Here is a 72089-nt window from a genome sequence, read left to right on the forward strand (position 1 = left end):
TACGGTAAGGAAACACACATTCTGGAGACTCATAATCAGTATGGATTTTAAATTTTAAAGGTGTAAAAACGTGAGACATATTGATGGGGCGTAGTGGTATTATTGTACGACGCGCAATATTTGTCCGTGCACAGTTGGAGGGTCTGCATCCCCCATAATCTTCTCCGTCCACGACCTCGTTCACCTCTTCTCTTGCCTTCTATGATCAGTTGTATCAAACTCTATTTATGATTTTGGAACATGTCATCGAAATAGGCTGCCTTTCTGCAGTTTGTTACGGTTAAGACATCATATGGATTCCTGGTTGGAAGGAGTATCTCCTCGTTGGTGAAGGGATACTAAACATTCTGTGATACATCCACATTTCGATGGCAATCAGTCTTTGGCAATTGCATCCGTATGCCTTTATGGGAGTTAAATGGTGGGGCATGACAACCGAGTGTCATAGCCGTTGGGTTTGAATTCTGACCACTGCACGTGGGTTTCTTGAAATAAAAGGTCACATCACTGTGGCTTAGATTCTGCATAGAACTGGAAGTCTTCTGGCTATGATTACGATGTCAACAGTCACTACCAGCTTGTTTCGAAGAGTATGTTAAAATCGGAGGTTTTCCTATAAAGGTTTCGAATCGATGATGGACTTAAATAGAGAAGATACGGCGTTCCTTCTTTGAGATACAACAAGCAACCTCATTCCCTCTGGATTGAAGTCCATGTTCAAGACTTTCGAGATGCCTTCATTTTAATTGTGTATTCAGGTATGGTAACAAACTCATGGGATATTTTTTTTTTAGATTAATAATTCACTATTTTCCAGCTTTCAGAAAACTAGTCATATCGGCATTCGATTATATAACATTTAAAATCCGGTTTCCTTGTAACCTTAATTTCATATTAGCCATAAGAGTATTGCTAAGGACAAGTAAATTTATTATTAATTTGATTTGTTTACAATGAAATGATTTTATTCGACTGAGTCACGCATTTAATTTGGAAATTTATTTCACGCTGTTGATAGCATCTGGGCCGTTACCACGCGTGTTTACAAGCATTTCTTTAATGTAGTAGCGGATTTTTGTAGTAACACGTCTTAATTTATTGGTCTATGTTCATAAAACAGAAGGCTATAATAACCAGAAGACTTTATGTATCCGCTAGAATAAGTAGAGGCCCAAAAAATAACGTGTTGCCCTCGTAAGGAATGTCAATCGAGAACAAAAAGAGAGGAAAGTTGAAGGAAGGTTTTGACATGGTGACATCAGATCTTTGCCGACATCTAGAAAGTAGTTATTAGCGTCTTCTAAAGAATGAGATGATAGTTGACTTTTATGAGTCATATAATGAAGATTTCCCCCTCCCATTCTTTCTTCCTTTCTTTATTTCTTTCTTTATATTTACTGCATTAAAATGTTCTGGAGTCCTGTTATAGGATCAGAACATTACAATGATGCTGTACAGGGCTCCCACATTAACAGGTTCCACTCTCGGTGCCCAGAGGTCTGATTCTCAAGTCTCTATCTCTTACGGTTTGTAGTTAACAGTACAGGGGATGGAGATTACTAATTGAATTTCAAATTGTCTCTCTTCTCTTGCAGATCAGAATTGCGACACTCCGACGTATTCTAAAATGTATATCAATGTATTGAAGATACGTTAAACAGGTTATATTATTCTTATTATTCTTATTCTTATTCTTATTCTTATTCTTATTCTTATTCTTATTCTTATTATTATTATTATTATTATTATTATTATTATTATTATTATTATTATTATTATCACTTTCTCGGTAGCGTCTTATACGGCCCATGTGACAATTTTAATGCTTCATCCTTTCTTGTTCTTCTTCTTCCAACACTCCTTCATCTGCTCACTGTGTTTCCTTTTCCTCCCCTCAGACCATTCTGAGCCTGTTTTCTTTCCCTCCCGACCTTGTAATCCTTACATTTTTAATACTTCCTTCCTAAACATCTCTCTTTCTCTCTGTGTGTTGCTTCTTCTTCTTCTCTTGTAATGTTTCTTTCAAAATCTTTCTTGACTTCATGAATCCAGGTTCTTGTTGACACATTGTTCCAAAGGTATTTGAAGATTTGAACTTCTAAAACATAGCTCTACTTCTAGAGAGAAGTCTTTAGTACTGTTTCAGGAAATGGAGGGTGGTAACACTGTGTCCGAGCGACAGAACAATTTCCTGTTCACCTTACGGCGATACAAGAAATTCCGTAACATCTGGCATACGGAGACTGAGAAGGACGAAAGAATTGGAGATGGCGGACGTAAAAAACAGATAAACTGTAAAGGATATCATGAAGAATGTCGTTAGTTTTCAGGAAAAACCTCCGAAGACAAGCGGTACCACCTGAGAAAAGAAAGAAGCTACGAAACACCGACAGAGGATGTGACAACATCGAGCAAAGATCAAAGCCCAACGGTTAAAGAAGAGTGATCTGAGTGGGACCACTCGAGTGAATAATAATAATAATAATAATAATAATAATAATAATAATAATAATAATAATAATAATAATAATAATAATAATAATAATAATAATAATAATAATAATAATAATCTTGCATCCGGGGTAGAGTGAGTTCGAATCCCACTGTCGGCAGCCCTGAAGATGGTTTTCCGTGGTTTTCCATTTTCACAACAAGCAAATGCTTGGGCTGTACCTTAATTAAGGCCACGGCCGCTTCCTTCAAGCTCCGGCCTTTCCTATCCAATCATATCTATATGACCTATTTGTGTCGGTGCGACGTAAAGCCACTAGCAATAAAATAATAATAATAATAATAATAATAATAATAATAATAATAATAATAATAATAATAATAATAATAATAATAATAATAATAATCGTACGGCTTCAGCTACCGTATGCAAGTATTTTGAACTGAAAGGTTTAAAATTCAATTGTTGCTCACAAAATTCATTTTCCCAGGGGGGAGCGGAGGGAGATTAGCTGCCGGCTTTCACTCGGTTGGCAAGGGTTGAAATTCTGGTCAATACCAGGTTGAATTTTTCGTCAAGAAAATTAGATAGATGGATAAATGTCTTTATTGGCGTCGTTAATGCCACTGGGCCTTCACTCACACTAAACCGATTAGTATACATTAGAGTCATATTAATACTACCGTAATTAATACCAGATAAAACACTATTTAAATACAATCAAAATGTAATTGAAATTAAATTCCGTCCCAGTGAGACATACAACAGCAATAATAATAATAATAATAATAATAATAATAATAATAATAATAATAATAATAATAATAATAATAGTAATAGTAATAATAATACAGTAGTAGCACGATGAATGAAAGGCCAGAAATGCACAGTTCACTCGTATCCTACTGTACCCCTTAACGCTCTTTTAAATGACACTGTAGTTTGTATTCCTCTGACGTCACCCGGTAAACGATTCCATTCTCGTGCGGCAAACACCGAGAATGGGCTGTTATATGCGGCAGTTCGATGGTGAGGGATAACGTGCAGGTTGGATATATGTCTCTCAGGAACATTTAAGAAGTACTGGTAACGCGGAGAAAGGTAAGATGGGGAGGGTGTAGAAAGAACTCGATGAAGGAGAGAAAAAGTATGATGGTTACGACGAACAAGGGGTCGCGACCACCCCAGATTTAGGAAATATGGTGACACGTTGCCATACTTCCTTAAATTGCATATATATCACACACATATGCATTTTGAGCGCACTGCAGCCTTAGGAAAAATTGCGGCCTCACATCATTGAAAACAACATCACAATAATCAAAATGTGGCATTACAAGATCTTCGATTAAATTATTTTTAAGCTTTATTGGATATGTTTGTATTTATAGAAAGAATTTAAAGCTGATGCATATATAAGACATGTGCAGACCAAGTCATGAGTTCGTCCATGATAACGCCAAGATTCTTCACTTGGGATACAAAATGAATTGGGATATCCTGAATGATTACTCTTAGCAACGGACATTTAGTTATACTTGTCATTTGACTCTGATGGCCAAGAAAGATTACTTGAAACTGTGTAGGGTTCAATTTCAGCCCATGCGCAGCAGACCAATCACTAACAGCCTGTAAGTCAATGTTTAGTAAGTCGATATTTTCCTGAAGGTCTCGTCAGCGTACATATGGTATTTGCAATGCCTTAAATTCGATGATATGTCATTCACAAAGAGCGCAAAAAGAACAGGACAAAGTACAGAGCCTTGAGGGATTCCTCTGTTCACGTGGCACCACGAGGAAACGATTCAATTATTGCCTTTCACACACCGTTGACGTCCGTGAGGATAAGAATGCATCCAAGCAATCGTACACTGAGAAAAACTTAGACCCTTCAGTTTTAGAAGTAAAATGTCAATGTCTACGCTATCGAAAGCTTTACTATAATCTCATAGTACCAGAATTGTGAATCGTCTTCTGTCTATTGCTTGTCTATCGTCCTCAGTCACTTTGAGTAAGGCTGTAGTTGTGCTATGTCCTTCTCGGAAACCGGACTGGAGAGGATTAAGGAGATTGTGCGTTCGATGTTACTCAGACATTCGTATATTGTACCCTACAGGGACATGAACCTAGGACTGGTAATCAAGGGGACGCGCATTTATTTGTCCGGTAGAGAGCTCGCGGGAACTTGAAACTTGGAACGCCACGGGTGTGGCCGAACTAAGCAATCCCTGGTTGAAAATTAGGGAGAAGGCATGCCCACCTCATGTTGTTGCCGAGTGGGAGAGGTACACATTTTAGCACCAAAATATGGGAACCATCTTTAAATCAGCATGACCAACTTCGTCATCTATAATGAAAGAATTATCGAAATTTATAATACTGCACTACACAATGATTTAAAAAATGCTGTTCGTGATTTAAGAATTTATTTAGGGTGAGTGACGTCCTTTTTGATAATAATCATCTGTTAAAAGAAGGAATAGATGATTACGTAACAGCGGCAAGTTACAGAGGCCATGTGTTATATGTCTTCACACTCTCTTGACAAGGGTAATCCTGTGAGCGAGGGGAAAAATTGAAGAAATATATTTATTTATTACAGGAGATTGTGCGATCGGATTTCGCACGGGTGTGTCTTGTCTATATTATAATATTACTGGTCACCTGGTTATCGCACTATCGTGCTTCAAATACACCGAGAAAAGCATGTATATGAATTTTGAGAGGAGGGAGTTTCTCCGTTAATATAAGGCTTTAGAAGCATAATCCATGGTCAGTCGGTGTTTTCTTCTCGAGAGAGACAGATTTCTGTCCAGATCGAGCTTCAAGTTCTTTTATCTTGAGTACTGTTAAAACAGAAAATAGGTAAAACGGTTTAAATCGAGTGGAATATGAAATGAACTAAGAAGCGAGATACAACTAAGTGCGCAGTTAAAATTCAACTTGTAGACTTGTTATTATTACGTCTGTCGCCAGAGACAAAGAAGGGATACGTGTAATAGTATAATCATTACTGAGCTATGATACAAGGTTTAACTCAGAGTCGAGCAACCGATAAGCCGTATGATACGTGTCGATATAACCTACATTAATTTATTTAATTCCGCGACACTTAATCAAAGCACGGGTCGATTAGTGCGTGGTGACGTAGACGAACGGAACGGGTATTGTCTGTGTGTGTATCTGTACCTAGACACTGAAGATTTCCAGTGCAAAGGACGATACCGATTAGCAGTCGCAGCCAACAGATGGAATCAACGGTTATCAACATGGACATGAATCACCACTAAACCCCCAAGATGGACGTCCCGTAGCTGGACGAGGTGTTATCCAGGAACAATAAGGCTGAGTAATACCATTCTATTATGCATGACGTAAGGGGTACGGAGAATTTCTTTTATAATGCTGTAGCAATTAATTGATAGGGAATATTAGTTTATTAAATAGTAAATGCGCAAAGGCATGGCACAGAGTTTATTTTAGAAACAAGTCTGAGCGACTTCACTTGTAGATGTGGGTAAAATTGTTTATGGGAAGATTTTCTTTTCTTTTAATTTTATTTGGGGTTACGTTTTTGTGTAGTTCTTTTGAATATAATGGTTTGTTTCATTAGTTTTTGGAATGGATTGTGTAAGAGGGGCTGGTATTCAACCGGCGGACCTATCATGCATGCCAAGTAATATTAGTGCATATTAAGCTGTGTGAAAGGAGAAATGTAGCTGTGAAATCGCCCAGAGAGCCGAACCAAGACCTCCAATGAAATATTTAGCTAGGGCCCATTTTCATTTTTATTGTGTTCGTTTTTAACGTGTGTTTCGATAACTGTAGGACCCTAAGTAGACTTTGAATCGTTTGAAGTTACTATTGTGCTTGTTTTTAATTAACGTATGTGTGTCTGTTGTCATGACGTAAGTGTAAAGTGACTAATTAGTGACCACGTTAGTCACGTAGGCCCATCAGGTAGAGATTAGGCCCAATTTAAAAGATCCATGACAATAATAGTAATAATAATAAGAGTAGATGCCGGTGTTTGGGTATTTAGATTACTGTGTTTGCTAGATTACTATCGGACCAGCTGTGTGAAAGATTGTGTGCGTATATAAGGATATATATATATATATATTCTGTTGAGAAATGCGTCAGGCGACGATGTTTAAATGTATTTGAAGTCAGGACTCACGGCGTGTATTTTTGAAGTCAGATTGTGGTCGTACACATGTGGAGGCTTATGAATTGGGAGATGAATTATGAATCACCTAACAGTGATGAGGCTGTTATTTTTATGTTGCGATTTGATGTGAAAGTGGTATTTTAAAGGGTCGAAATTGTTCTCCTTTTGACAGTGGTAAGTTGTCGCGCCAACACGCCCCCAGCCGAGAGGGTGGCAGACCGAGGGAACCCGTATTTATGAGCGAGCCTATCGTCTATTATTTTGTGCCTTATGCCTATTGCTCACGGTAAAATGTTTCGTAAAATTTTTTGTACAACAAATTTTTTAAAAATTTGGTGATAACAAGTTGTGTTGCTCACGGAAAAATTATTTTATAAAATCCGTGGAAGCATCAGGAAGGCCATTTATGGACTCACTTCTGAACTAAGATGTGTATGTGCTGCCATCTATCGATAAACTTTTAAACCAAGAATCAGCTGTTCAACTTACAGTGTGTTTGAGAGTATGGCTCCAACAAACAAAGCAAAACTTGCTGCTTTAGCTGCAATTATGTGTTTTACAGTTGTAAAAAGGAAGAAGAGAAATTCCAGGAAATGCTAGACTCGGGATTGGATCAAATGAAGAGAAGAAGGTAGAGGATTTCTGTACTTGGTAGAAAATTAGTTGAGGTTAGAAGACCAGCATTCATATAGGAATTCGGCGATTGTGTTTTCTACCCCTCCTAATTGCATTTCTGTTGTGGTAAAGTGGCGTTTTTAACTTCGTACAAACAAGTACATTTCTGGTATTCGTCAGTAAAACACTAACAGCTTCTTTAGACCACCGGATTCTGTCACTGTAGAAAGAAGTTTTTTTTACTATCGAGTTTCACAGTCTTCTCACGACGCACAGTGTGCCGAATCCCCGATCTAGGTGGAAAAAATTAATAACGTCGTTAATAATCCTGGGATCCTATTAAAAGTTGGCACTATACCGTTTTCGAGGTCGCTGAATTCATATCTGGCATCGTCTAACGTGTACGATGTTCGGGGGTAAATATATAGGGGTGAGGGGCAAGGGGAGGTTTAAAAAATGACCGAAAGCAACAAAAGAATCGTCCATTTACGGGAGTAAAAATACGATTTGTATGTGTATATTATAGTTTATAACAGTGGTAAACATACTATTTAAAACTGGATAAAATATGAATAACAATGAGAATTTCAGTCCAGTATTCTTGTTACACCTTATTTGAGGGAATAGACGAAGGCATTGTATGTAAATTCTTCCAGATTGAAAACGTATTTTAAATACGTAGTTTTAGTAAAACTCACCTTACACACGAAAACAATATTATATATATTATATTTCCATATAAAAAAGGTTAAGATTACACTCAGAAACATTTCATAAAAAACGTGAAAGGATCATATCACAGTATTTGCAAGTAATTGTCTCATCAATCTCATCCTGTTCATAATAACAACATGTCCAATGTTCAATCGTCCCCTGATTCGTCTGTAGAGTCCAGAGAATCGTAGTCGTTGCTATACTGGTCTTCTTCATTTGATGTGAAAGGATCTTGGGAGTCAGTAAGTAACTCAATAGCTTCCATAGGTAGATTACCAGGAGTTTTACGTGGCATTGTTCGGTACTTGTTTATTAAGCTGCTACATTTTCGAGTATGAAGTTCACGAAACCTCCGACAATCTTTATTTCTAGCTTCTTGAGCTTCTTCAGATAAAGGTCTTATTGGCACAAGAAAATGTTTAATTACTTGAGTAATGTGTACTAATATGGTATGCACAGTTATGGGCATATAATTCCATGGATATAGTTTGACATACAAAGCCGCAGTTTGCGCACGAAATTCTTTGAATGTATTCACATTTATTTCAGAGCCAGAAGAAAGAGCAGCTAGTAATACACGATATCGTTTAATTAAGCCTTCATCTTTTCCCGCTTGATCGAAAAGAATCTTCAGCAGCAAACGCGACTTCCTCCAAATTACGCGATTCGGTAATATCACAAACATTTTGCTTCTTCGTCTTTATGGAAGAGTCCTTAAATTCCTTAGGGTGACGGCCGGCTTTGTTAGGTACACAACTTGTTTTTGGATCATACGCTGGATCAATGTCGTCTTGTTCACTTAACACGATGAAATCCGTCACATTTCCCTAATCACCGAATTTTTCTCGGAATCGTTGTTCTCTTCTTCCTGAACTCTCCCATTTTTGTTGATATTACGGGATATCAACTTAATTTTGTTTCTTAACTCCAGAAATTGAGTGTCAGTAAGATTTGTAGGCTCTAATTTATCCATAACATATTGAAATATGATTTCTAAATGCCCCTTTTTAAGACAGGACCGCCACGCGTTGAAATATTCTTCTCGCGGTAACGCCCACATAGTCACTGAAAATAAGAAAATAAACTATCATGCACATTCGTGCGCAACAAAACCACTACAGATCCTGAATCTACATTAAATTTCCCATCGAATGACGTTTAAAGTAAAGTGGCACTATGAGGCACTCATAAAGTTTTTTTCGAGCAAATCGTAAAAACAATCTAATTTTCTACAACTGCTTCCTTTTACAACGCACTGTAAATAACTTGTTTACTGCAGAACGCTTGTATTATGCTTGAAATGAGAACACATACCTCTTTTCACTATTCCATGAACCACAGAATACAACACCTTGTTGAACTTACTAGAAACACAACGTTCGGTTCTCTCCGACACCTCCTATCAACTGAGTTGATAACTGCAAGGAAGATGTTTCAGCACCTGCCCCCTCCATCCTACGTACCAGAAAGCGAAAAGAAAGACTGAAGGTCAACATCTGGTTTGTTTACTATCGAATGAGCCAGGTTGCGCTTTGATTGGCGACAGTGAATTTTTTCCACCTAGATATGGGATTCGACACACTGTGCGACGTGGCGCCAGCATTATCGTGATGTCAACTTCGCTGATTGGTTCGTTTCGTAAAATTAATTTTACGCAATAGAACATGTCCTATTTTATGAAAAGTTTTATCAAAGGTTTTATAAAACTTGAATTTGACCGTGAGCAAAAGACGTTTTAAAAATTAAATTACTGTACAATAAATTTGACAGAAAATCTTACCGTGAATAACAGGCACTAAACCTCGCAACGTGAAAGTGCAGTCCATCTTGTATTTCGTCCCTGCGAGGAGTGCTAATTGATTTATTTCCTCAGCCGACTTAGATAGACTTCAGAAATCAATGACCCGGTTTTCTCTTTCTTTATTGTTTTCATGCACATAAAATCATTACCAGGGATTTCAGGTTCCCTGCAGACGTCGGTGATACCAGGTTTGGCTCTGGACGTGTGAACAGCAGTCTCACAATGTTGGGACAGATGACTAGTGTTTCACCTGTATTGTGTATGTAAATTTTGTATTTCTCGTGATTGTTTATGGGTTTAATTGTGTTGTGATGTCATTCAGCGACTTCAATGGTGTCTACTATTGGTGCGGCGAGTTTGTGTATATACGGGTGGGGGTTCGTTCCAAACCCAAGACCGTAGAAGTCTGTGTTGTTATCATTATATTATCTAAGGTTAATCCAATGGGAAATAGATTTATGTTAGATTGGGTGTCACTCGGCTTTGTTAACATTTGAGTATTATGATTTTGTTTGCCCAGTGAAACTGAGAATAGCTTCAGTGAATAACACTTAATATTCCGTACACGTGAAGCTATGAAATAGCTCTTTAGTTAATGGTAATACTCGGTCTTATCCCTCAAATGAAATTAATGATAAACAATGCAAAATTATTTGAAATTCGATTTATGTATTCGCCTTATATATTTGTGTCATTTTTCATCGTCATCATCAGGATTATAACAAACACCTTTGATTTTAAAAATTTAAAGAGTGTTCTCATTCGTTAGTTGTTATGACATCCGTATTCTCCTACCCTTTATGCCGCTAAGTTATTTATACATATTTTGTGGCGAATTTTTCAACATAAGTCATTTCTGCATAGCATATTTTCATCACCACTGTTAGAAAAACAGGGCGATTTCAAAGCAATTGTAATAGTTCACCACCGATTTCTCTAAGAAGTTTGATCGCATCAACATTTTACGTATCCAATACAGAAAACGAGCAGAGTGACAGGAAGCAACGTTGGGGGGATAGAGGGAGAGTTTTCCGTGGTAGGTATCCAACAAAAGAAAAGGACCACCATTCGATAGCTCAAATAAACAACTGTATTGAATAAATAACCTTGTACAGTACACAGAGATCAATATAGGATGTAAAAAGATTTTAGCTAAACATGGATGGAGATCATTAATACAATTCCTTACTTTCATTAAAGAGAAACAAAGTTCGACAATTCACTAATAAGAGGGGGAGTGAAAAAAACTACTAGCCAGGATTACTTTCAATTTTCAAAATAGTTCACACATTATCATGTCATATAACATTCCTTTCAGTAAAACAGGCGCAAACTTTTCAAAGAACAACATTTTACCATGACCTCAAACAAAATTTGGCCACAATCTAAATAGAACACCTCCAGGGTGTTTGCAAAAATCAAACAATCTAAATCAGGGCCTCTCAAACGCCCAAAATCTCACGCGTGCAGAGCGAGGCGCAAGAGCTCCGTGCACTGTGCATCGGTACCGCTCGGTGCCGCTCGGTATGGCTCGGATCAACGCTTCGTCTCTGGGCTACTCGGCTATGCTCGGCTCTACTCGGCTATATTCGGCTCAACTCAGCCCGGATTTGGAGCGCTACGGCGCAAGTGGGGGAGAGGGAGACAGGTGGAGCGAGCGAGAGAGGCGTAAGGAAAGAGAGAGTTAGCGCTATTGCTCCAAATCGAGGAGTGGGGGCTCTGCACTCTGGTCAACCAAGCCAAGTCGTCTTTTGCACCGTGCACAGTGCATGCACCACGCGCATGCACCCTGAGAGGCCCAAATCTAAATGAAAGAAGGAGGGAAGGGTAAAAGGAAGACAATGATAGCAAGGATAAGAGAGGAAAAATAAGTGGGAATCCAACTGCGCAAATTTAAGAGAGTTCATCCACCCGTTACTGTCCTCGTTTGAATGCTTGAGGAAATTATGTCGACGTTGGTCACCCTTGGTCCACGTTAAAACTTTTCATGACGTAAAAATGTTTAAATCAGGAGAAAATAGTAAGAGTTAAGGCGCAGATCAAGGTCTTCAATAACTAGGCCAGCACGCCTGAAGGGCTTAGCTTAGAGTTCCAATAATTAGCATGTGGAATTTTTAGCTCACCCAGATCTGACGATGTAAGTTTCCAGTTGGACGGAATAGAAATGCGCATCGCACGGCAAGTCGTACGAGGACAGTGGCCACAAAGGGTAGCAGACATGTTTTCTCTTCACTGTACTTGTTCAACGAGGCGGTAAAGGCGTGCTCGGTTCGCCCGGAAGGACGCGGGTTCGAATCCCCGTCAGGAAGTCGTAAAATTTAAGAAACGAGATTTCCACTTCCGGAGGTGCATATGGCCCTGAGGTTCACTCAGCCTACACCAAAATAAGTACCAGATTAATTGCTGGGGGCAAAGGCGGGTTAACAATGGTGGAAGCCTTTACCTTCCACTCCTCCAAGGGCCTTCATGGCCTGTATGGAGGTGAAATTGCTTTGCTTTTTGCTACTTGTTCAAACTAATACTATTTCAGGTTAGGTATTCTCGAATTTCGTCCTGTTGTTGTTGTTGTTTCAACATTATGTCTTGCTTTTCGGATAATTTTCCATTAGGTGAGGATAGTAACTTATCCCCACCCCCATTATATCGAAATCTGTCTTTACCTAATTTTCCAAATGCTGATTTAATTTCTTTGTCTGATACCCCAACATTATCTTCTCATGCTGGTTCTCCCGATTTATTGACTGATTCTGATAGTAAGTCTTCTCCATTGCTTCAACAAGCATTCTATGCCTCCGGATCCACATTTTTATCCCCCTCCTTCAGTGACGCAATGCAATTCTCTAAATTGTGAGAGGGAGTTTCATTACGAACGAGGACATAGATATTTACCTGATTTCAACCTAGTTAACGACCCTGTAATTGTATCACCGGAGACTCTATGGGTAGGGGGCGGGTGCAGTATGGACTACATATTGCAAGATTTTAGGTATTGCTGACAAAATACAGATTGGACGATAGTCTCTTTCGTTCGAAGTCGTTTGAATTTTAGGAAGAGGTAGCACAATAGCCTTCTTCCATAGAGATGGATATGTCGAATATAGAAGAGAGAAATGGACTATATGGGATAAGGTTGTCAATATACAATCAAGAATTAGTTCGACTATGATAGTTACAATAACATCAATTCCCTTTGCATTCGTGCTTATTCTGATGACTGTTTTTCTGACTTGGAGGGGCGTCATGCGACTGAAATATAATTTCTCTCTGTCAGGGATAGGGTGCGTATCGTAATAGTTCGTAAGTCTCTGTTTGTCGTCTGGTTGTACTGCGGAAGAATTAGCAGTAAAGTACTCGTTAAGAGTCTCGAGGGGTACTGTAATTTCTGCTCTGTTCTTGTTATTCATAAATCCAAGGTTATTAATAGTTTTCCACAATGTCGTCTCTGTTCTACCGTCAGGCGTATTTTAATTATTTATTTATTTATTTATTTTCTTTTTTGCTATTTGCTTTACGTCGCACCGACACAGATAGGTCTTATGGCGACGATGGGAGAGGAAAGGCGTAGGAATTGGAAGGAAGCGGCCGTGGCCTTAATTAAAGTACAGCCCCGGCATTTGCATGGTGTGACAATGGGAAACCACCGAAAACCATCTTCAGGGCTGCCGACAGTGGGGCTCGAACCCACTATCTCCCGATTACTGGATACTGGCCGCACTTAAGCTGTTGTATGTCCGGCGCTCCCTTTCTCGCTCCACCAGCCAGCTGCAAGCGCGCCTGTGTATCATTCTGCTAGCTTCGACGCGCAGCCCTCAGTGCGCGTGCCTGACCATCGAGTGTACTATAAATAGGAGCTCCCTGCCTGCTCAATTGCCCACTTGCCCCGGTGTCCAGCTCCAGAATACACCCTACGTCGAGCACGGAGGCTACTCCTCTTGAAAATGTGCTTCGACCAGGTGGACTGAATTTCTGGCAGTACGAGGTTTCACCTCTGGTCACCGCTCCCTTACCTATTTCCACTGCCTATGTTCCGTAATTCTTTTACAAGCCATTTTCATTCCCTAAGTTATGCAAGCTCCCTTAGTTTCGCTAGGTGGAATTTCTTCAATCAATTGAACTTGCTTTTTAGGAATTCAGGCACTTCCACAAACAAGGACTCTCAAAGACATTTATGTTAGTGTGCCAGATAGTTTTCGACTATCAACGTGTCAATTCACAAAGACTATCTTTTCAAGATAGAAGTGTATATAAAGACTGTAAACCTGTACATATTGTATAAAGACAAACTTTTCTCAAGATTCAATATTACTTTTTGCTTCAAAATAAATTTCAGTTATTTGTGTAAATATCATAAAGTGAAGCAATAAAAGTTGTGTTCTGTAAATTTCAACCTTGGTTACAACACAACTCTATGGCGACGAGGTAAAAAAGCAACTCTACAATTCTTCAGCCCCAATCGCCAACTCTATAACGACGAGGTAAAAAAGCAACAAACTACACGTCATCGACCCCAATCGCCAACTCTATAGCAACGAGGTAAACACGACACTACAATTCAACAGGCCCAGTTGTCCACTCTACGGCGACGTGCTAAACAACAACCCACTCTGGATACCTGGAGTCATCTGCAGATCTTTGGGTCATCGTCTATACGAGATACAGACTACGGAGAAACGTATCTGCCGCCATCAAGATCAGATACGTCTGCGCTACCGCCCCTGTCCAGCTATTGATGCTATTGCTAAACCAACTAAATCTATTGCTGAATGCGCTTTAGATCATTTAATAACAATGGGTTCCTTTCAGGACGAGACAGCGCCACTCCGCCCAGTTCCAGCTCCGGACAATACAACAGAGAAATCTGCAGCTCCGCCCCAGCATCGCAGTCGCCGCCAGCGCCGCCGCCGTTTCACGCCGTACCGGCGTATTTAGGAGGGGAGGGTGTTGTATGTCCGGCGCTCCCTTTCTCGCTCCACCAGCCAGCTGCAAGCGCGCCTGTGTATCATTCTGCTAGCTTCGACGCGCAGCCCTCAGTGCGCGTGCCTGACCATCGAGTGTACTATAAATAGGAGCTCCCTGCCTGCTCAATTGCCCACTTGCCCCGGTGTCCAGCTCCAGAATACACCCTACGTCGAGCACGGAGGCTACTCCTCTTGAAAATGTGCTTCGACCAGGTGGACTGAATTTCTGGCAGTACGAGGTTTCACCTCTGGTCACCGCTCCCTTACCTATTTCCACTGCCTATGTTCCGTAATTCTTTTACAAGCCATTTTCATTCCCTAAGTTATGCAAGCTCCCTTAGTTTCGCTAGGTGGAATTTCTTCAATCAATTGAACTTGCTTTTTAGGAATTCAGGCACTTCCACAAACAAGGACTCTCAAAGACATTTATGTTAGTGTGCCAGATAGTTTTCGACTATCAACGTGTCAATTCACAAAGACTATCTTTTCAAGATAGAAGTGTATATAAAGACTGTAAACCTGTACATATTGTATAAAGACAAACTTTTCTCAAGATTCAATATTACTTTTTGCTTCAAAATAAATTTCAGTTATTTGTGTAAATATCATAAAGTGAAGCAATAAAAGTTGTGTTCTGTAAATTTCAACCTTGGTTACAACATAAGCTACTGCAGCTATCGAGCTTGGTAGGCGTAATTAAACTGCAAGCGTGTCACCGTAGCATCGGGTAGTATCCGGCCGTAAAACCCCTAGCGAAAAATTTAAAAAACCCAGTGTGACTCCAGTGACCTCCCCGAATACCTGCGGGCTAGGATAAGCGGAAGAAAGTCATGTTTTTCTGCTTCATCCTTGTCTTTCTCAAACTTTATATATTTCTTTATGTCATGTTAATTCAACGTCAATGGGTTTGTTATCAGCACTAAGTGATTAGGCGGCTGAAATATCGACCCGTGGACAATCCTACAAGGGCAATATTACAGTAAATCTTGTGTCATACGTTGCGGAAATAATTAACATGTCTAGGAAGGAATAGTCTATTTCAAAGTCTTCCATATAGAACTAAGTGCTGTTGTTAAGAAAATATTCCTTGAACCACGGCCAACATACGATCGATACTGCCTCTAAGAGTAGTAATGTGAAATGTTCCATTGTAAAAGCATTTGTACTGCTGGAAATGCATCAGCACAATGATAGTTAGTGAGCTCCACAAATGGGGAAGTGGAGAGGATGAAGAGACTTGGATGACACTTGAGCAAATATACAAGAATGTCTATTATTCTGACCTAGTTCAAGATTACTTTCTACAACCAGTATAGTCCTGTTTACGATGGTATCATTACTCAATTCACAGGAGTATATTTAGGACAGTAACCATCCTGCAAAGTGCAGTTGATAAAAGTTTTTATTGCCCTTCGGTATAATTTTAAATAACGGCTGGTGCGAACATCAATTTCTTTCAGCGTCGTGCATCGACAGGAATCGTCGTCGTCCACTGAGATCATTTTTAAGCTTACCAAACATATGATAATCACATGGAACTAAGTCTGGACTGCTCGGTGGATGTTGCCGTGCCTCCCACTGGAATCGCTGTAGCAGTTCGGACGTTTGGCGGGCCCTTATGAGGTGTTGCGTTATCGTGCAACAAAATCACACAGTTGCTCAATTTTCTCCCCGCTTTTCTTCAATTCCGAAACGATGAAAGCAGCTGTCTCCAGGTGGTGACATAGAGCTGGAAATGAATTCTGGGCATCTGAAAATCACTGGAAGAGATTTCTACACACCTGGAGACGAAAAGTTGGTTGACCGTTCCCAGAAATATTTACAGTCTATTTGGAAAAGTGAACTTACATTGTATGTTGTCATAGCCGTGTTGCATATGCGTAGGATAAATGGCCATAACCTGGATGTGTAACATAGTTTTTGATTCGCCCTCGTATTTGTTATCCTCAGCCACCACGCTCTGCATTGGTACCCCTTTACTTATTCCAAACATAGATGTACAACTGTCAACCTCGCGGTTATGTAGTCCTTCCCAGAATTTGATCGCAGATGACCAGAAGCCAGATTTGTTATTACGAAGTACCCAGCCCAGAGGTGCTCAGCTGGGGACCCGTTGAGGCTAGCCCAGTGCGGCCGGGCTGACGTTACGTAAATGCGGGCAGCTTACGTAAGAAGCACACGTCACAGTGAAGCGAGAGGTCGAACACACTTTGCAGGGAAGTGAGGGAGCATTGACGTTCGTCTGTGATTACGAAGCTCTTCTCCACTATTCAGCGAAGTGTTGGTTGGAGTAGATTATTTAAAATAAAACTTTATAACCGCAACCAATACATCTGAACTTTTCAAAATATTCCGATTTGGTTTATAATGCGCTCGATATAAACAGTCTGTTTTGTTTTCTTAAATGTTTTCATTCAAAGAAAACTGGCACGTTATAATTTTTATGTTACAATCTAGAAAGGTACAAGGTTTAAACGTACAAGCTATGATTTACTGTACAGTTCCTTGGATGGAAATGCCAGTATTTCTATTTTTTTTTAAATGTAAACGTTCTGCTGTACATTAAGCAAAATGTGATGTGATCACATAATGCAACAATTATTTTGCACAGTGTTGATTGTTGTGTGACCTTCCCTTTTCAGTACATTTCTGAAAATAGTATTAAACATTTTTACAGGCGTCTGGTGCTAATAGTTAGCCTCCAAATGGTGGAAGGAAGTTCTATCACGAATGAGGACATAGATATTTACTGTCCAAGATTAAAGTACACCAACAATGTAAATATATCTACCAGATAGTATACCTTCAAGTGAATAACCTTCCGGTTAAGCATGATTGGATTGTTGGTGAGTTTATCAGATAATTTCAACCCAAACAATCACAAGCCACAGCTTATGCACCTTAACTCCGTATTATATTAGAACTATTTCCAAAAGCACCTCTTAAAATGCAATAGAGAAAATTGAAATTCATTACGTACATTAAAACATTTCAGATTGTAGGCCTAACTCTTTATTGTGTCCGGTCAAAGTGCATAAACTTCAATGAAAATAAATAACGTGGATTTGACGTGGATTTCTGGCCTCTTTCTTTCGCTACTTTCTGCCTTCATTTCAAATTCGGGTATCGCAGCAGTGATCGCGAGTGACTGGGAGAACTTCGCCCAACCTTCACGGCCTGTTACGTAGCCGCCACAACGTCACAGCGATTAAATAGCATTCGCTCATCGCCTGCCAGCCCGCCCACTTACAGTGATGGGCGCCTGCGGGATGGAATGCCCAGCGTGTGCACCTCTGACCTAGCCCATTTTTCCGCTATGTAGGGAGAGTTACTTAACTCTTTCCGGTCTAACTGCGAGCATAGCTCTCAGCGGCCGAAAATACGCTCAGGCCGCCCGTAGTAAGGTTAGACAATTCACTATAAATCGAGAACAAGCTATGCACGCATTCCGGTGGTTACATCGTGTTTCTTCATGTATTAGTTACGAGATTATTTAAGCAGATGGCAGTATTGTATGTCTAATAAATAATCATTAATGTTATTTGCTTTACGTCCCACTAACTACTTTTACGGTTTTCGGAGACCCCGAGGTGCCGGAATTTTGTCCCACAGGAGTTCTTTTACGTGCCAGTAAATCTACCGACACGAGCCTGACGTATTTGAGCATCTTCAAATACCACCGGACTGAGCCAGGATCGAATCTGCCAAGTTGGGGTCAGAAGGCCAGCGCGTCAACCGTCTGAGCCACTCAGCCCGGCTATTATGGGTCTAAGTCAGAGAATTTACAATATTTTCGATCAACATGCATCAGTAGATGTTCTCACTCAGTGAGCTCTGACATGGCTTCTCGCGGCAAATATGTGCTTGACGAAAGTGATATTTTCGACATTTTATGGTATATCATAAGTTTATGAACAAATGAACACATTGTTGACATATGAATTCGAAACAACTTCTTACGTTTCATTATGATTGGAGTTCGTTTTATGGCCTAGCGCATGTTCCCGCGTATTTCAAATTTGCGTGAATACGTAAGATTGTCTACATCAGGGCCTCTCAAACGCCCAAAATCTCACGCGTGCAGATAGAGGCGCAAGAGCTCCGTGCACTGTGCATCGCTGCCGCTCGGCATGGCTCGGATCATGCTTCGTCTCTGGGCTACTCGGCTAAGCTCGGCTCAACTCGCCTCTGCTCGGCTCAAGTCAGCCTGGATTTGGAGCGCTACGGCGCAAGTGGGGCAGAGGGAGACAGGCGGAGCGAGCGAGACAGGCGTGAGTAAAGAGAGAGTAAGCGCTATTGCTCCAAATCGAGGAGTGGGGGGTCTGCACTCTGTTCGACCAAGCCAAGTCGTCTTTTGCACCGTGCACAGTGCATGCACCACGCGCATGCACCCTGAGAGGCCCTGGTCTACATATCAGTAAAGTTTTATGTTTAGAAGACAGTATTTTCTCTCAGAAGTCTTTGGTAAATGGAACAATATTTTTACATTTGAGTAACTTTTGACAAAATTTATCAATTAAAATAAATTTTCATAAGAGCTCTCATTTTCATTATTGCAATCATTACTATTATTACTGAAATATTATTATTTTTATATCGTACTCATTATTGTTGTTGTTTTGTAATTGCAATGCACATTTTATATTAGCAAAATAGGGTAAATATAACAGTATTTCAACAAACTGTACTTGCTTAGTTATCCGTCAGACCTTTTTTCCATACGCAAAATATGGTATAATTTATAAACAATTTTAATATCTCAAGTGTTAGTTGACATAATACAAAGAGCGTTTTATAAAACTAGATGCTCAAAAAGCACAAAGAAAAAAGAATCATGCAAATATCTCCTACACGTACAGAGATATAATGTTTTAAATATCATTAAGAATGCCCAATCCAGAACGTTTGTTAGGGATATTAAGGCCCAGACTGGAATGGGTTAAATTCAAGGATTTCTGATGGGCCTTACCCCTAATGTTTATGCAATACTCGTAGCATAACCGTTTGGCAGGCATTTGTTCAGCGGTTGTGTATACTTGTTAGTCGCTTCAGTAGGTATATATTCTATCCCATTGCTGCCTACAAATCTCAAGTTTACTGATGACTTTGTAATTGCTGATGTTGGAGGAAAATTAAAGCGATCACATAAAGTTCTGATGATGATGATGATGATGATGATGATGCTTGTTGTTTTAAGGGGCCTTACATCGAAGGTCATCGGCCTCGCATAAAGTTCTTAACTCATCTTCAATAGCCTAACTGTATTGAAGTGCGCATTATCAACTGTCATTAATGCTATACAGGCATTATAATGCTGGAGGATGGCTTCCCGTGCAGCTCGAATTACATTTACCCCGCTGACTTTTCTCCCTGAATGCACCATACTGTTAGGGGTATCAACTGGTAAAAAAAGGTATCTCCTTAAAAGAACTTCGAATAATCTTGTCTATGCCCTCCAAAAGAGATCGGTGGTAACTGGTCAACGATCTGTATGGGTTATGTTACTTTACGACTCTTCTGTTTCATTTGTTAAGCTAGAAAAATGTTTTCCAGAGTCAACTTAGTTAATGCAACTTCAAAGATTTTGCAAGGTTTTGTAAAAAATGCACGCTATTAAACAAATAATGATATGTTTCATTCTACAAGAGCATTCTATCGAATCACTTTAAATCATGCACGTTTAACTTACGTACAGTGTTGTTTACTTTGCGTAAATTTACCAATGATAGTGAGTTGGAGATATTATCAACAAGAAATAACAAATAATGATTGAAGTATTCCTCAACTGTCACCTTATTAATTTCGTAAGTTATTAACTTCCAAATGGATCTGTTGGGGATGCAAACAACCTTCGAGCTTAGGACTCTACCGACATACAGTATACACTGTCTGCAAAAAGTATTGTGCCCCATTGTAGGGGCACGTAAATGGGTACAGACACAAGGTATGCTAATATAAAGAAAACATCAAAATATCGTACCACACCGAGCTTTTATTACATGGTAACAAACACTTGCAGGATGTACTTAGTACAATATTTCACCAACCCTAACTCGGAGACAGCCGGCAACGATCGGTCATGGAGACATACTGTGCCCTACAGGACCCTAGAGTTCCGGCCAGGCGAAAGCCGGTCTCGAACCCAGGGTACAGTAGTGAAAGAACTCTCACGAACGTGAGCTGGTGCACATAGTCTTACCTGAACACACATCCTGACTCAGCCAGATAAAAGCGCTCTTCTCAGGGATAACATGGGGATCAATGGGCAACATAAAGATAAAACACTAGGATATGTGACTAATCAGGTAAGAATCAGCTAAATTAAAATAAAAAATCTAACAGAAAACATCGCTGCATTCAAAGTTTAACAAATAGGGATTTATTACATAAAATCAAATTATTTACAAATGTAAGAGCTTTCAAAATGCTTGGGTAAAGATTACGTTGAGCCGATGGCAACCAGTTCACTGCCTTCACGAAACGGTGGTGCTGTAACAAGCATGTTACAATTGTGTAAGCAACGAAATCTAGAAGAACGGATATCTGCTGAAATACACATCTAACAGTAATTCCCATAAAATTTACAATGCCTCGTACCATCGAACCCCGGTGCAAAGAAATACAAACACAAAATGTACAGTGTCCTGACTTGGTCACGAATCCTCGTCCCATGAAGAGTAAAGCGTAGAATATTTATATACCAGCAATATAAAAAGGACACCACTAACATATCCAAAGTGACAATATCAAACGGGCCAGTATTAAAATTAAAATGGAACAAATAGAACAAAAAAATATCTCTCCCTGTTTTCAAAACATCAAGGTCGTCTCCCCCTTAACACACCCGACAAGCTGCAGACGGCAATATGACCAAGTTTCAAGACTGTGACGTCAGGCACAACGACCCTCACCCTGCAACCACTTCACAAGAGACAGTCCGCATAATTTACGAGCTCAGCTGGCTCGCCTTTCAAAACACCTCACGTAACCTAGCTGCTAAAAGTACTCTTTTAAATACACCTGGGCTATCCGCCCTCATCTCAATATCACCAGCAATTTAATAAATCTTATTTCTGCCTCCCATGGGCTCAACCTTGATAATACAAAGACTCTATCAATAAGCAATAGTCACATGGCCATAATAAGGCATCTCTAATGCATCCAATACACTCTCAAACTGTGCTGGGCTTTCTCATATCACTACATACAGTCAGCTATATGCATAATGCTCATATCTCTCAAATATTCGGACTCGCTCGCCCTGTCAGTGAAGCTGGGTGAATTACGGGTTCCATCCTGGTCTCAACTATACATATCTACGTCTGCAGAAAAAAACGCCTAAACGCGCTACAGTAAAAAGTGCCTGCCTGTTAGACTAATCTACCATGACCAAAGGAGTTCGACCTGACCCATGAAGATAACACGTACGCTAATATAATACAATCGAAATGAAATATAAACACACCAACAAGGAATCTACAAAATATCATCTATCCTAATGTACGGGGTTCGAGCTTGAGGCCTAGCTCTTTATTACCAAGAAATTTTCCTACCATAACTAATCTGTTGACTGACGGCCCCCCTATTCCTATCTAAATTTAAATGACATGCTTGAAACAGAATTGGAAAGCTCTGACCTTATGTGATTGATGACATGACGGAGCGGCCCTCCCTGTGGACCACAGAATTTACCACATCATGACAGACTGCGACGCTTGCATCAGATACTGTTGACCACTTGGAGACATTCTTTCTTGCGTGACTCCTTCGTACAGCTCCCTAGATGGTTGGAAGATGTCCCCTTCGACGTCGCGCTGATCACGTACGCCCAACCTTCCTGGATCGATGCCCGTTGTCGTGTTGGCTTCAGCTCCGGTTGTGGCTTCCTCGAAATGATAATGTGAAAGCCCGTTCTGACTTGATGCAGGGGTAACTGAAAACAAATTCATTTATTACAGACTGTCCAAATTCGATGCCTGTTTCCCCTACTATCGTGTCTCACACGTTACATTCACCAAGTCTTGTTCAGAATTTTAAACCTGGTACACTATAGTTTCTTTACCATTCTTAGTCACTGTTATTCCATCCTTTCACTCGGATAACATGTAGTTCTGAATTACCCTGAGCCTATATTTATTTTAGCATTACGTCAGTTACAACTTGACCTCACAGAAATATGAAGCTACTAGTTCATCAGTCTCTTATAAGCAGTATCTCATCTCACCATAGCATATCATCACAGGTAAAATCAAGAATTCAGCTGAATATTCAAGTTGATTACTTACTTCCTCGCAGACACAGTAGTACTAGTTGTATGTGCAGCTCGAAGACAAAGCGTTGTTCTCAGTACCAACACGCAGTATGACGACTCGTTCAAGCAGCCTTCTGGTCAAAGAATGAGACTGATATGCCAGGCGGCCTTGCATTTATAATCCAGTTTAGCGTAACCACGCCGCTTGATCGCGTGCAGGATACGCGCGCCCGCGACTCGAAGTTTTCCCGCACAACGCACATCAAGTACCTTAATTAACGAATGCATTTATGATTGCAGCCCTAATGCATATCAAAATAAAGCAGAAATTATGCCGGTTGCAATTCTTGCCTCAGATCCAATGCAACTCTTCCGCAACCAAAGATATTAATTTAATTCTTTCTTCCCTCCTAATGTAAGTTTTGCCGGGATCCGGGAAGCGTCCCCAATCTTCATTAAGAGGCTTGGCTTGGGACATAACTCCCTTTAATGAGGTTCTGGAGATTTCTCATAATGACGCTCTAGCTCACTTCACACAAGAACGCTTCTTCTGGACTCTTTTATGAAATATACTATAAGACAAATGACTTCGTGGGTGGTCTTATGTAATCCCAATATCCAATACTGAAATCTATACTATTGGCCCATGACCAGTATGTTTCAATACAAACGTCGGATGTTCTGGGGGAGGTCTTGCAACACCTGGCACAAATAACCCTCCAAATCTATCGTAGTTACTGCAGGCCGATGTTGCCCCACGATCTGGTCTCAAACGTTCTCGACAGATGGGAGGTCTGGAGACCTTGATTGCCACCGAAGCATGTTGACGTCAGGAAGGCAGGTCAGAGATACTAATACATTTTGATGCCCGGCATCACCCTATTGGAAATTGGGCGTGTCGGGCTGTGCTACGAAGAGATGCACACATGGTCGCAGAATTTCCTGGAAGTATCGCCCGTCGTCATTGTTCCTTCAGTCAGTACCACTGGGGAGCGGGAAGCGTAGGAAATGGCACCCAACACAATGGCACCTTTCGCCACACTCCAATGAAGAGTGGATCGCTGCACTGGTCAGGATGTCTCCAGACTCGAATTCGGCAGCCGTCTGTAGGCTATGCAAACCGAACCGTCTGATCGTCGCTCAACACCACTCGTAGCCAATCCGCAAACTGCTATGCTGGCCCTTCGTGGCAGAAGTCAAAAGTGTTGCGCAGGTTGTAATGGTAAATTTCGTAAGGGACGCTGTGATGACTGATGACATATCCTACTCGGGTAGCCACCTGGATATGGTAATGATAGACAGAGGCGTATCCCCAGCTGCTGCGTCATGTCTCTAGATGGTTCTCTCCAAAAACAAGTGGGTAAGTCCTGGGTGCCTCAAGATCTGTTCTATCAGTCTAACGTTTCTTCTTCTTGTTATACTTCTTGTTCCTCCTCCTCCTCATCATCATCATCACCTGCTTTAAAAAGAAGGAAGACTTTTGATTTTTAATGTCGACACAGTTAATAGAACTTACCAGCTTACCGAGCGAGTTGGGTGTCTCAGGACCAGTTCTACCAGTCCATTTCTTCTTCTTCTTCTTTTTCTTTATTATCATCGTCAGTTGTTAAAAAGAGGAAGCTTTCTTTTACAATATCGACACAGTTAATAGAACTTACAAGCTTGTCGAGCGAGTTGGCCGTGCGGTTAGGGTCGCGCAGCTGTGAGCTTTCATTCAGATGGTTTTCCGTGTTTTCGCTTTTTCACACCAGGTAAATGCTGAGGCTGTGCCTTAATTAAGGCCATAGTTAATTCCTTACCACTCCTAGCTGATCGTCACCATAAGATTCATTTATGTTTCTGCAATGTTAAAAACTTACATTTCCAGTCTACCTAATTTCTACTTATAATCGTCCGTTCTTTATCAGTATGTTATAATGTTTCGTGCTTCGACAGATTGGCAATCTTGAAAGGTCTATCTCTTCTTCCCGTAAAAATTCACAAAATCCTTTTCTTCTCATTATCATATCTACTATACATATATCATAATTATTATAGCCCAAAATCGAAGTAAACAGCTTCGCCAGGGGACGAATTTGAACACGGACTTGACAGGATCGCTACGATGATACTGGCTGAAACCCATACTGTTTTATGTCTGTTGTTGAGTTTTCGGCATGTTTCTCAAGCCGGTCTTAAACCACTTGCAGATTTAGCACTACCGCATCGCAAAGTCCATTTGAGTTCGACCGGGAAGCGATGTGTTTCAGCAACTGAATAAAATGACAACGGAGCGAGACATCGACTGCTTTCAAATTATTTACCAGTATGACCAACTCTCTAACCCTCATATACCAAGTTCACGTTGTTTCCGACCACACCCATTTATTTGCAATTAAAATAATTTTCGCACCATGAGCGAAATGCCCAAATGGGATCAGGTAACCACACAGCACTGTAATAAGATCACATGTGTCCCATTTGCGTCTAATATTGATTGCTTGTGTGGAAGAACTATTAGGGGCGTACGCCAATGCCAAGAAATGGTGTCCCGATATAAACAAAGCATGGCGTCGCCCCACATCCTCATTTAACGCACTGCTGCAGGTGGACAGCCCGTTGCAAGAGTGTTGTGCTTGAAACGGGCACAGTGGTGGCACCGTTCACTCCCTTCCCCTCCTTTTCGGTACTGGAGTGGGGGCAGTGTTGATTGTTTATATCGGGACTCCATATCTGTTCATGCGCGTACATATCCCTGCCACATTCATGAATGCTAGACACTAAATAAGACCTTAGTAGCAGTGTGAGCCACAGAGCTAAACTGAATAAACACGCAGCATGCTCTGACAACACATACCACAAACCTTTGACCAGATAGATGAGTTTGAGAGAGAGAGAGGCTGAATGCTTGGATTAAAAGTGCGGCCACACACAGCGCTACGTTCGCGATGGTCACAATGCGAACTGAAAAATAGCTTCTTTTGTTGACAATGTGACCGGCCACACAGAGTTCCGTACGCTACGTTCGTTCTGTTTGCTACGTTAGCAGTGTCGCGGAGTGTAGATTCTCGGCTATATTTGGCAAATGTTGCGTTGGGTGGGCATGCGCACTAGTCTGTACAGTTGCGAGGTGTCATTGCGCAGCCATTCCTTATCGGTCATTTTCCACTCTACTTATAATTCGTATTATTACCCCTCATTCAGTGCAGTATTCGCTTATTTAAAAACGATTCTTTAAATGACCCTTTAAATTTAACTTCATCATTACGTAACTGCTTTATCAAATGATGAAATTTGCCGAATTTTGTTCACGCCATGTAACTTCCTCTTACGCTTTACATACGGAAAGTAACATGAGTAGCTCATCGTCGGAGTCATGATGCTCACCCATGGCACACTGTCATCCAACATCTCGGCCAAGACTGAGCAGTCTTGTGGTCACATGGCATAGCGAACGTAGCATCTTGAACGTAGCGTGCGTTGCGAACATAGCGTAGCACTCTGTGTGGCTCCAGCTTGCAGGTAGGGCGTTTATAGGCATTGCTCGTCACGTGAACCGTTCTGACTATGCTGTGCGTCGTTATTGGACGCCGGGGAAACATGACACACGTTGAGAAGGCTCTGATCAACTCCGGCGGACCACCAGCAGGGAGGAATGTTTCATCGTAAGTACTCCACGGACGTCGCTGTGACGAAGAGTGGATCAAATTGATGCTACTTCCTTATTTCACCATTCATGGTAGCCGATTTTAACTAGTCTAAATGAACGGTTAAGTACACATCTCCTATACCAACTGCTAGCGTTATGTTTTTGGTGTTCTCTATTTCCTTACAGCGATATGTTTGATCCCAATTTGAAAAATGTTTAACGTCAAAAGTGATTGGACATTAAACGTAATATTCTCAGTGTGAATGCTAAAAACCGTGCCTTGTAGATGGTAGCAATTGAAATGGGTGTCCATTCTGGAGATGCAACACACTTAGAAAATCTAGCTAAATATGTAGGAACGTTCCCACCAGGGCCTCAAGTAATTTATCAGTATAGATCTATTTACCATATCATTTCTTGTCGAGTGTATTTAATGCCATTGAGTGAATTAATTTGCGTAATTTTTTTTGCTTTTTATAAAAAAGTCTGGCGTAGAGAAGAAATAAAACAATAGCCTTTTATGATAAGAAAACAATGGCTCGTTGAGGTTTTCATCGAACTTCGTTCTCCGAAGAGAGGCAATGACTGTTTAAGTGCGGATATTAACATTAAGTCCCCTCGAGTAACAGCTGAATATTTAAGTCTACACGACAAAGATGGCAGCACAGTGATGTAGCAATAATCTTCATATGTTGAAGGTATTTACATGCGTGTCTGTTGCACTGTTAGGTGTTTTATATGCTGGGTTTGTACCTTAATTTAGGCTACGGTTGCTTCCTTCCGAAACTTAGTCATTTCCTATCCTATTGTCACAATGAGAGCTATCTGTGTCGGTGCGATGTAAAGCCAACTGAAAACAATGTTTTTTCAACATCTACAATTATCGGCAGTAAGACAGGCTATAATCTCACGGATCACTTCAAGTTCTTCGCTGACGTTTTGATATCTCCTGTGCCCTCTTGCTATTGTTCTCAACTGTTTGAAACATTAAAATTGTTCTCGTCTTTACATGTTTCTAAACGCAAGCTTGTAGTATTACATGACTATTGTTATACTGGCGCAGCCACAGGACCTCCAGTTTTGCGTCATCCTATTCACAGGTACATTTTCTGACACAGAGGCCTAGCCAGAGAGAGGGGGTAGTACAGGAGGTTGGAACACCTCCCATGAACATTTTACAAAAAGAAAATAAACATAAAATGACAATAAATAGACATTCAGAGACATAACTGTAGAACCAACAGATCAATTGAATCTATTTTCTAAGAAGCACCGAAATTTGTATTTTAGATCGTAAACTGAACATACCATTCGCTATCAAACTGTATTGTTCTTGTTCTGTATTTTAATGTAAGATTTTGTAGCGTATTGCAATCCGAATACTGTATCAGTATAATTCACTTGTATCAGTCTCCTATAATGACAAGTGTTGCGCATCATACACGGACAAGCACCTTCAATGTGTTCTATCATCTTCTTGTAAATATAACCCCATCCCATCGGCCGATCCTGGCTACGCTGCTGCTGGATGTTTGTCCAGAATAATGTCACAAAATTTGTATGCCTCATTTCATGCTATGGTCTTATGTAATACAATGCTTTTTGTCTCAAACTTTGCTATGCACCAACACATTTGCATAGTTCTACTCTTGTATATTGAATCCTCAATCTGAAGGCTGGTTGGATCCCCAACAGCACAACGATCTACTGTCAGGCATCGCTGAAGAGACTTACTAGGAAAATGAACTGTGAATTAGTTTCCCGTTGCTTTCTTCACCGAGTAAGGTACTGTTATTAACAATAATCCGCCAAACCCACTTAAATGCTAAGGAGCGACACTTCCATATCTTTTTTTTTTTTTTTTTTTTGCAATTTGCTTTACGTCGCACCGACACAAATAGGTCTTATGGCGACGATGGGACAGGGAAGGGCTAGGCGTGGGAAGGAAGCGGCCGTGGCCTTATTTAAGGTACAGCCCCAGCATTTGCCTGGTGTGAAAATGGGAAACCACGGAAAACCATTTTCAGGGCTGCCGACAGTGGGGTTCGAACCTACTATCTCCCGAATACTGGATACTGGCCGCATCCATATCTTTTGTAACAGTAATTGGATTCATAAGGATGGGGGATTACTATCATTGCTCTCACCTCAGTCACTTTGATATTTTTAAAGCCAGGGTCCGGCTCCACGGCTAAATGGTTAGCATGCTGGCCTTTGGCCACAGGAGTTCCGGGTTCGATTCCCGGTAGGGTCGGGAATTTTAACCATCATTGGTTAATTTCGCTAACACGAGGGCTGCGTGTATGTGTCGACTTCATCATCATTTCATTTTCATCACGACGCGCAGGTCACCTACGGGGGTCAAATCGAAAGACCTGCACCTGGCGAGCCGAGCATGTCCTCGGACACTCCAGGCACTAAAAGGCATACGCCAATTTATTTTTGTTAAAGCCACGGATGAGACTGAAACTGAAATTAACTAAATTTTTCCAACCCACACGAGAAGACTATAAACACCAAATCTCGAAGGAAATGGGTCCGAGTTTGCGTTGTTCTACAGCAAAATCTGCGTTAAACGAAATAACAAAGGACAAGGACATTTTTCCTCTAAAGCCAGGTTTCCGTAGTATCAAAGAGTACTAAAAATGTATTCTCTGTAGACATTTGAAAATGCATAAAACATTATAAGAATACATTCCAGTGACCAGTAATTTGATCATTTTTTTCTTGCCGGTAGAGTAGACATTCGAATAGGCGTTAAAAATTGCTACATCCATTATTTTACCATCACAGTGCTATACATTCTACACCAGACAAATGGAGTTTTGTCAATTCCAGTGGTCTTACTCTTGATTGCGTGCTTTTCCTCTACAAATTTAGCCTCAGAAATTACAATGAACGTTCTCGAAGTGATCCGCCGTAGGGCGAATTCCTGTGGAGTCTTTATACTTCCGACGACATCTTTATAAGTCCTCCATGTCACTCCTTTTCCTATTTTTCCCGTCGTGAGAACTACTGAACCACAGGTGACGAATTCCAGACATGTTAACTACTTCAAGAATACAGTTCCGACCCGGATTGGATTGTCCAGGCGGTCCACTCGTGTGAAGGAAATTCCCAGCAGTTAATCCGCGACACAAAGAAACCGGAAAATAAGGAATATTATGTACCATAAAGACCGTCTAGAATGTATAGAGTCGCCATAAGACCTACCTGTGTCGGTGCGACGTAAAGCAAAATAGCAACCAAAAAAAAAAAAGAATGTATAGAATGGTTAATACATGGAGGATTGTAAACTTTTCGTTTAAGGGCTTATTTTCCATTCCGTATCCGCATTTTACAGTTTTTGCTTAATCCAGAGTGATATCAATACATTATACACCAAAATCAAGGGACGGAGTTAATTTTCCGTTAAAAGCATGTTTCCGTTTAATAGAGGTTTTACTTTATTATTTTAGGATATTGGAAGTTATTATTATTATTATTATTATTATTATTATTATTATTATTATTATTATTATTATTATTGTTATTATTATTGTTGTGCTTTTACATCCGCTTTGGACCCCTATAGTCAATTTCTGTCCAGTCTTCTATGATGTTTTATGTTTTTTCTTTTCTGATCTTCCATCATTTCTTCATTCTATCTGATCTTCGTTGTCGTTCTTCTTCTGAAAATACCATTTTAGTTGTTTCTCTTTTATCATATTTTGGTAGGAATCTCACTTACTATTCTTCAAATTATTATTATTATTATTATTATTATTATTATTATTATTATTATTATTATTATTATTATTATTATTATTATTATTATTATTATTATATCCACTCTGTGGTGTAGTGGTTAGTGTGATTAGCTGCCACCCCGGGGGTCTTGGTTCGATTCCCGGCGAGGCCAGGAAATTTTAAAAGTGGTATAGATTTTAATAAGCTGATTGGTTGAATCTATAAATATTGCAGCCGTACTGACAAGGAGTTTTCTCAGCACTTTGTAAATATTAAGATGTTGTAATATGATTAGAAGACTCCTAGTGAAAATGACGAGATGTTTTCGTTGATATATCAAAAACAAAAACCAGATTGTTATATTTTTAACTGCATTATAACTTGACAAGGAGTTTCTCCGCAACTTTTAAAAACGCCTATGTTTTAAAGAGACAAAGCCAGTTCTAAGCCTGGGTAAAGTGTGAAGAAAAGTTGTTTTGAGAAAACACTCATTTTTGCCATATCAGCACTTGCATCTTAAACCTATATCATAACTAACGAGTGGCTGGGCGGTTTGAGTCTCGTAACTGTTGTTTAAAGTGATCTACGTCATCAGCCCCCTCCCCCTGATGATATTAATTTAACTGTACTTTATCGTTCTCTAAATACTCTTTAATTTGCTCCTTGGAAAACATTAGTCCTGGTTTCTCTCGTTTTCTGTTCCCTATCTGAACTTGAAAAGCATTGTACGCCTCAAGCACGGTCCGTCGTGTTCTTAAGAAATACTGCACGCCTCAAGCACGAAAATCGTCTGTACGCCTCGAGCACGTACGCCTTGGGCAGTCACCCGTATTCCAGACCCAAAGTCTGACGCTCCAGGACACTGCCCTTGACGAGGTAGAGGTGGGATTTCTCGCTGAATCCAAGGGAAAGACCAACCTCAGCCTTTCATCAATTCAGATCAGCCCAGCGACGGAGCTGGCCGTACGGTTAAAGTCGCGCAGCTGCGAGCTTGCATTCGGTAGACAGTGGGTTCGAATCCCACCGTCAACAGCCCTGAAGATATTTTCCCATGATGTTCCATTTTCACACCAGGCAAATGCTATGGCTGTACGTTAATTAATATCACGGCCGCTACCTTCCCAATCCTAGCCCTTTTCCCATCCTTACTTCACCGGAAATCTTCGATATGTTAGTGCGACGCTAATCAAGTAGGAAAAAAAAGAAAAGGTTCAGCCCAGTTTTACAGCCGGATGTCCTTCCTGACGAAATTAAGGATGTTGGAGTCTATTCACTAATGCGTATTTCTGAGGCCAATGGTAATCTGGTGTGTACAAAAACACTCGAGTCCTCGAGGTAGAGGAATTAACCAGGATCGGATAAATCCACGGCCCGACCAAGAATCGAACCTGGGGTTCTCTAAACTAAACAACACTACGCTGTCCATTCAATCAACGAGCCGGTTCATGATGATGATGATGATGATGATGATTATTATTATTATTATTATTATTATTATTATTATTATTATTATTATTATTATTATTATTATTATTATTATTTAACGTAGAATCAATAATAGATTCATAAATGAGCAGATGCTTCTTTTGGACGGTTTGCGTCTATGAAATAATCAGAACAAAAAATATACAGAGTGAACAGTCGTAAAACAAGGTATGTTAATAAGAAAGGACATTTATACGTATTCCTTAATGTAGGGCAAACTTATGATTCATGTGCATCCGATGTAAGTAGAAGTTGTTGATTTTATTTTTAGCTGTAGGAAGTGCATTTTCATCACTCCACTGTAAGGTCAGTGAAGTGGTTAGACTACCACTAATGAATAACGATGTTTGTCAATGTTAATATTCTCCATAAACCACCAGAGCCTAAATGGCTGTGTATTATTTATTCCCGACCTTGTAACATTTTTGTCCTCGTCAGAGGACCGCCTCGCCTTGGCTGCTTCGTATTTGCGGAGAAGCTAAGGCCAGATGTTCAGTCCAGACAGACGGAGGATCTCTAAAGAGACACTTAGCAGCCTTGCGCTTTCAAGCACTGACATTGATGACCTGGGCTTTGTCCATGAAACATAGCTGTCCTTACAAAAATATCTGACATTTCGACAGGTCAACACGTTTACGTTCCAGAAAACACTTTAGTACCATCACGTCCAGAGCAGGCAACAGGAAAAGGTCTTGTAAAATATATCTTTAGAAAGCTCCCTGTTGCGTAATCCTTCTTATGTCATTACTATACCTCGGATTTTTAGGTGGTAATAGGTTAGAATGCAAAGTAATTTGGTTTTGTAGGAAGTGTCATGCAACCCGTTGTACCATAATGTAGGAAGAGTAGAATAAATTCAAGGAGTTCTATAGACTGTACCCCTAATATCTATGCAAATCTCATAGCATAATCGTTGTACAGTGTAGGGTATACTTGTTACTGACTTAGGTAAGTTTGCATTCTAACCTATCAGTACCTAACTATCCGGACTCTAGTCATTACAAACATTTGATTCGAAGCTATGCACAGCGCTATATTTTAGGAGGCAGCTTTCTGTGCTCTGAGTTGAGGAATCTAATCCCAGCACTGTCAGTCAATATTTCTTCTTCTGCCTGTCCAATTAAATGGGGTCAGTACTGGATTTGGCCTTGTTTTACTGACGTCTGCCCTTCTTTACACCAACTGTACGAGGAAGGATGTAGGCTATTTACTATTTTATGTTTCTGTGGTGGTTGGCAGTATGGTGTATTGTACAGAGATAAAGGGAAGTGTGTTAGGACGAACACAAACATTCAGTTCCCAAGCCACAGGAATTAGCCTTACGCAGATAAAATGCCTAGCATGGTTGGGAATCGAAGGCAGAGCCTTCTGAAATGAAGGCCAGTACGTTGACGATTCAGCCAAGGAACCGGATACTGTCAGTCAGCACTTGAGTACGGGTTCTTAAATACTGTACGTATATGTAACTCATGTCGGTGGATTTACTGGCATATTCTTTCAAGACCGAGCGCGTTGGCCGTGCGGTTACGGTCGCGTCGCGCAGCTGTGAGTTTGCACTCGGGATATAGTAAGTTCGAACCCGACTGTCAGCAGCCATGAAGATGGATTTTCTTGGTTTCCCATTTTCACAACAGGCAAAATGGTGGGGCTGTATATTAATTAATGCCACGACCATTTCCTTCCCACTCCTAGTGTTCTCCTATCATATCATAGCCATAGAACCTATCTGTGTTGGTGTGCGACGTAAAGCAAACCGTAAAACTCTTTCATGAACATTGATATGGCGTCCTGGTAGCCAGTAAATAACGAATTAATGCTCTTATTATTATTATTATTATTATTATTATTATTATTATTATTATTATTATTATTATTATTATTATTATTATTATTATTATTATTATTCAGTTCCGTACTGTAGGAGAAGCATACCGGTCTCTTAACTGAAGGCCCTTCGTTAGATTCCCGGCCAGGACAGGGATTTTACATCTGGGCTGAGGACTGAAACACGTTTCACTCTGCCTCGTCAGACCAACTGGGGTACTGTATGATTGAGAGGCAGTGAAACCGGTCATGAAAGCCGAATGATACAGCTAAGGATGTGGTTGATCACGTCATATTCCAATATCTAGAGTCCATCTGACTGGCCAATAGTTTTCTTGATGGCCCAAGGTCATTAATGGCTGTATGTGCCATGGGTTTCTTCTATTCTTCTTCTTCTCCTTATTATTATTATTTTTTTTGCTAGGGGCTTTACGTCGCTCCGACACAGATAGGTCTTATGGCGACGATGGGATAGGAAAGGCCTAGGAGTTGGAAGGAAGCGGCCGTGGCCTTAATTAAGGTACAGCCTGGTGTGAAAATGGGAAACCACGGAAAACAATCTTCAGGGCTGCCGATAGTGGGATTCGAACCTACTATCTCCCGGATGCAAGCTCACAGCCGCGCGCCTCAACGCGCACGGCCAACTCGCCCGGTATTATTATTATTATTATTATTATTATTATTATTATTATTATTATTATTATTATTATTATTATTATTATCAGGGTGTGTTTTTAATATTTGTAGTAGTACTAAATAGGTTCGCTGTTTAGTCCAGATATTCTTTCACCGATGTTTCTCCTTGTTTCTTCTGACTAGATGTTCTTGGCCACTGCACTTGTGTACTTTATTTTTCCCGGAACTCCGTGAAACTTCATTCGAAACATCTCATTATTCCGGATCACTTTTCGAGTGATCTCAACTTCCGTCTATCTTTCTTGGCTTTCAGTCTATTTGGTGGTCACCTTTGGTTTGATGATGCAATCGAAGGCCTTTATCTGTCGGTCTGCATCCGCTCGTTCAGAAGAGATGCCCATAAAAGTTCTATCTTCTCTGGCATAGAGAGTTTGTAATCTGCTCCATCTTACAGTAACCCACAGATCTGTTTTCTTCAGTCCAAGAATCTTCGTTAACAGTTTTTAGTTAGTCCCATCATTTCCCCTTTGCTTGTTCAGTAGTGTGGTGTAGTGTCTGTACATTGCTTTGTTGGAGATCGCTGTCTTGTATGATGATGATGATGATGATGATGATGATGTTTATTATTATTATTATTATTATTATTATTATTATTATTATTATTATTATTATTATTATTATTATTATTTAAAACAAAATAATTTAAACTGTCGATAAGTTTTGCCTTAGTTAAAATAATTTTTGTCAAATATATGGTAGGCTGCTAGACCAGCACTACGGGTTTCCGTTCCGAAAGCCGCGGTTTCTATTCTCGGCCGGTTAGTAGATTATACCCGCGTCTGTTGAATTTGTCTGGCTCGGATACTGGGTATTTGCGTTCATATGCACACAACACAGTACTACCAACCATCACTGAAACACTCAATAGTGAATACACCCCTTCACATAGAATTGGCGACAGGAAGGGCATCCATATGATAGTTTAAAGTCCACATGTGTTATGCAGTTCGCAGTCGTAATCCTACATGGCTGTGCGAGGAGAGAAAGAAGAAGAAAATTGTTACTATCGAGTATTATTTTGATTAAATATTTCAGTACGTCTGCATATCTTCAAACTAGGTGACTATACAGAACTGCGGAAGTAAAACCCGCCTGATGGCTATGATCGTTAAAGCGACAAGTCTTTACGGTCTGACTCCCTGCTTATCTGGTTCGAGTCCCGTTGGCGGAAAAAATGTCCTCCATTATAATGTTGGCCGGCAGGGAAGGAGAGGCGCTGGGATATAATTCTAACCACTCAATTTCGTGTTAATTGCCTTGATTATTCGTCTGCTGGATGGAGAGTCTAAGCCTTGAGCAGACCTCATGGTGTTATCCAGCAGAAGTGGGATATGTTTTTCCTTACAACTTGCTTTACGTCGCACAGACACAGATAGGTCTTATGGAGACGATGGGATAGGAAAAGCCTGGAAGTGGGAAGGAATCGGTCGTGGCCTTAATTAAGGTACAGACCCAGCATTTGCCTGGTGTGGAAATGGGAAACCACGGAAAACCATCTTCAGGGTTGCCGACAATGGGGCTCGAACCCGCTATCACCCGAACGCAGGCTCACAGCTGAGCGCGCGGTACTGGGATATGTGTCGACACCGGGTTTTCACCCTCTCACTAAGTTACCATCATCACCATCACCAACATCATCAACACACATCTGATGCGAACGTCGCCCACGGACGTCAACTAGAAAGACTTACACCAGGCCTCTTCGGAAGCCAACTCAGAAATATAACGCTCGTGTTATAAATGGCCCCGAACAGAGTTTAAATGTTTATTGTTCTTGAATAAGCAAAGCAACAACAACAACACAACACCATCAGGAAATTTTAAACGTTACGATACTTTTTTAACCATGAAATATTATGAAATTTGCTTTTATGAAATCCTTTCGCTGTACGTTAATATTTCGTTGGATATTTCATAAAGGTCCTTTGTATTGGCCAGATGTCAAGCTGTCACCCAAGGCCGGAGTTCGTGATTATATTCAAATTCAGACTCACGATCTGCTAGCCGCTATCTGTCATGTATAACAACAACGGGAGCATGTAAATTTGACTATGATAAACACTGCCGGCAATAATCTCATCTACCTCTTGGTTCAAAAATGCCGCCTCAATAATAATTGTAAGAAATTTGTAAAATGATCTTAAGTTAGCTTTTAACACTTCATTCTCGTTCCGTGATCTCCTAAGTCCTTAGGGGCAGATTTTAAGAAAGATTGCCTGGAGACTTTTCAAGAGATTTTGCAAAATGTCCGACGAAACATGTTGTGACTACTATTTCGTTATATCGATTGTTTTTATATTTTATTTTAAATACTAATGCTAAACTTCCTGTTATTTCATTCAATTGTCGATGTTGACAGGACTTCTACCTTCTCTACCTTGTCCTAACACAGAGGTAGAACGACTTTTTAGTCAGTATGACTTGTGAAAACAGTTAGTGCTATACTTCATGTCAATGCACACGAATTTTTAGTAAAAACCTGTTATACATATTAATTCCCTGACAGTTCTTTATGTAAAACAGGAACCTTAGCTGCATATTCAGTTTACAATTTTAACAAAGTGGATCCTTGATCCTCTGCCTCCGAAGATGAGTCTCAGTCTGTGTATGAAGACTCCTTCTCGTTTTATAATCAGGTATGTTGCAATTATTCAGCCATTTCTTAATTACATATTTCCTCCGCAGACCCAGTACTTACATTTTCGTTCAGTGATTTTTTCTAGATATTTGTATTCAGATTTAATGACTTTATGATACAGTGGGCAACACTGATTCGAGAGGCCAAGTGTATTTGTGTATTTCAGTCATTGTTCTTGAGGATTTTTGCATTATCACTTTTTGTACAACCATTGAGAATGGCATTCATCAATAGCGTGTGGCGGTACAATTAATGTAGGATGCCAAGGAGATGAACTTACACGTAACCATAAATCAAAAATACAATTAAAATGGTCACGATTGAAATGGATAGATCTTGGGTCATGTCCAATGATTCGAGAACCCAGTTTTTATGGTAAGGTTCACCTCATCAGCACCTGAGCAAGTACTTTTGAGGATGAGGGAGCGGCAGAGATGTATTTTTCTAAATTGTAAGTCTCATCTTGGGTTGACGACGAGGATCTGGAAATCATTACAAATTAAATTTCCAATACATCAATTCTAACAAGAAAGAATATCTGCTAGTGAAAGAATTGCTGATGAATTTAACCAGGAAGCTTATTCTTTTCTCACTCATTAATGTAACGTTAGTACTGAAGTATTTGAAGAAAACCCTTCAAAATTTTGACAGAGATATTTTTAATTGCGTCAGAGGGTATGCAGAGACACTTGCTTTGAGTGTAAAATGCGGTACAGATCTTCTTGAGCCAACCAATAACCTCCAGCTCTGAATTGGGATGCCTTAACACGAACTCAAGTATGGCACCCATGGCTGATACGGTACCTTCTCTTCACCAACGTCGAGAGCTTGGTTGGAATCTATTTGAAAGCGTGTGTATTGACGTGGATGTGTCGATGATGTAGGCTCTTTGATAAAATTCTTCTTCAGAGACTTGTAATCATCGTTGACGAAGAAGTTCAGTGATTGCTGTTCGAGTCCAATGATGCCTGTTGATACACAGTAGACAGAACCCCAACACATATCCAAGAGTTTCGGTCTGTTAGCAGCCGGGACGACGACAACGGGTTACGCTGAAAGTCCTATCAGGAATAGAACACATCGCGGAAAGGTTACTTGACATTTTGATAGCACTGGCGTATTCTGAGGAAGATATTCCTTTTGATGTTCACCCATGAGTTCGCCTTTGGACATTCTTCATGTATGTGAACTTCTTTCCATAATGCGGCAGATGACATCATGTTTCAAAATACATTTTACGTAATTTGTTAGAAAAATATTTTGGTTTTTTATTGGGCTTGGTGCTGTTCGATGGTATCTTCACATGGTTGAGGGCTATCTCCGTTTCCTCTGCTAGGTCTCAAACAAGGTGTTTATCATTTACTTGGCAGAGCCACCTGACGATGTCTTAATGTTGGATCATTCTTTGCACGAAAACATCCCAGATGCCTTACTTTTTTCGCCACATATAATCTGGTATAGGGTGTATCGTCAAGTAGGTGTTTATCTCTTTTACTGCGTTTCTGGAAATTTTATATTGGTCTGTGAAGAATGAGTAAGGAAATTTGTGAAGAGGAGCAGTATGTAGGAACTAAAGAAGATTTGGTCAGTTAAATTCACGAATAATTTTCAATTGTATTTCTGACGTTAGTAGTCTGGGCTAGATAAGCCTGTTAAGCTTACGTGACAGGGCGGTAATAATTGCTTTCCTTATGTAAAGATATTTCATCGTTGAAGTCAGCAGAAATATATTTTACGCTCTACGATGTACTTGTTAATGATTAAATAACAGAGCCATGAAGTGAACTTTATACCCATTTGCTTAATTTTCCCTTCTTGAAAATAATACATTTACTCTTAATTTCGTTTAATACGAGGCCAATTTCTGCCAGCTTATTATTGCGTGGCTGACTAATATTTCTGCCGATTTAACAACTTTCTCCATTATTATGACTATATGACCTGTAAATGCAAAAGCACTTCATTTGAGCAGTCCGTCACTAATCGAGTATCCGTAATGCTTACAGATATCATTCTCTGTTAGATTTTACAATGTGCCTGTTTTAACGAACTTGAGGTCCGCCTCGGTTCATATAAATTGGTTTTGTTTTATTTAAATTCATTTGCGCCTGTGCAGAATTTTCAGTTATTAAGACCGATAATCGACGCTCATGCTGTGTAAAGCCATGTGATTTTCACCCTCTCTAATGGTATTATTTCCTTCTACGTGTGTGTCAGTCGCCTCATCTGGGAGAGAAGAGCTTTTTTTTCCGTTTGTTCCAAATGATTTTGGAAATTTTCTGTTAAAACATTTGAGGGTACCCTGCATCGTTTCACACTATTATATTCTTTCATAGTAGCCTTTCTATTTTTATTATAAATATTATACTGTGCTACTTCATCCTCATAACTTTTTTTAATAGTATAACTTTCCCTGTCCCCTTTAGTTGAAATTTTCTCTCAGAATTTTGAATAATTTTAAGAATGTCTTGTTTTCTTTCGTTTACGAGCCTTGAAGTATCTGATGGCTTGGTCTTTCATTTCTCGTAAGTTCGCTCTCGCAAAGCTGATATAATTGCTTTAAAACCTCTCTCTCCGGAAGGTTATATCATAGACATTACAATCATATTTGAGTCTCACGTCAGGCTGCCAAAAGAAGTACATGATGAAACAAATAGACATCTATGAAACTACAGCCTAACTTTTTCACAGAGAATTATGATATGGGGTCCATTGCAATAACATTCCTCATCATTGGAATTCGTGAGATTATCCCACGGTTTTTAGTCAGGTCTTACGGCTTGCCTAAAAATATATTGAATGCGATCTCAATTACAGTTTTCAAAGGCTCTATAGACATTTTTGGGCACCATGCATACGGACCCCAACTCTGACTTATTGACCCATATGTGGAGATCACAGTGAGAATTTAATTATTATATATGGGGTGCTTGTTAGATAAGTACAAGCAACCTAACGGAAGGTAGGGATACATGTCTGCAGTTCGTAAAATATGTCTTCTTCAATAAATTTAACGAAAAGTTTGCCGGGGGAGGAGCTTGAAGGAGCGTGCGATGTTTGCGTTTTAGGTAGTATTCTTGTTTGCCCCTCGGCTTATACCACCCGCCGCACCATGTTTCAGGCGGTATGCATGCGTAATGTGTAAGAAGTAGTTCTAAGGACATCACTGGAGTGCAGTCCGGCTCCATGGCTAAGTGGTTAGCGTGCTGGCCTTTGGTCACTGGGGTCCCGGGTTCGATTACCAGCAGGGTCGTAAATTTTAACCATAGTTGGTTAATTTCGCTGGGACTGGGGCTGGGTGTATGTGTCGTCTTCATCATCATTTCATCCTCATCACGATGCGCAGGTCGCCTACGGGTGTCAATTCAAAAGACCTGCACCTGGCGGACCGAACTTGTCCTCAAACACTCCCGGCACTAAAAGCCATACGCCATTTCATTTCATTTACTGTAGTGCAGTTGTACACATCACTTCACTCCACCTTCGGAAAGCATTCTGCATGTGTAATGTGCAAGAAACAATTCTAAAAACATCATTGCACTGCAGCTTCAGGGAGTGAGTATGCGGAAGTGGTATGGAAATGTTCTACGCATAAGAAGCGAACGTTTTCACACTGGGCAATACTGTAGAGCAAATCTCTAAGGAGTTCATCGTTAAATTGTAGCTGAGCTACAAGCATCACATTTTCAACTTCATTTTTTATTTTTTTAATTAGGACATTATGTCGACGTCATATGTCTTCAAACCCCAACCAATAACCAGCTGATTACCTCCTAAACATTCTGCATATAGCATTCAGCATATAAGCCTATTCAACAATTTTTGATATTTTTGGATCCATGCAGAAACTGAAATTTATGAAATTTAACTCATCCATTGAGGTTTAAACAAAAAGGGATATCATGACACTCTGTGTTTTTGACAGTCTGAGCTGTTGCAGGAAGAGTTTAAATAAAATAATATTTCATCTTCACAACTGATTTTATGTTGCAATTTGAAGCGTGATAGCCATTTGGTACTCATAATAGATTATAGTAATTCAAAATATGTACTTGACGTTATTTCTACCTGTTACCAAATTTTATGAAACCTTGAAAGGAGTTTATATTATTGGGAATGAATTATTTGAGTGTAGGATCAGAAAGGAAGAGGCCATGATCTACATAATTAGCACCATCGAAGCATTTTCATTGAGCAGAAATTAAGAAAGCCACTGAAATAACTTTGTGAATGGTAAAGAGAGAGGGAGAGAGAAATTTCCTCTTGTTTCTACTTTCACTTGTGTAACGTCACAACTTACTGGACTGACGGGCTCTGTGGCTAAATGGTTAGCGTGCTGCCTTTTGGTCACAGGGGTCCCGGGTCCGATTCCCAGCAGGGTCAGGAATTTTAACCATAACTGGTTAATTCCTCTGGCACGGGGACTGGGTGTATGTGTCGTCTTCATCACCGTTTCATCCTCATCACGACGCGCAGGTCGCCTACGGGAGTCAATTCAAAAGACCTGCACCTGGCAAGCCAAACTTGTCCTCGGACACTCCCGGCACTAAAAGCCATACGCCATTTCATTTCACTTACTGGACTGAGTTTCCTGAAACCAGTCTTAAATTCATAGTATAGGGAGGAACAGAAACAAGCTCAATTGAACGGAAAACTTCCTTTTATTTATTTATTTATTTATTTATTTATTTATTTATTTATTTATTTATTTATTTATTTATTTATTTATTTATTTATTTATTTATTTATTTATTTATTTATTTATTTTATTTTATTTTCAATTTGCTTTACGTCGCACCGACACAGATACCGTAGGTCTTATGGTGTCGATCAGATAGGAAAAAACTAGGAGTGGGAAGGAAGCGACCGTGGTTTTAATTGCCTGTTTGGTAAATGAAGAACCGTAGGAAAATATCCTCAGGGCTGCTGATTGTAGGGTTCGAACCCACCATCTTCCGAATGCAAGCTGATAGTCACGCCACCCAAGCCGCACGGCCACTTGCTCGGTGGAAAATTTCTATGATGATCAATAGATTATCTGGGTGAGCCATGACATTTTTGAAAAACTATACTGAAAGTGACCGCCTAAGTCAATCTGACACCGATTAGAGACACTCACCTATGATCTATGAGTCATCCAATTTCTGATGTGTGAACACACACGGCTATGGAGTAAGTTGTTCTTCAGTACAATGCGCATTGAACGAAGAGCAACAGCATACCGAATGTGGCATGAGAGATCTGGTTATGTGCTGTGAAGATTAACCTGTAAAGAACTGTTGAGGTTAAGGGTAGACGACATTACGACCTGACTCCTCGGTTTATTGCGTGTGTTAACGATGATGCGCTTCTTTTCTTAGAGTCAGGATACAAGATCCTCGGTTCACATTGATAGGCTACAGACGTCCAGAGGTCTTCAAACCACGGGCAGCTCAGTCTACTGCCTGACCTTCAAATGTTAATGTGACATTTATTTACTGCACATATGTAGAACTGATCTTGCCTGCCTGCCAGTACAACCCCAGAACAGTTGCGGACTGCAGTACTTGGTGTGCTAGAAGTGATGAAATATGATCAAACACTCACGTCCTAACTTATTCTGTATCGGTAATTACCTACAGGTATTTTGTTGCTATTTGTTTTACGTCGCACCGACACAGGCAGATCGTTTGACAAACAGTAGCTTTCATTAAGGTACCGTCCAAGCATTTGCCTTGTGCGAAATTGGGAAACCACTTAAAACCGTCTTCAGGGTTGAGAACGGATGGGTTTCGAACCCTCGAACTCCTGAATGCAAGCTCACAGCTAGGTGACCCAAAACCACTTAGTCAACTTGCTCGGTACCCTGACTGTACCCACCAGCATGCTTCTCGTAAAGATTGGGCCGTGTGCAGAAACGGTATTTCTTCGGTGTTAAACAATGCCTAAGTATGGCTGCCGGATTGCAGAGACGTTATTTAACACTTAGGCATTGTCTAAAGACAATGTTTGACAGGGGATATTTAAATACTGCCCAGGAGACTGTTTAACGTCAAATTTTAGAAGTAAATAAATTTTAGAAGTAAATAGCCTACATTTGAAATGCACGGGGAGATATAGTTTAAAATTCGACTTCCCTCTCCATAGTTCAGTTTTTGAGCCTGGGGTCACATCAAGTCGTTGTTGTATGAAACCCCGTAGAAACGGTTGAAGACCTGTTTGCTAGAGTCCAAGCTGCTTGTCTTCTCGAACGACAGACGCGAGGGACCTTTGCGAGAGTGCGGCAGCACTGCTTGCACCATTGCAATACATCCATTTGGACTGACAGTCGTCACTTTGAACAATTACTATGAGCTAAGTTGCGTTATGCGGTGTATGCTGTGTATGCCCATAATATAATAAATATGCCTTTCCGGCCATTGATTCCCTATATCAATATAATCGGTTGTGGACCCACTATCACCTGCTTCAATTTGACACAAAGTCCGACTCGTTGGCTGAATGGTCAGCGCACTGGCCTTCGGTTCAGAGAGTCCCGAGTTCGATTCCCGGCCGGGTCGGGGATTTTAACCTTTATTGGTTAATTCCAGTGGCCCGGGGGCTGGGTGTTTGTGCTTTCCCCAACATCCCTGCAACTCACACACCACACATAACACTATCCTCCACCACAATAACACGCAGTTACCTAGATATGGCAAATGCCACCCACCCTCATCGGAGGGTCTGCCTTACAAGGGCTGCACTCGGCTAGAAATAGCCACACGAAATTATTTTATTTGACATAAAAATTTGAGACACACGTGTTTACTGCCAAGTAAGTACACATAATAGTGACTCTACAAGTAGCTTTTTTCGTGCGTTTTATCGCCGTGGTGAAATCAGGTAAGTTTTCGGCAACGATGAGATAGGACTGGGAAGGAAGCGGCCATGGTCTTAGTATAATAGCCTTATGTATATAAAATGGGTAAACTACGGAAAAACCATCTTCAGAACTACCGATGTTGGGGTTCGAACACGCGATCTACATTTACGTGGCCCGTACAACTCGATCATTTCCTGAGTACTTACAAATTAATTCGACGTTTAACTACGAGGAAACATCCCGTGAGAAAAAATAGATCCAATACTTTCATATTGAAATTATTTTATGTAAAATTTCTGAATTATAAATTTGGTAAAATTATTTAATTGAATAAACAGTTATGATTACACTAAGTATTTTGAAATAAGTTCACGATTATTGAATAAGGTAACAAAATTGTTCTATCGTGGCCAACGATATTTTGTAGGGCAGACGTAGTTTAGGAAGTCACAACGGGATATCTTTTCTGACTATTTGTGTTTGTACTTGGTACTGTTTCTGCAATCAATTAAACCATTAACATAAAATAAAAATCTCGTGCATTTTCTTCTAATGATCTCTTGATCGCATTTGTTGACAAACAAAGGACAGCGGGAACTTGGCTCTGTGTTGTGAGAACTTGAAACAATTTCTATTCTAGTTTGTTTAGAAATATTCATTCTTAAATGAGCCAATGAACATATTTAGAATTATTCACATATCAATTTTGTTTCATTTTCTTGTTTTGTTAAGCCCACAAAAACAGACTGGTGATCAAGCATGTGACCAGCCTCTCCTAGTTTCCTTGAAGATTAATAATTAGTAGATAGCTTCTTAGAAATCGTCCCACATTTTCTTTATTGCAATTTTGGTGAGTTGCCCCCACTAATTATCTCAACCCGACGAGTTCTCGAAATGGCCACCAACTAACAAGCTATCAACTACTGACGCTTCACTCAGATGTTCAGGGCTCAACATGGTGGCCAGTGATGTACTGCTAATCCTGCTCAGGATCCAACATCAGAATGGATGACGCAAATATTTGTAGTAAAATACTGAAAGAAATACAGCAGAAACTCGTTAATCCAGAATAACTTGGGCCATAACATGACCAAATTATTTAAAATCCGGATTGTAGCAACTGAGTTAAAAGAACAGTTGAATTTGGTTTATAACCTTCTTCAGCAACAAAACACGTTCATTATATTATATTTAAAGGACATAGCCCTATATTCACAATGTTACAGTGCCTTGGAGCTCTGCAATGCAAGCCTGAGCTCACTGAAAAGTCTATGTCTAACTGATTTAACATTTTTCCACCACAGCATCAACTTCAACCTCTCTGATTTCCGTTCCATTGGAACGTCATTGTGTAAACTACTTGAAAAAGACCGTTTTAGGCGGGTGCTAATTCAGATTAATAGTTGCATCATATCTTCTTCTCTGCCGAAACATTAGACAATCTGCGTTCATATTTCTTAGATATAACACATCTGTGGTAGATTATCTACCACAGAGCTCGATAGCTACAGTCGCTGAAGTGCGGCCAGTATCCAGTACTCGGGAGATAGTAGGTTCGAACCCCACTGTCGGCAGCCCTGAAAATGGTTTTCCGTGGTTTCCCATTTTCACACCAGGCAAATGCTGGGGCTGTACCTTAATTAATGCCACGACCGCTTCCTTCCCACTCCTAGCCCTTTTCTGTCCCCTCGTCGCCATAAGACTTATCTGTGTCGGTGCGACGTAAAGCAACTAGCAAAAAAAAAAAAAAAAAATACAGAAAGATTGTCTACCAACAGCCTACATAATCATATTTATATCCTAACGGGATTTAAAACCAAAAAATAAATATAAATAAAAAGACAATAATGGAAAGAGAATTCTCCACATTTACCAAAATATGAGTGTGTTACCTCACATTGAGGATCCTTTCTTTCCTGCTACTTTTATTTTTCTCTGTAGGTTTTCTCATTATATTCATAAGTTTCTTTTTCAAAATCATGTTTTAGCTCAAGTTCAATTTCTGCACAAGTATTAGCCATGGATGCACCCTTTTAAATTGTATTCTGTTACTGCTAATTTTTCATGAAAATACAGATCCTTGTGTTTGATTTTCTTGGCAGAAAAAGTGTGAATCAATAAATGAAAAAACCTTAAAATACAGTAAAATGCAGTTCGTACATTACAAGCGGGCGAGTTGGCCTTGCGGTTAGGGACGCGCAGCTATGAGCTTGCATCCAGGATATAATGGGTTCGAACCCCACTGTCGGCAACCCTGAGAATGGTTTTCCGTGGTTTCCCATTTTCACACGCCTTAATTAAGGCCACGGGTGCTTCATTTCCATTCCTAGGCCTTTCATATCCCATCGTTGCCTTAAGACCTGTCTGTGTTGGTGCGACGTAAAGCAAACAGCGAAAGCGTACATTACAAAGAACTATATGCGTTTGATACAACAGCTTAATGGAAACAAACCGCGTTATGCATGTACAACAACCGACACAAACATCTAAACCTTCACGAAACTAGGTGGAGAATGCGGTTGTTGATTTCAAGCCGCTTTCATAATATAGCATTCTGCACTTTTACGATTTTTTTGATCTCGAATTAAGCGAAGTTTGGCTTATCGGATCCAGATTAGTGGATTTTACTATGTTGATATCTGACCTCAATCCCGTTGCATTTGTTTTATTTCGGATGTATCTCTTTGAATCGAAACATATTTCACCTGTCTTGCCACATATTGTATAATATCGTTTTATATCCTTTTTGATATCAGAGAGAAACAAGACGACTGCTATTCTATCCGTTGCGAAATATAGCTTGTAACATTCTGTATTTTTGTCACATTGGACAAAATAGTAGTTTGATACAAAGGGTGTAAGTTCTTAGTTATGTTAATTATCTGTTAATAATTGTATTATTTTCGTACAAAGTGTTTTTCTCATAATTTGGAAAAAAAAAGATTATTCAGAGCATGGTTTAGAAGCATAGGCTTATTTATTGATTGAGTGACTGATATTTTGACTTTCCAGCTGCGTCACCGATTATGGAAAGGAAATACACTTTGACTGTCATAAATATTATTGCACCAGTGTTGGAGAAGTGTATGGAGGGACATACAAAATGAATATATGAAAAAGGAAACAGCCTAGCAAAGACAATTAGAATAATAGCAAATCGTGTTCGCAACACACGGCACACACATGCTCGAAGATGAAAATAATGCTCGGAAGAAATCTACTGAAGCGACGAGGAAACTTAAACTAATCAATGTAGAATCACTTGACGACATCATAACTACTAACTTTTGGCTGTGACGAATAAGAACTATTAATGGTAGATAAAATCAGATCTGAAATAGTAAATGACGGCGGTTCCATGAAAATGATACACACTGTAACGTAGCACCACTTTTATTTTGGTGAGTGTGGAGAAGCTCTTTCATTTTTTTTTGCTGTTTATTTTGTTTTTAAATCCCGTTAGGGGAGATGTAATTATGTAGACTGTTTGTGTACAATCCATTACAGATGTGTCATATCTACGAAACATGAACGTGAACAGTTCGAGAGTCCGCAACAATGATTCCCGCTTCTATCTATTGGATTTAGATGGAACTGTTAACACATCTCACTTTAGGTGTAAAGGTGACGTGTGGAGTTGGAGTCATTAGTTTGCATACATTCATAAATACCAAAGAGCGAATTCAATAAGACATATATTACAGACCATATAGGAGTTTTGTGTGCATTAGGGGGTTAATATTCAACCTCCACTTTACACAACGAGTTTAACTTTCCAACTGAAATCTGATACTTTAATGGTAACTATAGATTACAGTACTGACAAGATAGACTGAGGAAGCATTTCCACTCCAAATAAAGTAGTTTCCAAAGTCCAAATAGGAGTTCATCTCTGTCTTTAATTCCAAGATTTCAGATTGCGATCGCTCGCGAGACATAGCTGCCCAGAAACGGCTATACAAAAGTCTGTACTGCAATGTTTTAGTAAGTTGTCAGCTTGACGGTGTGACAGCTATATATTGCTGACACAAGCGCATTCACAAGGTTTACGTCATACTTATTTATGACCAAAACTACAGGAGTCTTTGCAAAGTGGGCGACAAAGTCTTCTTGGTACTGGCCTTTCCTTTGCAGGAAGTACAATCAGCATTTTCTGCGGTTTGTCAAACTGTCATGACTATATATTTCCGTTTCATGCATCATACGTAATGTAACAAGCATCAGTGTTCTCGTACCGAATGAAAATTGAATTTGATTTGTGTATAATTGTATGTATGTTGAGCGGAAGCTGGTTTAGACCTCAACAGCACCGCCATCAATCGTCATAGGTGGTCCAGCAGTCACTGAAGAGGCGTACTAGGAAAATAAGGAGTGAGGTAGTTTTCCGTTGCTTTCCATACCCATCCAGCCGTTGATATTACATGTAAGTCTGTCAAGCCCAATGAAATGTCCGCACCCACCGATCCTATGCATGACATTTTTACATCATTCATAACAGGGGCTGTCATCATACGGAACGGCATTTGTAGCCTCATCCTTCGCTTCGACAACATGGAAGGGTTTGAGTTCGTCCCTGATTCGTCTGACGTCCTCTCTGATACTTCTCAAGCACACACGGTGTGATAAAACATCTCATTTGGAGCTTAATGTTGGCAGCTCCCGCTTGGAACGCTGTGCCAGCATACAGCGAACCACCGGGTGACGAACGAGCGTACCACTACGATTCACCAACGGTTAAGCATTCTTAAATTCAAACCCTCATTATTGTAGAAGACTTCCTCTTGAAGATTCGAGGTTTTCTTCTGTACTTTTTCAATTTTAACCTGATTCTTTGTTCTTATACTGGAATTTTGTGTTCCGTGTGGGAGGGAACTTGGGCAGTGATAAAGGACTGAACACAGAGAGAATCAACTGAGCTAATATCTCTGTGTATAGTATAACTACATTTTATATGATGCTTAAGAAGACAGTCTGGAGACGAATATCGATATTTTGATATTTTGGCGGAAAGATGTATTTGGATAAAATTGAAAGAATTGAGTTTCTTCTTTCTTGTCACTAAATTATTCCGTTGATTTCAAACAATTTATCACTTTAATAATGCGTTGTTTTCCAGTCTGCACACAGCAGGAATGTTTTGTTTTCATTTTCCTACCAATTATAATTTGACAAATTATTCCCAATTTTTTCCAATAATAGTCTGCAAATTGTAAGAAAATTTGTATGGTAGATGTATCACTGCTATATTAGGAAACTTGTGTATGGAATGTTTGATTGCAGAATTTTTCCAATGTAATGATCTCCTTATATGAATTATGTACAGAAAAATCAATACACAGTGCTTTTCAAAGAAGTAACAACCTAATTCCAATTTTAATTAATTTTCATTGATATCTCAATTAAATTTCATGAAGAAAAGGGAATTAAAAATGTCAAAAATATTCCAATTTTTAGAAAACTATTAATTGTATATGAAATATATTTTCGTGATATCCCTACCTACATTTAGGGGACATTTCCACAAAGTTTCGTGAAAATCCATGTATTAGGTAAAACATATCTGTTTATCTCCAGACTTAATCTGATTAGCTGGACAAATGAAACGTTTAAGCATGGATTCAGTGTCTAGAAGCGTTCCATCCATCACAAGTACTGCAGTAGATACGTACCGTGAGATTAGCGGATACATAAAATATCGTGGAAGTAGAAAAAACCACGCTCTTACTACAGCTTTCAAAGTTGTCAGTCCTGCATTACCCATGCATTCTCTCAGAATAATAACAATATTTCATTTTTAAGTTGTATAATGGGTTTGATAGAGTATCCAGGATAGCACCGAGTAGCTGAAGTGGTATAAATGCATTTTGCTTTTTAAAATATTTCGGTTTAGAGACTAGGAAAAGGAAACAAATAATAACTAAAATGACCTCGTACGACTTACTGGATATTACCACCGGTTAGAGTGGAAAAATCATATGCGTTGTGAAAATGACAAAAACTTAGTGCGTTTTGCTTGTAAGTCCACGTTTTTTACTTATTTTTGTTGTAATCTGGTTCAACCGCGTTCTGTGTAGAAAGCAAAATAAATGGTCCACAAAAATGAGATGATGCACATTCGAAATGATTTTCTTGTCAACTACTGGTACAATTATAATTGTTATTTTTGTGCATAGGTGATTACAAGTTTTGTGGGAACATGTGACTATGTTGTTAAACATGAGACCAAGAAGGAAAGATTTGTATTCTCCAGATGGAGAGATCTGCGCTGAAAATAAATTCTTGAGTAGCATTTCTTAACTAGCGGGTTCACCTTTTTTCGCTTCGTTTCGGGATATCAGTCAGGCCGTCGTGGGAGTGTCAGCTAACAACGACGGCGGTCTGGCAGGCAGTCTTTTAACAGACTGATGTGACAGGTTGTGGAGCAGTTTTCCAACCCTCACACACAACACACAATCATGGAGTGCAGCAGCAAGAATTCCGCAATTATTTCCCCCGTCATAGTCCGTTCGCGCTACGGCTGTCGACCATAATTGGCTGCACGGTCTGGGGACAGACACTTCTGATTGATGTGACATCGTGTAACGTCGATATTGCTGCCTCCCACACCAAATGGCTCGAGACAAGCCGCGTTCTGCTTCTCGCTCGCTCGTAATGTAGATACGCCCATTCCTAACAGGAGTCGAAAATTCTACATTTTACGTTTTCGAAAATATGATGTAACTAGCAGTTGTACCCGTCCTTGGCGGGTAATATATTCTATAGTTACAGAAAATGTACTGTATCTTTACTATATGTTTATAAACCACCACCAAATGAACTCATTACGGCAACTATAAAATCTTCCGCGTGAAAGAATGTAAATATCTCTGTGAATTTATAAGAGAAAATTGCAATGAAAAGAAACATTTTAAATCGAGACTCCAGATCATGTAAACTGTTTCTCAATTAACAAACAAAAAGAAATAATGTATCTTGTGGAAATGTAATATCCGACACTATACAATGGTAATCAAATCAGAAACGCTTCACGCATCACAGACACTCAATCTCCAGCAATAAACACTAAAAAAGTAATTAGAAGTTAAAGAACTCAAAATAATGAGAAAAATTATAAAACCAGGAGCCAAAGACGAAGTACGTTATCCCAAATCCAATGCAGAAATCTATAAACAAATCCTCGAAATTATAGAGACAATTCGCATGCGAAGAGTCCGATTTCTCGGACATCCGCTGTAAGAAGAATGGACCCTAAGAATCTATCAAACAAAATCCACACATTTCTTAAAAACTACCTGACCGGGTAATTAATTGCAAGCAAACAGGTAAACATACAGTCAAGAAGTAGGATTTCCAAATCTATAGAACCGAGGTGCAATCAACAAAATCACACAAACACGGGAGTTTGGGAAAGACGAGAGAATGACCACAAGACATCCATGGCTGGGGAACGAAAACATACTTATTGCATATGGAGAAATGCCGTGAGAAAAGTAAAGCCAATACATGTTCATTCCGCGTGGCTCTGAAATACATATTTACTAAGAAGAGGATGAAGAAGAAGAACAGAAGATTTTAATCAACCGGAATGAGTAGCTCAGACGGTCGACACACTGGCCTTCTGACCCCTACTTGGCAGGTTCGATCCTGACCCAGTCCGGTGGTATTTGAAAGTGCTCAAGTCAGCCTCGTGTCGATAGATTCACTGGTACGAAAATGAACTCCTGCGGGACTAAATTCCGGCACCTTGGCGTCTTCAAAAACCGTAAAAGTAGTTAGAAGTAGTTTTAATCAAATAGTATGTCCATGTCGCTAGAATGTCTAGAATAAGCGTTACATTAATTGCCTGGAGGGAACATCCAGTGTAAAGATTATTTTTCAGGTTTAAAACTCCAGACACTTCAAGTGTGTAGTTCCTCCAGTTTGGGACATTACCACGTTTACCTAATTCAATTAATTTCATGCTACAAAATTTGTCCGTAGGAACGAAGATAATTTTTTTTAAGCTTCCCTTGTTCATAAGGAAGGAATGGTCATTAACAGCTACACGGCATCGATTCATGAGCATTAAGGTAGTGAATATCGAATTCTGTACCTTGCAGTGTAATGAGGCTAGGACTGTCACAACGCAAAGTAAACTGAGCGGGACGATTATTATCTCCTCGATAAAAAGTGACAGCCTATTCAGGAGGTATATTCAGTAGTGATACTAAATGTCCGTTTCTTGAGAACAATATAGTGACAGTGCAATCAGTATATAAGCTTAAAAAATAGAGATACACTGACTGACAGTGACAATGCAACACCAAGGAGGAGTGGTTCGAAAGGGATGAAAGTTGGGGGAAAAACAGAGACGGCAGGGACGAATAATTGATGTTTATTTCAAACCGATATGCAGGTTACACAATGCGCACGGCATCGACTCAGTAGGATGTAGGACCACCGCGAGGGGCGATGCACGCAGAAACACGTCGAGGTACAGAGTCAATAAGAGTGCGGATGGTGTCCTGAGGGATGGTTCTCCATTCTCTGTCAACCATTTGCCACAGTTGGTCGTCCGTACGAGGCTGGGACAAAGTTTGCAAACGGCGTCCAATGAGATCCCACACGTGTTCGATTGGTGAGTGATCCGGAGAGTACGCTGGCCACGGAAGCATCTGTACACCTCGTAGAGCCTGTTGGGAGATGCGAGCAGTGTGTGGGCGGGCATTATCCTGCTGAAACAGAGCATTGGGCAGCCCCTGAAGGTACGGGAGTGCCACCGGCCGCAGCACATGCTGCACGTAGCGGTGGGCATTTAACGTGCCTTGAATACGCACTAGAGGTGACGTGGAATCATACGCAATAGCGCCCCAAACCATGATGCCGCGTTGTCTAGCGGTAGGGCGCTCCACAGTTACTGCCGGATTTGACCTTTCTCCACGCCGACGCCACACTCGTCTGCGATGACTATCACTGACAGAACAGAAGCGTGACTCATCGGAGAACACGACGTTCCGCCATTCCCTCATCCAAGTCGCTCTAGCCCGGCACCATGCCAGGCGTGCACGTCTATGCTGTGGAGTCAATGGTAGTCTTCTGAGCGAACGCCGGGAGTGCAGGCCTCCTTCAACCAATCGACGGGAAATTGTTCTGGTCGATATTGGAACAGCCAGGGTGTCTTGCACATGTTGAAGAATGGCGGTTGACGTGGCGTGCGGGGCTGCCACCGCTTGGCGGCGGGTGCGCCGATCCTCGCGTGCTGACGTCACTCGGGCTGCGCCTGGACCCCTCGCACGTGCCACATGTCCCTGCGCCAACCATCTTCGCCACAGGCGCTGCACCGTGGACACATCCCTATGGGTATCGGCTGCGATTTGACGAAGCGACCAACCTGCCCTTCTCAGCCCGATCACCATACCCCTCGTAAAGTCGTCTGTCTGCTGGAAATGCCTCCGTTGACGGCGGCCTGGCATTCTTAGCTATACACGTGTCCTGTGGCACACGACAACACGTTCTACAATGACTGTCGGCTGAGAAATCACGGTACGAAGTGGGCCATTCGCCAACGCCGTGTCCCATTTATCGTTCGCTACGTGCGCAGCACAGCGGCGCATTTCACATCATGAGCATACCTCAGTGACGTCAGTCTACCCTGCAATTGGCATAAAGTTCTGACCACTCCTTCTTGGTGTTGCATTTGCTCTGTCAGTCAGTGTATATACCAGTATGTTGCTTGAGGTAAAATATAGCAACATGTGAAGTACAGAACAAAAGTGCTTATTGGTTGAGGTAAATTATAGCAAGGCGAAGTATAACAATGCCTACATTGTTAGAAATGTTATTGTATAGTAACGAGATGCATATTGGTTAAGATAATGTATATTGACAAGGTGTTCGCGGAACCTGAAAATAGCCACAGTATTCAAACAGGTGAAATTTGTGAAACGGACATATATTGCGAAATGCAACAAAAGCACCTGCGGAACGAAATATGATATTCTTTGCACCAAGCTACCTTCATAGATGTACCGAGGTGGCGTACGAGCGAAGGTCTACCTGCCTGAAGTAGCGTTGCTCAGCTTCGTGTTCTGTGAACTTCTGCCATCATCAACCACTTCCACTGTATATTCAACTTTCTGAATGTCATAGAAACATTTCAGAGGAAAATTTTACGTCAAAGTACAGTGTGGTACGCTACAAATCACATGAAGGACGAAAGCCCAATTAGTGGAAAATAGAAGATTTCCAGCGGAAAAATCACAGGTTTTGAATTTACTAAGAAAAGTCAAACAGGAACATGATGTTATGAAAATAAGTTTTTTTTTTTTTTTTTGCTACTTGCTTTACGTCGCACCGAACAGAGAGGTCTTATGGCGATGATGAGACAGGAAAGGCCTAGGAATGGGGAGGAAGGTTTTTTTTTTTTTGCTAGTTGCTTTACGTCGCACCGACACAGATAGGTCTTATGGCGACGATGGGACAGGAAAGAGCTAAGAGTGGGAAGGAAGCGGCCGTGGCCTTAATTAATGTACAGCCCCAGCATTTGCCTGGTGTGAAAATGGGAAACCACGGATCAATTTCAGGGCTGCCGACAGTGGGGTTCGAACCCACTATCTCCCAAATACTGGATACTGGCCGCACTTAAGCGACTGCAGCTATCGAGCTCGGTGGGGGAGGAAGTGGCCGTGGCCTTAATTAAGGTACTGCCCCAGCATTTGCCTGGTGTGAAAATGGGAATCCACGGAAAACCATCTTCAGGGCTGCCGACAGTGGCGTTCGAACCCACTATCTCCCGGATGCGAGCTCGCATCTGCGAGGCCCCAAACCACACGGCCAGCTCGGTTGGTAAAGGGATATTTTAATTACACTGATAGAACTGAACTTTTGGCATTGAAGATATAATTTTCACCTTAAGATCCATGTTGGATGCGCAGTCCCATGTCTGTACGAAGTGGAGTAATTATTTATTTATTTATTTATTTATTTATTTATTTATTTATTTATTTATTTATTTATTTATTTATTTATTTATTTATTTATTTATTTATTTATTTATTTATTTATTTATTTATTTATTTATTCCAAACTTACATTTGTGGTGAAGTTGGGGCTCACGACCCTCTCTTACACTTATCAACTATAAACAAGATTTAAAAATGTAAACATAAAAGGACATAGAAATCCTAAAAAGAAATAATACTACGGACAGATAATTCTAAGACTTAGTGGATTTTGTCTTAAGAGTTAAATGTTTGTGGTAATTCACATATCTGAAGCTGACTCAAGTGCACTTTCATTTTGATACGAACATATCATTTGAAGTAATACTTTTAAAACAATATTTACATTGTTAATTGAGATTATACATATTGTGTTCATTCTTCTTTTTCTTAATCTGCTTACCGTCCAGGGTTGGTTTTTCTCTCGAACTCAGCGAGGGATCCCACCTCGTCCGCCTCAAGGGCAGCGTCCTGGAGCGTGAGACATTGGGTCGGGGGATACAATTGGGAGAATAACCAGTACCCCGGCCAGGTGTCCTCACCTGCTATGCTGAACAGGGGCCTTGATGGGGGATGGGAAGACTGGAAGGGATAGACAAGGAAGAGGGGAGGAAGCGGCCATGGCCTTAAGTTAGGTACCATCCCGGCATTCACCTGGAGGAGAAGTGGGAAACCACGGAAAACCACTTCCAGGATGGCTGAGGTGGGAATCGAACCCACCTCTACTCAGTTGACCCACCGAGACTTAGTGGACTCCGTTCCAGCCCTCGTACCACTTTTCAAATTTCGTGGCATAGCCGGGAATCGAACCCTGTCCTCCGGGGGTGGCAGCTAATCTATTATCTTCATTACATGATATTAAGAATAGCAACAACGTGTACATTAGTTGATATCAAACATTTGAAAATAACGTTCAATTTACAGATAGGAAGAACCTGACGTGCAGATACGGTAATAATGAACAGGCCAGGAAAGAAAGCCATTATTTTGACACAACGATTCGCTTTGAAAACAATGTTCATAAGGCACAGGAAGATGATTTCGAGGATCGGTCTCTGTATCTCCTCAGTCTCAGCCATGACAACATCATCACTTTCTTCCAAATTCGCAACATTTTGAGGCGTGAACTCTGGATCTAAACCTCAGAATGAAAAATCTTTGTTGTATCCAGTGTAATGATAGTTTACTTTTTTTTTTTTTTTTTTTTTTTTTTTTACAATCCCTCGCAAATTTCCTAAGGTTATGTGATGAATTCGACATTTAATATCTCAAAGGTTATTGAAAAAGTGCAGTCAGTCTCTCTCTCTCTCTCTCTCCATCTCGGTTGTTCTCTCGTTTCCGAGGATCGCGATTCGCCACCACAATGTTGGTGAAAGATCTCTATACCGATCTTTCTTGCGCTTACATGACGATGACACTGCAAGTATTAGAATAATAAGCACGAGCTCAGAAGAGTTGAAGGTAAAAAAAGTAGTTCGACAAGGATGTATTATTTATCCACTTCTGTTCAATATTTACTGGGAATATTGATGAGATCAGCCTTAGAGTGGGTTTGCCAATGGTTTCTCATTGGTGGGGATGAGGAAAATCTAGCAGTACTATTGACAGAGTTGAAGATGTAAGTCGCAATTGTGGTTTGCAGATCAACCGTGAGAAAATAAACATTATAACCCACAAAAGGTAAAACACACGAACTATGGAAATTAAATACATACTCTTTACTGGGAATGTATACTCTAAAAATACATGAATTGTGGACTGGAGCTAATTCCAAAAAGGGTAGTATAATAAGCCGATAGGCTTCAGTACATCCAGAGTAATGCTGACGGACCCTTGTTAAGAAACAACAACTTGTTGGGAGAAGTACAACTTGTGACAATAAAGTTCGGTGAATAGTCCTGTACTATCAACATAGCTGAAGAATGCACGACAGTGACCTGACTGTCCTTCGACATAGTCCCCTCCCCTAATTATGCACTGCTGAGATCGGCGATACATGTCCTGGAAACTTTGCAAGGAGGCTTCCTTTGGGATGGTGTTCAAAAGCCCAGTCACGTTTCGTCGGATGTCAGGAATATCGTCAAATCTCTTTCCTTTCAAAGTGAGTTTAATGCGTGACTTTTCGGCTCTGGCCTTTTTCCGACGAGGGGATTCCGGAGAACGCCATTCCATGCTTTTCCGTTTCGTTTTAGGGTCGTACCTGAGACACCAGATTTCATCATCAGTGACAATACAGCTCAAGAAATTTCGTGTCGCATCCGCAGTTTCGACAAAATCCTGTGAAGCCTCTAAGCGTGCCTGCTTCTGATCGTCAGTCAAGTGATGTGGCATAAGACGAGAACACGTTTGCCTCTTCCCTAACTTCTGGGTAACGATTTGTCGCACGGATTCACGGTTAATCTGCAGTTCATCCGCTATAACGCGCACAGTTAATCGCCGATCGTTCGTGATTAATGTCCTCACCTTCTCAATGTTTTCGTCACTGACGGCGGTCGCCGGTCTTCCGCTTCGGGGGTTATCAGAAACACTTTCCCGGTCTCCTCGAAAACGGGTGAACCACTCGTACACACACTTCAAGGACAGTGCTTGATATTCATAAACACGTACCAGCATCGCATGCGTTTCTTTCGGTGTCTTGCCAAGCTTAAAGGAAAACTGTACATTGAACTTTTGGTTGTTCATCTTCCTGTTCGCAGTTTATAACCAATGCACTAAACACGCACTGTATCAAACACGTCTTACATGGCACACACACGATGCTCAACTGAACAACGTTGGGAGCAGGTGGTCAAAATCTGCTGCTACCCAGGTGCAGCGTTGTGTGTCGCCAGTGTTGCGGGATAGACCGTTCTGACTTCATTCACCAAACTTTATTGTCACAGGTTGTATCAATGGAAAATTAGAAACCGTGTCCTGATATGCATACCTTGGCTCAAGAGCCAGTAGTCATGGAAACTGCACCAAAGAAGCCAGGATTAGTATTGCAGTGGCACAGAAGACTTTGCAGCAACTCATTTCGATGTGGAAAGACAACAGGTTCCATCCAATGAACACGCGAGTAATTTGAATACTCGTCTTTTCCCATCTTCCTTTACGAAGCTGAAACGTGGAGTGTCAAAACATCTGACAAAAAGGACGCATTCCAAAAGTTTAGGTGCTCCAATTTTTACAAGGACTGTCTTTGCCATTTGATACAAGCAAAGGCTTCCCTTAGTTCAGGAAACATACGACGATGGGCGTAACAATATTCTCTACTTAAGACGATCTCACACGTGCTTCATGAGAAAAACTCTTATTCAGTACTAAATGTGAGAGGAGATTTTGTATAAAATTCTAAACCTTGATCTAACCTTAGAACTGGCAACTGTCGAATATTCGACACTTTGGTCTACACATACTCTACAACTGCCATCAATGAATTGCTCGAAAAAACTGTATACATGCCGAAACCCAAGACTAAAATATATTCTTCTAAATTACAATTGATTTTATACACTGACTATTTTTATTAGCAAGACGATGTGCAAGTTGCTATACTGTTAAAATGTAGATGTTTTTCTTGCAGTCTCTAGTGTGTGGCGATGAACACTTCGAGTGACAAGTGTTAAAACTAACACCCCTTACCTAAGCTAGCTGGCCTGTAGCCGTAAATTTCTGTCGGGGAAGGGGGCACAGCTCCGCCTCGAGAAAGCTTCAAGTCACCCAAAGGACCTTAAATTTTGCTTAAATCGCGCCGGCAAGGAAACCCAGCTCGCTGGAGAAGCTGAACTGCGGTAGTGCGAGCGGATTATTGAGCCAGCTGTACTTGGCATGGCTTAGATGTTCGCAATTTTTAAACATAATAAAAAGCGTTCTAAGGAATAATTATAAAATGTTAATACAAAGTTACAGTGTTACAGGATTTGGGCTCCGAGAGCCAGACACACAATTCTCGAGCAATTAGCCCAACATTACTCGTATACAAGATTCAACCAAGGGGCAGAAGACCCCAATCATGCTCAAGAGCACTTGCTCCTAATTACATAGTAAAAGCCTCCTCGAGGCACACAGAAACTTTTTTTTTTTTTTTTTTTTGGAAGAGCAACCCGCTCTCAAAGTTCCAGCCTATCAAAGGCCACACCAAATTCCACCTTCAAGGTGTCCTCTAAGGACATAAACACAGGGGTAAAAATACCCAACCTACTGAGGCCGATTTAGTAAATAAACAGGAAAATTACAAGGCCCCAAAATACAAACTTGAGTGGAGGCGTAACTGGCACTCCGAATATACTTAATTAAGAGCTAATTTGGCCTTAGGCAGCTTATGCAAGGGCTAATCCCATACTAAAGAGGTGACACGATAGGAAAACTATTACATTACGAAACGAAGAAAAATGGTTGAGAAAACGTAGTCACCTCAAAAACAATATGAAAGGGAGCTCGAGAGGGTTAGGCACTCTCTATCCCAATTTGTAGTTACAGAGGCAGAATTTAAATAAAGAGTCTTTTACATTTTAGAGGAAAGTTACATGGTAGAAGGTTTCGAACCCGCCCCGAGGGTTAAACTGCTGAGCTGGCAAGAAAATAAGTTATAAGACGGCCATTACCTGGTGGTTGAACTGCTGCCCGAAGAAAGAGGCGCTTCCCGCCCCCTGCTACATAATTTACACAATGATAGGTGTTACTAAAGTGGCGCAGAGATCCGAAAATCAGCAGTTTATATACCCTCGCGGAACATTCGAGACCTTTCAGGAATGATAACACCCGCCCACAATCATTTTATTGGCTAACAACGAAAACTCCTACACCAGATGAAGAAGAAACACATTATTGGTGGAAAATTAATTAGAGAAATTCGGGATTGGTAAATTCAAAAGAAGGGGAAAGAGCAGGGTTATACAGCCAACCTAAACAATGACTGAAAGAAATTTAACAAAGAACAAACATTTGAACACAAAATTTCTCCAAAAAAACCAGTTCTTTCACTTCACACTAGGGTGCACCATTGTAGTCCTTCAGTAGGTGCCATCTAGAAGAGAATGTTCACACTTCTTACTACAGGCAAAACAAAAATACATCGAAAACGACACAGTTCAGAACACTTCAAAATTTACAAGTAGGGACATCTTCTGAGAAACTAGAGAATTAGCACTGTAGTTAAAGTTCAGGCTTCCTCCAGTAGAGGAGTTTCAACTGGCGCAAAGTTTGAATTAGCGGCGCGGAGGTGTACCGCCCGGTACAATTATTATTATTATTATTATTATTATTATTATTATTATTATTATTATTATTATTATTATTATTATTATTATTATTATTATTATTATTATTATTATTTTGAATTTAGAATAACTTTTTGAACAGACTGTACATTTTCTACTTAAAACATTTATGCAATTTCGTGTCGCCATGACAGTCCTCAGCTTTATGTAGATATATAAATCTTTGTAGATTTATTTATATCTTGTGGATATTTTGTGTTTAGTTTAGACAAGCAAAAGCTGCCAATGATTTCCAGTTCTAGCGATAAAATTTGAGAAATATATTTGTGAAATATCTGCACAAGAAAGAGCTGCATTTATATCGGCCGGCAGTAAGTGTCAAACATGTATTAACAACCCTTAGACTTCAAATATACTGGCATTCTCTAAAGAGCGTATTTTCACTATTAAGCGATAAATCTACCTTACCAACAAAGGAGAGAAAAATATTTTTTCAAGAATACGTCTGGCTCCACAAAGACTACTTCATACTTTGTGGGATGCCGCTTATTTCGTCGGTCCATCAAGTAGACTTTAAAACTATTAATTATCATTAATTGAGACCTAAGTAATTGCCGACACATCATTGTTATAATGAAATATGTCTTGTCGTGGTCAGTCTTAGCTGCTCTTAATGATAATTAAAATTGTAAGGTTCCTTATAGGCGCCAACATGCTGGAATGCCTGGAGAAAGAAAAACATTGAAACAGGGTTCCTCGAAAAAGTTCACCGCCGTGTTATCAAGTATTTACGTGCCGTGTTTGTAATTTGGCAAGAAGCTCAAGAGATCTCACTTAAATTCATTGTTCATTTTACTGAGTGTAAGGATTAATTCTTTGTTTTCTTATTTGTATTACAATTACTATTATTTGATGATATCCGTTGAAATCAATTAATAATAATAATTTTATTGTTTTTAAGTACCACTAACTACTTCTACGGTTTTCAGAGATGCCGAATTGCCGGAATTTGGTCCCGCAGAAGTTATTTTTCGTGTAAAGTAAATCTACCGTCTCGAGTCTGACCTATTTGAGCAAGTCGGGGTCAGGAGGCCAGCGCCTCAACCGTCTGAGCCACTCAACTCAGCGAAAATCAATTAATATGGCCGTGTAGTTTGTCTCACTGGCATTTGTTGGACGAAGAAGGAAAAAGGAGACTAGTATTTCTTAGCTTTCGGCATCAAGAAGGCGATTTCACTGTATCTAACATCTTTACAGGAAGTATTAACTCGATTATAAGACGACTATGCTTTCAATGGAATATTTGTGTGTACAATCTTTTTCGTAAATACTTGCACACTTCCTTTGTTTTCTACGTTGTTCTAAATGAAAATGTTCACATTTTCTTTGAACTTCTCTCTGATTTGTGCAACATACACCTATCCATGTAAAAATACCGACTCTTTAAGGAAAGAAACAATCGAGCGAGGTTACTGCGCGGTTCGGGTCACGTAGCTGTGAGCTTTCGGTGTTGAGATGACAGTTTTGAACCTCACCATCGACAGTCCTGAAGATGGTTTCCGTGGTTCCCAATTTTCACAATTGGCATCACTACCTTAATTAAGACGACGGCCCTTTCCCTTCTCATCCTTTCTTCGCCAGAAGCAGCAGAAACAAACAATACGTTGTTGAAGGAGTGTACTTAGACTTCGTTGATGACTATTTGTTGTACCTGTCTTGAACAGATCGGCCATCCAGGTGGTTAAGGTAAATAGAGAAAGCAATCTGACTCGCGGCTGATTTAAAAATATGAATATGGCGGTCTGTCCGTAAACCATTTACCTAAGAATGTGAGAAGTATAGGTGTAGAACACTTTGTGGGTGCTTCTGTGTAATTTTTAGATATTCATTCTGTTAGTGGAAGGAACATGGAGAGCCTCGGTCCAAGCAAAGTTTTGGGTCTCACCCAATGCCAATTTCTTTTATTGTAATGGCCTGGCCACCGACAGCGGTGAATATTACTCTGTTGTGTTCCGTTCAGTGTGTAAACTACCCATTCTTACTAGCGCGTCAATAGTACGAGTGGAAGAACATGAATGTCATGGATCAGTGTGTCAAGTATCAGTAGTTATCGAAATAAGTGTGATCCAGAGAAATTACAATATATGAAGTATATTTATTTAACTCCTAAGTCCCTCTCCCCCAATAAAACAGAGGCTATTCCGTTTGGCGAGACGACTTCCCTAGATTGTACATTATACAGTTTTCCCTGCCTGGCCTGCTTTCCAAAGCAAATTAATCTCCGTTCAGGCCATGAAAACCCTTTAAGGGATGGTAGCTTCCACTATCCGAAACCTCGGCGCTTGGTGGGGTAGAGTGGTTAGCTCCACTCTTAGCCTCCTTTACTATCAAGTATGTACCTACTTTTGGTGTAAATTGAGTAATCCTCAGGGCCATGGCCTCCTCGGCAAGTAGAAATCTCGTTTCATAAATATTTCGACTTCTTGGCGCGGAATCGAACCCACGACCTTGCGGATGAACCGAGCACGCCTTTACGACATCGGTCAGGCAGCCCCTTATGATCAGCTTTGGAACAGACAACAACTCAAGTAGATGGACCAGTCACTTCTCTACTACGAGGCATGGAAGAAAAGAATGTATTATATCTCTTCTATTTATTACAAATTTTTCTTCAGTAAGATTAACATTAATAAAGATAGAATGCAGGGAATAAATAAGAACATGAAATAACCAATATTTCTGCTACCATTGATCATAGGAACAATTTATACTGCACGTAAGGTCGAAAATGATATTTTCTGCAATTTTGTTGGATAGCATTTATCGATAGGACCCGTATTAACGAATATATTGGGGGATTATTTGCTGTACCTTTCCTTAAACTAATTACTATTTCACCCAGTGAGAACAGAATTATTTATAGCCTAGATAGCAGTACATACGAAACTCTTACTTTATTTATAGAGATAATAACAACATGTGGGATGATGCATACTCTCATAGGTTGGAGGCTACCTGCAAGCAAACTTGTAGCGTCTTAGGCCGTCTAATATTTAAAATCATTTTTTTATCCTTGAAAAACCTTCCAATTATTCCCTCACCCCCCCCCCCCCCACCTCGCAATGAATTCGTGATTCCAAGATGCAAAGGTACAGTAGGCCATGAAGAGGAAATGAACGAATGATGTAAAATAAACAATGGAAAGGGGATCTTTTATAATTTATGACATTTTCGGAAAATATAATGATATTTTTGGGATTCCCTTGGAATTTTCAGATACCCAGTATTCCTGCATCTTTGTGGATAAGGAGTTACCTGGATGAAAAACCTGTAGCTTCGTACATATTGGGGCTCTTTGATATATATTTGTCTCATCAAAGGACAGAGGAACTTGCTATTATTTTTATTATTATTATTATTATTATTATTATTATTATTATTATTATTATTAATCGTGAACGCGAATGATAATCTCCTTGGCAAATGTTTCCAGTAAGATATTCAGGCCGGGAGAACAGAATTCTGTTTCTACCCCTGAGAATAAATTGATAATCTTGATACTATTTGGTACTACGAAGTCACCAATCCTCAGAAAGACAATTGAATCGTTGATTGGAAAATTTGAATAAGTCCTGCTTAGTAGATGTACTGATGTTGAACGAAAGGAAAGGATGTCTTTGGGGTAGCTATAACCAGTAAATTATTACGGAGTATAGGAAAGGACATGCTAATTTCTCAAAATAAGTGTTGGAATTTATTTTCCAATCTGTGATTTATATGGATTCCTATCGGATGCAAACATACACTCCGGAATGCAATAAAAACCTGCAATGTACCTCACGTAAATATTGTTTCATTACGCCTATACATAGGAGGGTTATCTGAAGATTAAGTTACAGATGATAATAAACTGTATTGCATGTATGTGCGAACACACATTGCACCAAGGAAAGCTACCAATGTATGCTACGTATTGCTGAACATGTCACCTCAAACACTCAGAGATTTGTCCCAGCGAATCGCAAGTTTGTAGTCATTTTCTCGTGATACATATATTCATACATCGATATTTTCCATGGTAGTGTTCTCATCCAGTGGTGATGATCTGATGAAGTACCGTAACGAATACATGCCATTTGCAATGAGCCTGTGTCTTCGATTGCATGATTTATCCGTTGAAACATCCGGGCCATAAACAGTCCCTATCCCGGGAACCGTAGCTCTCCGATTCACTCCATCTGCTAAATTACGATAATTGCACTCCCCTCTGCCTTGGAATTTTGTTGAGGCATACCGACTATTTTCTTTGCTTTCCAAACACGGGCTTACTAAAAGAGAACATCAAAAATGTATGCATCTACGATTCATCATAACGAATAATCGTCTATCGTTTTCCTCTTCGAGGTGTGAGCACAAGTCATTTATAATCAACATCTGTGCATTCATCACTGGGCCATCCTCTTACTTCCACCAACAGAAAGTGAGTTTTTTGTCCATCAGAACCATTATTATATCCATATCCATAACTCTCACACTTGTTACTCTTCTAATAAAGTATGTACATTATGTCTAGTTCTGGAGTTATTTCGTGTTATCTACGTTGCATTTTAGCTGCGGAAAAAATATTGGCTTATACTTTACAGACAGACAGACAGACAGACAGACACACACACACACACACACACACACACACACACACACACACACACACATACACACACAAAACAATCCCAACTTAAAACATATTCTTTCCTCTTCCTTCAGTTGCTATGCATTCCGAATGCACCAAGTGTAGTCCACTAATATGGCATGATATTAGTTGTTTCCATAAACAAACAAATGCAGGTGTCTGATGATCAAGTTTATTTCTACCTATTACATTCTATGTTATTCCTTCATCCGCAGTAAGTTTCTTACATCCATCTGTACCAGATTTTAATTGTTTCATTCATTACAGTTTATATAATAAACTTCGGATTTATGTTTCCTTAATCCATATATGCCATTTTATAACGTAATTATATGCGTAGGCCTATGGTTCCAAATCCTTCTGGTCAAGTTACATGTTTATTGCAGAGTAATACTTCGTAATTTTACAGGCTGCCTAAAAGACAACGTATACTTTTTACCAGCTAAACGTGAGTAATGGAAAACTAAATAAAACATTCTTCTGAATTTTAAGGAAAATCACCGAAGAAGATTTCTTAAAATATTGATTGTAAGGCAGAAAGTGCAATTTCACTAATCAAAGGCTTTTCAAGGTCGTTTACCCCTGTTCCTGATCAGCAAGCCAGTAGGCTCGTATATTTCTTTCTTCTCAGGATCAACGTCGTCAAGATGACTGTTGAACTATTTATTTTCAACATATTTCCCATATCAACATCATTACCACCATCGGTCATAGGAGCGTATTGCAAAGAAGTTTGCTCGTTTGAATCTTCGACTTCATTTCAAGTATTGTAAAGCATGAAATTAGCTGCATGTAAAATGCTGAGATCCTGTTGTTTAGATGAAAATATTTCTCCATGCATTCATTTCCCAACTTCCTTCAGCTGATTAAGCACATGCACCAAAGAAAGAGTTGGACAGTTAATAAAAAGGGAAGAAAACAATTAAAAGCTCCAGGTATAAGTCAGAGGATGACATGAACAACTTGTACAGAAAAGAAAACCAAACATCGAAGTGTTACAGGAGGTTGATGAGAAGACAAAATTACTGGACATAATGGAAAAGCGGAAAATTAAATATTTAAGTCATGCTCTAAGGCACAACCAGATAGTGAAACAAATTTTAGAAGGAAATATTCTGAGAAGGAAGGATATAAGAACACTGAGGAAGAAATATTCGGAAGATATCAAGAATCGGGTGGGTTTCGGAAGTTACGTGGTCCTGAAGGGGCAACAGAAGATAGTAACCTCTAGTTGCAGAGATAAGGCATAGCTGTTACGAATTGATGATTTCGTTGGTATTCAACTAGGCCATGGGTAGCAATATACTGTAGGTGAGCTGCTCGCTTTTCATCTGTTCGTTCGTTCGATGTTCTAATTTTGGTAAATTCTGGGATAGAATTTTCGTCTCAGAGATCACAGCGTTTATGAAGTTTATATAGCCTATAGATACTCAAGCCAAAAACCCAAACTGAGCTAGTGACCCCAGAAATTACTAGAATAAACTAAAGGAAATGCTAATTATTTAGTTTTTATGATTCACTTTAATTTACTTTCAAATCAGAATTTATTGTGTTGTGTCGAATGTTGACGTTACATAAGTAGACTAACTCATTAAACTCAGTAGCAAATTGTTATTATTATTAATACTGAAATGAAACGGCGTATGGCTTTTAGTGCCGGGAGGGTCCGAGGACAAGTTCGGCTCGCCAGAAGCAGGTCTGATTTGACTCCTGTAGGCGACCTGCGCGTCGTGATGAGGATGAAATGATGATGAAGACTACACATACACCCAGCCCCCGTGTCAGCGAAATTAACTAATTATGGTTAAAATTCCCGACCATGCCAGGAATCGAACCCGGGATCCCTGTGGCCATAGGCCAGCACGCTAACCATTTAGCCATGGAGCCGGACATTATTAATATTAATATTAATATTAATATATTGCAATAATAATAACAACAACAACAATAATAATAATAATAATAATAATAATAATAATAATAATAATAATCTACAGCTCTTCCAACATCTGTGGGGTCGTGGATGCGAACTGTGTCGCACATCTGTATTTGACCCTGACCCTGTTTATACGGCCAGATGCCCTTCCTGACGCCAACCCTATGTGGAGGGATGTAACCACTATTGCGCGATTCTGTGGTGGTTGATAGTGTGATGTGTTGTCTGAATATGAAGAGGAGAGTGTTGGGATAAACACAAACAACTAGTCCTCGATCCAGGAAAATAAATCAAGCGCGATTAAAATGCCCGGGACTCTCTGAACGGAAGGCCTCAATACTGAACATTCAGCCAAGGAGTCGCACAAACTCAGTAGCAAATTATGCCACAATTGAACTATACTCCCTCAACAGCGACGCGAACGCAAAAGAAATATACGTTATTATCCGCTTCTATTTTTGGCACCGATGGCAGTGAGTTGGCCACCCCTGGCTGTAACACACATTCCCTCACAAAAAGACGTCGTAACAGCATGTGTATATGAAAGAAGTACGACAGTCAGGGAGAATATCGAGTTTCAGAGACCCTTGTTTATGTTTATAACACGTGTTTCTCAACACAAATTACATATAACATTCTCTTTTTTCTCCTCACCCTTATGCTTCGTTTGGGGTTTAAATTCTTTACAGATGGGTTGAAGGTTAGACATTCCAGACATACAACAGTATGACTGAGCGTGACATATTTCATGATGGTATAAGAACATGCATCATATGCTATGACAAAGAATGAACGTACAACGCACATAGAATACAACCTTACAAGTGACAAACCTCCACCTAAACTTTTACCTGAATTGTTTCTGTGTAGTTGTTTTTTTTCTTTGGATAGTTAATTTACTGCATTGTGTGTTAATACTTTGTTATTGCTTGTGTTACAAAGTTATGTTTCCTATTGTGAGAAAATTGGAGGAAAAGTTTAGAATATTTTAAAGTATGTTTATTAAAAACAAAGTGTTTAACATCAACACAGACGCGAATTTTAATTAAGTTATTATTTTTCTCACATATGCCTGAAGATTATTACAAACACGAACTTTTTATTCACGCCACCTAATGTTATCAAAAATAATTTTACCATAGACGCTTTTAAATATTTTAAATATGTTTTTCATCATTTAAGTTTTTTTAAACACAATTGTAAACGATACTGTAATTTAAGTATCATTCACATAAATATCCTTACCCCCAACCCCCCCCCCCCCCATCTTCCACTTCATTTAAAGCATCTAGAACAATAGTTTTTGGATTCCCATGGGATATAGTTTTAAGATCCAATGTGCTTGCTTTTAAATGTTATCATCTAAGAAATTTTTTATATACAGTTGAAGATGACCACTAAGTGGTCGAAACATGTACTGTGTTTGTTAATGTATTTCTAAGTTTGCCAAAGGCAAAAGAAATAAAGTATCGATTAGGTGGCTTTTTAGATTAATTTGTTGAGGAAAAGTTTAGGCAATAAATTACGATATTATAAACCATACTGGCAAAGAGAATTAACTGATGGATGATTTTTTACGATTATGTAGTATTTTTATAGCATATTGTTTATTCAAAAGGACATGGATATGGAATGAGTACACAAGGATCCTGAATTACAAATGTACACATGATATGGAGCAAGTACGAAGACATGTTGGAGACATTGATTCAACTTCAATGAAAACGAGTGTGACACAAGATTAGAAATAAGTAGTAAATGTGGTGAAGAAGGATGCTGCGTCCAGTAAATTCTGGATATTAAAGATTTTGAGGATAACCCATGTGTATTTCGTCACACTGCCTCTACTTTTAAAAAATACTGTACCGAGCTCGATAGCTGAAGTCGCTTAAGTGCGGCCAGTATACAGTATTCGGGAGATAGTAGGTTCGAACCCCACTGTCGGCAGCCCTGAAAATGGTTTTCCGTGGTTTCCCATTTTCACACAAGACAAATGCTGGGGCTGTACCTTAATTAAGGCCACGGCCGCTTCCCTCCCACTCCTAGCCTTTTCCCGTCCCATCGTCGCCATAAGACCTATCTGTGTCGGTGCGACGTAAAGCAACTAGCAAAAAAAAAAAAAAAAAAAAAAAAACACGATATAATGAAGTGTTAAAATTACACAGTTCTGTGAAAATAGACACTACGCTAAGGATTAAATTACTACCGTGTATTTACTGTATTGTCCGACAGCTCATTATTAGTTTGTTGTTGAGTGCTGTCCTCTGTTACAATTCTGCTATTCATTCTTCGAAGGGTCAGACCTCATGCACATTTTAATCTGATCAGTGTCAAGAGAGGATGGCTGTCCAGTTGTACATTCTCTTAAATCAATAATCGCCACCAATATCAGCACCATTTGTGCTATCCATTCTTTATTGGATATATTCTCTGTCGTACTCCCCGCGGAAATTGATCTCATTAAAACAAACCAGCAGGCAGGCATGCTATAAATAATTTATTACCCTTTAATTACTACTTGTATGGTGTATTGATATCTTGTTACGACATGATTTTGATTGATTATAATGGTAAAGCTGATAACTATACAGAATTCATGATTTATAGTAATTAGAAAGCCATGATGCATCCACAAGATTTCTCCATTGAGGAACCATGTAATGGAAAATGGTCACCTGTTTCTTTCAAACAGGAATCACCCCAGGATTATACACTACCTCTACCTGAAATAATGTTCCTAAGGAATATTTGGCGCCGATTAAATCGCGTTGGAACCCATGTTAGGAGATACAGTACACAAGAGTGAGCTGAAAAAGTGAGGAATCTCGGACTGACCGGAATGCGAATGGGGAGCTGCTAAACAGACAGTGTCCCAAATTGTAAAAGAGTATCCCAGTACCCGCTTCAGTGGACTGTGGGAAGACTTTTTGAATGCCACCTGTACAGCTACTGACTGGATTGAAAACCTCCCAATGGTTCTGTAAGTCTGTGGATTTGTCCCTGTTAAGACATACAGTAGTTGAGCCATGTGATGAATAAATAAGTGAATTCAACCGATAAATGAATTACATCGTGGGAGTTTTTCAAGCATTCTTTCCGTGCAATTATCCTCAGTAGCTAACTGCCTGTCCTGTGCCCGTTATCTTCAGTATATTTCTAAAAATACGGTTTTGTAGGTCATGGTCTTACAATGCATGTGGTTTGAATAATGTGGCTCCCGAACCTCTCCTTTAGGTTGTTATTATTAGAATTATTGTTGTTTATACCATTAATACGTTTAGTTCAGAACTGCAGTGGTGGATTATAAGCAATTTTAATAGAATAACTTAGGATCGGATATCTATTCCATCATAATTGTTATCCTGATATCTTTTTTACAAAATCAAGTTAAAGTAGACATATTTCTAGCTTCTGTGAACACGATAAAACTTTTTTGTTGGTCATATAAATCCATATTTTACTGTTTGACTATATTTTATCATTACATGATCTTCGGCTAAATGCTACAGAAGCATATTTTTGCCGGGATGAATGTCTCAGACGGTTGAAGCGCTTGCGTTTTGACCCCAACTTGGCAAGTTCAATCCTAGCTCAGTCCGGTAGTATTTGAAGGTGTTCAGATACTTAAGCCTTATTACGTAATTTGTAACGTCACCTTGGGCGTAACGCTAATGTGAACGAAGTTTAGTTATCTTTAAAATCCCAGTAGATGTGTATTAGTGCGCAGTGGAATGAAAATAAGAGGCGCTCAATGGTAGAGAAAGAGTACCATCAGGTCCGATAAAACAAGATAACTGGATTTCAAATAACATGTATATTTAAGTATTTTCTTTTCGAACCAGCGGAAAGATAACAATATGTACTCTAACAGGAACAATTTAGCAAGATTTATGAATATAAATAGAAAGAGTACACAGTAAAGAAAGAAGTGTACAAATGAATATCAATTAATATTTGGTAAGAGTACAAACAGTGAAAATGGAGTGTACAAATATATATAAATTAATTTAGAGTACAACAATTAAAGAAGATTTGAGTCCAAATTGAAAGACTGCACAGTGATAATGGAATGTACAAATATCCCAACATTAATTCTCGAAACACGGCTGAGAACTGACAGTAGTACCAACTTGAAGAAAGTTAATATATTTAAATCTTGTAGATGAATAACAGGTTTTCCAAATATAATAATTAAAAGCAATGCTAAAGGTGTGCATCTGCTAGTCAATGCACTGATGGGTAAATGAAATGAAATGGCGTATGGCTTTTAGTACCGAGAGTGTTCGAGGACATGTTCGTTTCGCCAAGTGCTGGTCTTTTGATTTGACACTCGTAGGCGACCTGCGCGTCGTGATGAGGATGAAATGATGATGAAGACGACACATACACTCAGCCCCCGTGCCAGCGAAATTAACCAATGACGGTTAAAATTCCCGACCCTGCCGGGAATCGAACCCGCGACCCCTGTGACCAAAGGCCAGCACGCTAACCATTTAGTCATGGAGCCGGACTGATGGATAAATATGTGATACACACGAAAAGCATTGCAAGCAATCAAAGAACATGTTTAAAAGGAATAGGTTATAGGATCTTACGTTAACATAAAGATGTGAGACATGAATAAAAAGCGTGTTCCAAATAATTTCCATAATAACATGAGTGTACCTTAAGATGTGAAACATTAATAGAAAATTTATTCCAAGGGATCATAGTACATGGTTCTCCCATGTCTTCCCAGCCTAAACTTTGCAACATCTTTTGTCGTAAATCACCCAGAACAATTCAAGCTGCCTTTCCTTGGATTTTTTCCAGTTCATTAATCAAGTAATCCTGGTGAGGGTCCCATACACTGGAACCATACTCTAGTTGGGGTCTTTTACATCCTTACCTATAACCCCTAAATACCCTTATAACCATGTGCAGAGATCTGTACCCTTTATTTACAATCATATTTATGTGATTACCCCAATGAAGATCTTTCCTTATATTAAGACCTAGGTACTTACAATGATCCCCAAAAAGAACTTTCACCACATCAACGCAGTAATTAATACTGAGAGGACTGTTCCTATTTGTGCAACTCCCAAACTAATTTTTAACCCCGTTTATCATCATACCATTGCCTACTGTCCATCTCACAATATTACCTAGGTCGTTTTGGAGTTGCTCACAATCTTGTAAGTTATTTATTACTCTGTACAGAATAACGTCATCTGCAAAAAGCCTTGACTCTGATTCCACTTCTTTACACATTTCATTGATATATATAACAAAACATAAAGGTCCAATAATACTGCCTTGAGGAACTCCCCTCTTAATTATTACAGGGACAGATAAAGCTTCGCCTACTCTAATTCTCTGAGTTCTATTTTCTAGAAACTTAGCCACCCATTCAATCACTCTTTTGTCAAGTCCAGTTGCACTCATTTTTGCCAGTAGTATCCCATGATCTACCCTATCAAATGCCTTAGATAGGTCAA

Source organism: Anabrus simplex, chromosome 4, assembly GCF_040414725.1.
Source record: "Anabrus simplex isolate iqAnaSimp1 chromosome 4, ASM4041472v1, whole genome shotgun sequence".
Taxonomy (NCBI): domain Eukaryota; kingdom Metazoa; phylum Arthropoda; class Insecta; order Orthoptera; family Tettigoniidae; genus Anabrus; species Anabrus simplex.